Genomic DNA, 72,089 nt, shown 5'->3' with positions numbered 1-72,089 from the left:
AAGATGACCTTTGGAGGGATTAAGCCATGGCCCCCTTACTCTCCCCCCCCCCCCGAAAGATGTGAAAGAAACTGTGCATAACAACCTCTATGACAGCTTCAGATATTGTGGCCAGTCCTATTAGAGCAGCAAGCAGGTCCCTGGAGTAGCCTAGTGGTCGATGCAGTGGACTGTAGAGAAGGGAACCCAGGCCCACATCTCACTCTAACAAAAGCCTACTGTACCTACATATAAGTGACACCTGCAGGCACAAGGACTATTGTAGTGGTATACAGTTGGGTACAGGTGGGTTTTGGAGGGTTCCCCACACAATATAAGGGGGTAAAGGTGAGATGTATACCTGGGAGCTTTTAAGTGAAGTCCAATGCAGTGCCCTCTAGGGCGCCCTACTGCTCTGCTGGGATGTCTGTGTGGCCAGTTGACTAACAGTGCTGCCCCCCCATACATCCTGCTCTTCAGCATGATGCCCATCAACCTCAAGGTCACCTCTGCACATAGGAGCCAACTTTTCAAAATTATTGGGGGTGCTAAGTCCAATGGAAATAACCCCTCCCTAGACACATCCAAGGAATTTTCTCAATATTGGGGGTGCTCAAGCACCCACAGCACCCACAGAGTGGGCTCCAATGCCCCTGCACTAGCCTTTCTCACTACTCAGACTGTTCTGGCAGCCACTGCACACCACACCACACCACACCACACTGACTACACTGCATTCCCTCAGACCCAGTAGCTAAGACAACTCACAATGATACAATTCTATGAGGTTGCCCTCTTTTCCTCTGTCTTCAGTGTCACTGCACTCCTGTGGCCCTGTGGCCCAAGAAAGGGAGACAGTCCACCTACCACAACAAGCATGCCAAGTATGCACTCCTACAGGGCCTGCTTGCACTCCTCCGTGCTTCATGATGTCCCAATTTTGAGCTAGAAGATCATAGGTACAAGTCACCAGTTCCTGCCAGCATCATGAAGGGACCTGTTTCCCATCACCACCATCACCCCCAGCTGCTGTTTCTGCAAATGGTTTTGAATCTACAAAAAGGGATGGCGCAGGCAATGTGATGTCCTTTACTGTTCAGCAATGGCCACAGATCCATAGTCTGTGGGTCCGGGTTCTCCATCCTCTCTGCCACACCATCCTGGATATCCTCTTCTCCCTCCCCCTCCTTATCGTGGGATCTATGTTCTGGCCTCCAGCTGTTGAAAAGAGCAGAAAACACCCTGCACCCTGCAGCTCCAAGTATACGATGGACAGAGTGTGGAGGACAAGGGACTGGATGCCTGTAGAGCAAGGTATGTTAGATAACACTTACCGCTTGCCACTGCCTGGCGAGAGGTGTCTAGGTCACCAATACCCCACATTGCTTTTTCATCATGTATTTGGAGGGCCTGCTGTTCTGTAGCATTCAGTGCTTCATTGCAAGGTTGGGAGCTGCCACCAGCCTTTGTCTTGGCATTTTCTGCGGAGTTCCCTCCACTTACTCTTCAGGTGCTCTGCATTCCTGTTATTATGAAAAACTGCATTAATTTCCTCCTTGAAAAGTCATTCTTCACTGTTTGGGTTTTGGTGACTGATTACAGAATAAGAAAGGGTTTTGACAACAGCTGTTTGCTGATGCAGGTAGCGGGGTGGCACTGCTTCATAATAGCATACACCCCAGTCTGGCAGCACCATGAACTGGAGGGTTTGGGGAATATGCATCAGTGTACCTCATCTAAGTAGATTGGCTGAATGTGGCTGTGGCTAAAAATTTGAGGGTTACCGATTTGAAATAATGTAAATTGGGGAAAAGGAAACAGTGGAATATTTTGGTTATTGTTCTGGATGTTATTTGATGTTATTATCATGGTTTAATTTCCAAATAACTGCTCCCCATGTAACATGTAAGCCACATTGAACCTACCAACGGGTGGAAAAATGTGGGGTACAAATGCAATATATAAAATAAATATATAAAATATCTGGTGACAGATCCCAACCCATGCTTTCTGTTTTGTTTATGTGCTGACCTGTTGTCCTGCCACACCAGATTCTTTCAGTGTTTTTTAGGACTTCATGGACCAGCATCTCATAAGTACATAAGTATTGCCATACTGGGAAAGACCAAAGGTCCATCAAGCCCAGCATCCTGTTTCCAACAGTGGCCAATCCAGGTCACAAATACCCGGCAAGATCCCCAAAATGTACAAAACATTTTATACTGCTTATCCCAGAAATAGTGGATTTTCCCCAAGTCCATTTAATAACGGTCTATGGACTTTTCCTTTAGGAAGCTGTCCAAACCTTTTTTAAACTCCGCTAAGCTAACTGCCTTTACCACATTCTCTGGCAACGAATTCCAGAGTTTAATTACACATTGAGTGAAGAAAACTTTTCTCCGATTCATTTTAAATTTACTACATTGTAGCTTCATCGCATGCCCCCTAGTCCTAGTATTTTTGGAAAGCGTGAACAGACGTTTCACATCTACCCGTTCAACTCCACTCATTATTTTATAGACCTCTATCATATCTCCCCTCAGCCACCTTTTCTCCAAGCTGAAGAGTCCTAGCCGCTTTAGCCTTTCCTCATAGGGAAGTCGTCCCATCCCCTTTATCATTTTCGTCGCCCTTCTCTGCACCTTTTCTAATTCCACTAAATCTTCTTTGAGATGCGGCGACCAGAATTGAACACAATATTCGAGGTGCGGTCGCACCATGGAGCGATACAAAGGCATTATAACATCCTCATTTTTGTTTTCCATTCCTTTCCTAATAATACCTAACATTCTATTTGCTTTCTTATCCGCAGCAGCACACTGAGCAGAAGGTTTCAACGTATCATCAACGACGACACCTAGATCTCTTTCTTGGTCCGTGACTCCTAACGTGGTTAGGCCTCTTCAGTTTGGAAAAGAGACAGCTGAGGGGGGGGGGGGGGGGATACGATTAAGGTCTACAAAATCCTGAGTGGTGTAGAACGGGTAAAAGTGAATCGATTTTTTACTCTTTCAAAAAGTACAAAGACCAGGGGACTCAATGAAGTTACATGGAAATATTTTTAAAACAAATAACAGGAAATATTTTTTCGCTCAACGAATAGTTAAGTTCTGGAATCCTTTGTCAGAGGATGTGGTAACAGTGGTTAGCGTATCTAGGTTTAAAAAATGTTTGGAGAAGTTCTTGGAAGAAAAGTCCATAGTCTTTTATTGAGATGGACATGAGGGTGCCACTGCTTGCCCTGGGATTTGCAGCATGGAATGTTGCTACTAATAGCTGTTCTTATGTTCTGGCCTCCATCTTCCACATGCATGTGTGAGATGACACATGGCTGTGCTGGTCATTGCCCGGAGGGCTGTTTATGTGCCATGCATATATCTACATTTACTACTGCAACTGGAGCCTATACGGTTAGTGCTGTACGTGTAGTGCTGCATGTTTAGTGCCTCTCTATATATAGAACTATACGGTTAGTGCCGCTGGCAGAACCCTGTTAGACATTAATACATGCAGATCCTAATGTCCTATTTCTCTACATTTGTGTACCCAACTTATAGAATAGTGTCAGTTACGTGCATAACGTAATAAGCTATTGAGCTGCTAATTAGCAATAGCAAACAATTATTGGATATAATTGGCAGTAATTAGCAGTTATGCACATAACTGCCCCTAGTCAATATTCTACAAATTGTTCATGCAAATTCCATAGTGCACAATTGCAAGGGGGTGTGGACCTGGGAGGAGCATGGGCGAGTTAGGGGTGTGTCTGGCAGTTGCACCTGCAAGTTATAGAATACCTGCATTTATGCGCCTAAATGCCTACAGTTAAGTGGAGCATTTATACCAACCATTTGGCTAGCTTAAATGCCTGTACCTAAAGTTAGGCACATAAATGTGGACTTACGCTAGTACTCTATAACGGCAATTGCAAGCGCAATTTCTGTTGTAGAACCCATGCTCAGCACACAGCATCCTGGCACCCAACTTGAGGTGATCATCTGAGAATTACCCCCTAAATGGGCAGCTTCCATTGCTAGGGGACCTCATGGATGCTAATTACTATACATACTGGGGCAGGGCATGCACGTGTTTGCTCATGTGGCGTCAGTTTCTGCATCATTGGCACGCTTTCAGAGCATTCTGAATTTCTCTGTTTATCATGGTTGCATTTTGTGAGATCTACATTTATTTCCTATTTGTTTTTAATGCTTTTAAGGTGCCTTGGTGGGGAGGGTGGAGGTATGTTGATTTTACTATATGGTTACATGTACAGCCCTGGTATTCTTAGATATGACACAGGTTTGGCTTGCTTTCCCTAAAACATCTATATTCCCACAACCACAACTTATCTAAACTGGTGCTGCACGTGTGTTTTATTGCGATCCACCTTGGTTAAGGCAGAAGATAAATAAATAAAACTATAAATTATATAAACCATAAACTATATCTTGCTTTTGATGCAGTCCTACTGCACTTGGCAAATTTTCATGCACTTGATGGTGTTTTGGTGTAATTGATAGTGAACTGATGCATTTGGTGCTTTTGATAGTGATAGGAAAGAAGACAGAGAGAAAAAGAGAAAGAGAGAAAGAGATAAAGAGAGAGAACTGATTTAAGTAAAATGGAGAAAGTGAGACGGAGTAGATAGCAAGCCTAAGAAAGACGGAAATTAAAATGAAAAGAATCAGAAGAAAATGAATTGGAAGAGAAAGGAAAGAGGAATAATGAGGCAGAGAAACATGGAAGGAAGGATAATGAAATACAGAAATATCTAACTCAAAAAGTCACTGATAATGTAAATAAAGTCCAAAGCAAGGTGACAGACCTGCAGCTGCAAGGGAGCAATAATTAAACGTAGATAGATAACATTAATAAAATTAAACTAACAACTGAGAAAAGGTGAATGGGAGCAAACCTAGGGCCCTATTTACTAAGACATGCTAGTGTTTCTAGCGTGTATTCATTTTTAGTGCGCTCTAATGCTAGAGACAACCATATATTCCTATGGGTGTCTCTAGTGTTAACGTGGGCTAATTTTTAGCGTGTGCTAAAAACATTAGCACGCCTACAGTGCAGTTTAGTAAACAGGGCCCATAGTCTACAGCTCTCTGCTGGACTAGCTTAACTGATGGGGTTGAGCACTAAAGGAAAGGGGATGAGGCTTGATATACTGCCTGTCTGTGGTTACAATAAAAGCAGTTTACATATAGGTACCTGGGGCAATGGAGGGTTATGTGACTTGCCTAGAGTCACAAAGAACTGCAGTGGGAATTGAACCCAGTTCCCCAGGATCAAAGTCCCCTGTACTACCCACTAGGCTAGTCCTCCACTCGGCTATGATCATAGCTTGGTCAAATTACCTAAAAATAATGTGCAAATATAAAATATGTATTTAACCTCACTTCAGGTAAGAATAGCAATGTTTCCCAACCAGTTTTCTGTTGGCACACTGGAAAGCCTTCAGACCTGATCAGTTGTGTCATGGAAAAAAGTTACTCCTGTCTGATGCTGAGGTCCAGACCAGCATATGGGATCTACTCTCAGTACTTCACTGCAATAAGAGACATGCATGAATTCTGTAGTGAACACGTGTAGTCACTTACACTTCTCTCCTTCGCAGATGAAGCATGAGCTCTGGAGTGTGCGAATAAGGCGGTCCAAAAATAGAGGCAAAATCCAACAAAACAAAGATCACAAAGTTGGATACAAACACAAAAAGCAGCAATATGGCGATAGTCACTTTAATAGAAATAAAACCAGTCACTGCATGTTATTACCACCTGATGCATCATACGTCTACATCAGGGGCAGGAATTTGCATTTATAAAACTATTAGAAGCATAAATATTTTAACAATACAGAACTTACATAAATAAACCTCACAATACTGCACATTTTATACCCAGTGACTATTTTTATTTCTGATAAAGTGACTATCACCATACTTCTGCTTTTTGTGTGGGAATTAACTGGTAGCATGAAGGGTGCAGATAGCCAGATCCTGCTTTGGACAACGCACAGCATTTCTTCTTCTTCCCCCTCCTGAGCCTCATTCTTTGTGTCCTTCCAGCCCAGGGTTAGGGGAAACCTTTTTTTGCACCAGGCCATAGTAGTGGCACTTGCATGCACAAAGGGCTAATGGGGATGGAGGGAGCTTCAGAAATTCAAACTAAAGGGTTTCTCTTCAGAGCAAAAGTCAGGAATTCAAAGTTCAACTTAGACCAATACATTATAAAACATACTGAACAGAAATGTTCACATTTCTTCAGACAATTTACTACCAATACTGAACAGAAATGAAGCAGCAGAGGGATTTATTTTTTGCTTAACCAGTATTGCTGGCCACATAGCTTTACAGTGCTACTTAAAAAAAAAAAAAATCAAAACAAAATAAAAGTCTCCCTGCAGTTTCGTTTTTGCTCAGTGCTGGTAGTAAGTAAGCCATTGCAAATTAAGGGCCCTGTTTACAAAGCAATACTAAGTGCACGCTAGCATTTTTAGTGCATGCTAAACATAGGAATATATGGGTGTCTCTAGCGTTTAGTGTGCACTAATTTTAGGCGTATGCTTAAAACACTAGCACGTCTTAGAAAACAGGGCCCTAAGACGTTTGAAGCAAGGTCAACTTGACTTTAGTGTAATGTATGATTCAAGATGAATTACAGTAAATTAACATTGACCTTGGTTCAAACATCTTAATTTGCAATAGTTTACTATCTTACGTGGTGGTGGCAATAATAAATAATACTTTTTTTCCATTGATCTGGCTTAGAAAAGATTTATGTATATAGATATAGATAGATCATGAATTATTTGGTGTTTACATATATAGAAATCCTTCTGTCCCTGTAGTTGTCAATTACTGTCCTTTTCAAATTACAAAGACGACAAAGCTCAGGTATTAGCACCTGCAGAAGTGGTAGTATAAAAAGTATTTCTACCCCCTCTTACTGAACTCTCATATCCTCTGGATATGATAAGATAACATAACAAATTTAACATTTTAAAGCGTATTTGTCTGAGGACTTATGCTATCAAGCTTCAGAAGTAAAATTATGAAGATTTCAGATTTCTTATAGTGCCCAACCTAATTATTTTAGGATACTTTAAAGACCTGTTTTGCACATGGGCTTAACATGGTAAATGTAATGGCTAGGTTGGGATGTTCACATTTCCCTGGTAGTTTACAAAAGGCTCTGCGGACTGCATGGCCTTTTTTTTTTTTTAAACATACAATAGGACCCCTGGCAGATACACATGTTATTTGCTGGCACATACAGCAGGAGCAATATTTTACCAAAAATATACACAGAAAAAAAAGAGCATCATCACTCGATAGTGCTGGTAATTATAACTGTAGTAGCCTGATTTCAAAAACTATAAGTGATGTCAATTAACCAGTGAAACCACTGAAGATTTCTCTCTCTCTCTCTTTTGTTTTGTAACTTTTAGGGTAAAAACCAAAAACAGAGATTAAGGATTTAGCTTCTTAATCTCGTATTTAAAGCCCTGGTTGAAATGAGCATGTTAAAGAAATCTTATTCATGCCCTGGAACTGATGCAAAATCTGACAGTAAAATGGGAAATACATGTATACATTTTTGGCTTGTTCAAATCATGCTCGAAACACACCTCCTTGAAATCTCTGCTTCCTGACCATAAACATGTGAAAGTAGCGGATATCTGAAATCTTATGTAGCTAATCTACATGTTTAAATGCTGCTGTCTACACACAAAGATGCTTCTAAAATGACCTCTGTAGTGTCACATTATCTGCTTCTTCGAGGCTCTAGGCTGGCTGGGACAATGGCAGTGAGAGTCTCTGCTAGCTGGAACATGGCATTTTTGGAAATGCATTTATGCCACTGGCTTGAAAAAGTTGAGAAACATAGAAGTACAGGAGAGATACCAGAGAAAACTAATTAAAATAGAGATTATACATTTATTTGGATAAGGAAATTTAAAGGTGTAAGCTCTTGAGGTAATATTGCTTAAAGAAATGTATCTAGATACTAAAAGCCAGCATCTTTCATCAGCAGTTAGAAAATAAACCACACAGAAAATTAGAGCTTGCATAATTTAACATATATTAAATCACATTAATGTAAGTTAGTATGCATTAACACGCTAATACACTGTTTAAAAGGAGTTCCTAAAATTCAAAGGAACTTTATTTCCATGACAGTTTGTACAAGTGTTGCCAAAGTAACACATTGAGTAACATAATCCTCCCTTCTATTGCAGAAATAAAGTTAGCGAGAGACCGAGATGGGGGAAGGGGATAGCAGGTGCTTTTAAGTGCTCAAAAAGGCGGTTAGTCTAGAAGCGCTACCGAGCACCCTTAACCACTGATGGTTGTAGTACTGTGAAAAAAAAACAGTTCATTTCTCACAAATGAAACCTCAGGGTTTCCTGTCACTTCCATCTGCCATTTCTGCAACAGCATGAAAAAAGAAGTAAGCCACAGGAAGCAGAGAAAAAGGGGTGGGGGAGCACTTGTGAATTATGGGGGAGTTAAATTACTGCATGTTAGGTAGAAATAGGGGTGTCAGATTTGGGATGCGGGATTAGGAAGGGTTCGATGGTGATATGTAAATATATATTGCACATGTAAATTGCTTTGGGTGTAGGGACTTGGACAATAAATCCAAATCAATAAATATATATATATTTAAAACCCCCTCGTCTTTCTTAAGGCTTTGTTTACTAGTCAATGAAAACAATGTTAGTTTTCAGTCATTAATGCATGTTATTTGCTGATTCCACCTTGCATTATTGTCTTACTTTTTCTAGGATTTACTAAATAGAGTGTGGTTTGTGGTATCTTGCAATGCACAACATTTTTCTGCAACACACACTATGATAAAATATCACACTTTGTGAGAAAATATCTTCTTTTTTTTTTTGAGCCGGCTCAGAGCTGCTTCATCAAATGTATAAAAAGCTGACTGGCCTTTCATACCGTTGTCAGTACTGTGAGGAGCTAGGCACGTACTGCATGTCTGCATCTTGGTACAGAATTAGTTGATTTCCAAATGCTTTGTGTTGACTATTCTTGTTTCCACTTGTGTTTTCATCAGTTGTCTCTTGTTTAATTTTGTGCCAAGTGTGAAAGTGTTTGTTTGTTTTGCCTGTGTTCTGCTTGTCTTTTGTGTCTTGCTGTATGAAACAGTGGAGTGCTTGAAACTAGGAGGTGTGAGAATGGTGAGAGGCTTGGGAGTGAGTGGGCCTGATAGGTGAGTGAATGGGGTGAGTGAAGATAGGAAAGATAGATATAAGAAAGGAGGGTCTGAAGCAGAGAAGGGAGGAAGTGGGCTGGACCAGTACTAGGGACAAAAGTAGCAAGGAATGCAAGGTGGGGAGGAGGAAAAGAAAGAAAAAGAATGTTAGCAGCAATGGGGAGGTGGGAGGAAGTACACAAGGCTGTTAGGGTGGAGAAAGGCAGGAGAAGGCCAGACAGAAAAGACAGTGGGGAAAGGGCCAGTGAGACAGGAGGGTCAGGAGGAGGAAGAAGGCAGAAAAGTATAAAGCAGGGAGGAGCAACAGACAGGGAGGCACTATCACATGACTTAGGAGGAAGTGGTACCACAGGCACAGAAGCTCTCTTGGGAGGGGACAGTGTCCCCAAATGGGTTAAATCTTTACTTAATACAACAGTAATGAAGCTTAGCCCTAAGCTAGGGTATGCAGAGTATCATCTCAGTCTTTTAATATTAATATCAATGCTTGCCATAATACTTGCATTGTGCCAAAGAGAACTTCCTTCTGGAATAAATAAGATATAATATGTATTGGCAACTTATCAAAATGCACTAGAAAATATTAGATGCTGTGAGTATCTAGCAAACAGTAGTATACTGTAGATTATAGATTATAAATCCACTGGTGTCAGGAAGATAACCACTGTACCTGAATATAACTCAAACTACTCCTGAAAAGATGAGATAAATCCAAAATCCTTTCCCTTCCCCTCTTTGGCTATCAGGCAGCAAAGACATCCGAGTCTACCAGGATCTAGCATTTAGTAGCAAAAATCATCAACAGCCAAGGCAGAGATAGGAGTAGCAGTAAATAAAATACACAGTGGTGCAGAAATATGAGCGTTTGCTTCAAGGAGAAGGTGAATAAGATTTGATGGGCACCAGAAGAGGAGAATCATGCCAGATAATTTACCACTCTGAGAATAACTGGGCTGGTATGCTTGGTTCTAACCAAATTAACAAGTTACTTTTCAGTTTTGTTCCCTCATATATGCAAGTTGTATTTCTGGATGTGCAGGTGCCAAACTGCTCATTCTGTCAGGATTTTGTCTGTGTCTATGCATTTGCATCATCCTGTTCCTCACATCTGGAGAGAGCTGACTGATACCCACTTGTTGTAGATAATGATACTCCTGTCAGAGCTGCAACAAGGCTCGCTTTCACCTTCCATGACACATAAGCTATAATTTTACCTCATAACACAGCCATGGCTGCCTCCCAACATGTAGTGGGCCTTACATCTCGAGTATCAATCTCTTTCAAATAGTCTATCCAAGCTTTCTGCAAGTATGTGCAAAATGTTTTGTCTCCATAGAAGTTTAGGTTCATCTTCCACAAGAGATCTTTTTGCATTTCTCCCAACCTGAACTCCAATTGCACTAAGGAATGGTCAGACACTATGGGGTCCTCAATGTTGGCTTCTACCAGCATTAAGAAGGACCTAAAAATCAGCCAGTAATCTATTCTTGTGTGGATGAGAGTAGAAAATAAATCCTGGGATGGGATCCAAGATGGCGTTTTGAACGGACACTCTAGAAGAAGTTCTGTTCCTCACCTGGTTTGTTTGCCCTGTTTGGCATTCCCCATCTTATTCTGATGGGGAAAAGTTCAGCAGCAGCCTCCAGTACTGGCCTCGACCCCGCTGTTAAGGCAGTCTACTCTTGAGGATTTTTGAGCCTCAACTGGTTTGGGGGTGATGATCTCCTCAACTCTGCCATGAGAGATCTCTTCAGGCAGCAGTACAGACGGGGTTTCCTTGAGCCATGCACCTGCATCAGCTCCACCACAACCCAGAAGTTCAATCAGTGCATGTCGGGTTGATGAAAACTCCGGGGCAATTGTGGAATTCAGGCTTCCCGTGGAGGACCCTCCAGCAATGAAAAATCCCCTTGAATGTCATCTTTCCCCCTGTTCCAGTCCGTGGCCTCATGACCGTGGAATCTTTCTTTCTGACGGTGGCTTCCAGGTTGAGACTTCCAGACCATCCAGGCAGCCAGATGATGTCAGACGCCCCCACTATATATCTTTGTCTCCTGCTGGCAAGGAATTGCTTCGGCAACAGGTTTATCCTGCGTTGTGTCTCCCTACTTTTCCTGCCTGTTTAGATTTTGCCCTGACCTGACCTCTGCCTGGACCTGAATATGCCTTGGATTGCCGCTTGGCCTGACCCCAGTCTGGCCCTGAATACACCTTGGACTGCCGCTTGATGTGACCTCTGCCTGGATCTGACTACACCTTGGATTGCTGCCTGACCTGACCCCAGCCTGGACCTGAATACACTTTGGATTGCCGCCTGAATTGACATCTGCCTGAACCTGACTATGTCTTGGTGTAACCTCAGGCGATGGTGGTCCTTGCCCCTCCTCTGGCTCTAATCCTTGCCATTCTCTTGGCGTCTACACCCCTTCACTGAGAATCTGCGGCATCTACGCCCCTTCACTGAGAACCTGCAAGTCCTACCAGCCATTCGTACCAGGGAGCTCAACCCCCGGGGAATGGTGGTTGGCACGGTGAAGACACCAGGGTTCATCGGCCATTCCTCTCTTACAGCGAGGACACTAGAGCTCAGCCCACTTTGGACTGGAGCGTGACAGCATGGTTCAGTTCTATGGTGTTCTCATTTCAGGATATAGTTGCTCTCTGCTCACTCTCCCATAGCTAGCCACAAACACTTAGCCCTACCCAGATCCCACCACCCAGTACATGCTGTTTCTGTTTGCTTTGCTTAGATGTTATATTCTGCTGTTCTAAGACTCCTGTTGCTTTCTGCTCACTATAGCCCTACCCAGATACTGACTTCAGGAGGTGATGTCTGATACTACATAGCATGCATCAAAGTGTGCATAAGGAGCAGTTTGTGCTCCTTTGTGCACTCCTTTGTGTGCATTTGAGTGTGCACCTTTTATTTCAGTTGATATTGTTGCTGTTCTCCCTGTTCAGTTGTATTTTTTCCCTTTTATTCTTGATATGGTCTTCTGACCAAGTGCCACCCTACCCTATCCCTGTATTCTGGGTAATCAGGGGGTCTACAACTGGCTATACTTGACTTCCTCAGGTAAACATTCCAATTAATGTCCCTTTGCACCCAGTTCCCACTAGCAATTTTAACCAGTCTTAAGCATGACTCATGATAGGTCTTCATGTTCTACATGGCAAACCCAATTTGATTAATGACCTTATCTTTGCACATAAGTTAAACATTTTGGGATAATTCTGTATAGATTGCCTAAGCCTAAGATTAAGTGCCAGGATGATGCACACTAAGGGGTTAATTCTATAAATTGCGCCTACAAAACTCTGCGCAGAACAAAACCTCATTTAAGCGCTATTGTATAAGCTGCGTCTAAAGTTAGGCTATTATATAAGCTGCTGCTCCAATTCTGTGAAGGAACCACTTCTGAAGTCATCTTGGATGATCAGTTGTGCTATTTATTTATTTATTGCATTTGTATCCCACATTCCCCCACCTATTTGCAGGCTCAATGTGGCTTACATAGATTTGTTAACATTGTCATTTCAGGATATCAGATACAGTTAGTAATGTGTAGTAATCAAGGAAGAGAAGAAAGAAGAAGGAAGAGAGTGATTAGGGTAGTTATAGAAGGTGGGCGTTTATAATTGAGTGGGTTGGTGAGGTGACTTAGTGAGGTTATAGGTTCTCATTGTAGGCCTTGTAGAAGAAGAATGTTTTCAGAGATTTTCGAAAGATAGTTGTTTCGTTGATTGCTTTCAAGTCTGTAGGTAATGCATTCCATAACTGCGTACTCATGTAAGAGAAGGTAGTGGCATGCATCAGCTTGTATTTAAGTCCTTTGCAGCTGGGGTAATGCAGGTTGAGAAATTTTCGGGCTGATCTTGTGGCATTTCTGGGAGGTAGGTCCACGAGGTTTAGCAAGTAGATTGGGGCATCTGCATGAATGATTTTGTGTACAATCGTGCAGATCTTGAACGCAATGCGTTCCTTAAGTGGGAGCCAGTGAAGTTTCTCTCTTAGGAGTTTTGCACTTTCATATTTAGTTTTTCCAAATATGAGTCTGGCGGCCGTATTCTGGGCCGTTTGGAGTTTTTTTATTGTTCTTTGCACCCGGCGTACAGTGCATTGCAGTAGTCCAGATGACTTATTACCATTGACTGTACCAGGGTATGGAAGATGGGAAAAAAGGTTTTACTCTTTTAAGTTTCCACATGGTGTAGAACATCTTTTTCATCGTGTTTTTCACGTGGGTATCAAGAGTGAGGTTTCGATCAATGGTGACTCCAAGAATTTTCAAGTTTTGTGAGACAGGAAGGGAACAGTATGGTGTGACTATGGTGGTGAAGTTTTTTGTGTTATGTTGTGAGGTGAGTACAAGACATTTTTTTTCTGCGTTAAGTTTTAGTTGGAATGCATCTGCCCAAGTGTGCATTATTTGGAGGCTTTGGTTGATCTCGTTGGTGATTTCATTTAGATCATGTTTGAATGGGATGTAAATTGTGATGTTATCTGCATAAATGTAGGGGTTGAGGTTTTGATCGGCTAGTAGTTTGGCTAGAGGTATCATCATTAGGTTGAATAATGTTGGTGAGAGAGGGGATCCCTGGGGGACTCCACATTCAGGTATCCATGGGGGTGATCTATCCGCGTTCGTTGTTACTTGGTATGATCTTGTGGTCAGGAATCCTTTGAGCCATTTGAGAACTGTGCCTCCTACTCCGAAGTATTCTAGTATATGTATTAGTATATCATGGTTAACCATGTCAAAGGCACTGGACATGTCGAATTGCAGGAGGAGGATGTTGTTACCAGTCGTAATTGCCTGTTTGAATGAGTTAATTGCGGACACTAGTACAGTTTCGGTGCTGTGATTCGTCCGAAATCCTGATTGGGACTCGTGTAGAATTGAGTGTTTATTTAGGTATTCAGTGAGTTGTTTTGTCACTATGCCTTCCATGAGTTTGGTCATGAGTGGAATAGATGCCACTGGTCGATAGCTGGTTAGGTCCATTGTGCTTTTTTTAGCATCTTTCAGTAACGGAGTGAGTAGGATGTTCCCTTTATCCGTGGGAAAGAGTCCATTTTGAAGCCTGTAATTTATGTGGTCCGTGAGGTCTGTTTTGAATAGTTTGGGTGCGGATCTTATTAGACTGTTAGGGCAGATGTCTAATTTGCATTGCGATTTGGCGTATTTTCCGAGCCAATATGAGATTTCTTTTGATGAGAGCGTGTCAAAGTTGGTCCATGATCGATCTGCTGGGCATTCTCCGGGTTTTGGGTCTAGACATTCAAGGATATTTGTGTAATCCGTTGTGTTAGTGGGTATCATGAGTTGGAGCTTTATGATTTTTTCATTGAAGTAGCTTGCAAGGTTGGTTTCTGATGAGGTATCTGAGTTTTGGGCGGTGACCTTGGTAGTATTTAGAAGATTGTTTACGAGTGAGAAGAGTCTGTGTGTATCCTTGTAGTTTGGTCCTATTTTTGTTTTGTAATAGGTCCTTTTAGTTTGTCTGATAGTGTATTTGTATTTTCTTTGTAGTTGTTTCCAGTCTTTGTGTGTGTTTTCATCTTTTTTCTTGCTCCATGCTCTTTCTAATCTTCTGACTTGTGTTTTTAGTTCTTTCAATTCTTCGTTAAACCATGGTATCGAGTTTTTTTCTATGCGAGGTTCTGGTTTGCAGAGGTGCTATATTGTCTAGTGTTATTCTGCATCTGTTATCCCAATCTTGGAGAAATTGGGGTGAGTCTGTGGGTATTGTCCATTCGTCAGTGTAGAATTGTTGCTAGAATGTTAATGGGTCTATTTTGCCTCTCGTAGTGTATGGTTGTTGTTTTTGTTGTGTCTTTTTTGTTCTCCAGTGGAGGGAAAGGTTTGCACTGTAGTGGTCGGACCATGGCCTGGCTGTCCATTTTGTGTCTGTTAGTGTGATATTTGGTTCTGGTGAGAATTTGTGGGTGATGATGTCTAGTGTATGTCCTTTGTTATGGGTAGGTTGTGTGTGTTTGGCCAGTGGAGTTCCCATAGTTGCAGGAAGTCTTTGCATTCGCGTACATTGTTTGAGTTATTATCTTCAAGGTGAAGATTGATGTCTCCTGCTATGAGAAGGTTCTGGGTGGTAACACAGGTGTTTGATATAAAGTCCTGAAAGTACGTTTGTGAGTCTTGCCAATTGCCCGGGGGTCTGTAGAATAAGATTAGGTTTAGGTGATCACGTAGGTTGGAGTGGTTGATTCTGACTGAGGCTATTTCAAGTTGGGGAAGAATAGATTCTGCTGTTGTTGTGACTGTGAATTGAGATTTATAGATTATTGCTATTCCTCCTCCTCTTTTTCCTTCTCTTGTCCAGTGGGTAATTTTGTATCCTGGAGGGCAGAGCTCTAGTATTATTGGATCTTTGGGGTCATGGATCCAAGTTTCGCTGATAAGTAGGAAGTTGAGATGGTCAGTTGTGATCCAGTCGGTTAGTATCGTGGTTTTATTGACTGCCGATCTGGCATTGATGTATCCTATTTGTATTTGTTGGTGGTGGTATTCAGTGGTGGTGTTAATTTTTATCAGCTGTCTGTCTTCTCGATGTGTAAGTTTGTTATGTCCTTTCGTTCCTTTCTGTTGATGGTGAACGTAGCTAGTAGTTTTTTCATGCCGTTGATTGATTTTTTGGCTAAGCCTTTTTTTGTCCCTGGCTAGTTGTTTTATATTAATACCCCTGATGCAGCCTTAATTGGCGAAACGTGGCCACGTTGGGTCTGTAAGAATAAAGGAACTGTTTGGACTTTCAGTGTCTGCTTTCTGTTTTTCACTTAAGTGATAGGACTGACCATTATTTTCATACCTTTTCAAAAGTATTGTTCATTTACTTCTTCTACTCCTGCGGCTATTAAAAGGGAATTTACTCAGTTTGCAAGCACTCATTTCAGAAATATTCGAAAAGGGACTTAATTGTTCCATTGATCATTTTGCTTAGAGAATGACATGGGGATGGGGACCCGCAGTAACTGCTGGGATGGGGACGGTGACAGAGCTTGTGGGGACGGGGCGGGGACAGTTCCCATGGGGATGGGGTGGGAAGGGGACAGATCCCATGGGGATGGGGCAGGGATAGGGACAGAGCCCACAAGGACAAAATTTGTCCCTGTGTCATTTTCTACTTTGAAGCCTGTTAAGGAACTGGACTGTTATTTATATTTGAGTGATGTATTCAGCAATATTTTGATTTTTTGGAAAAACAAGCAAACATGCTGGCCACAACTAGCAAAATTTGAATGGGGGTTCCTGTACATCCTGCTACCAGCACATCTTCTAAGAAGACATCTTCTATTGCAGAAAGGACTGTGGAAGACAGGAGAGCTAGACTGAATCCTGAGATTGTTGATGACTTCTTATTCATCCATAGATTAAAAAATCATAACAGTGCTTTATAGGGCATATTTCTTCTTTCTAGGGCATACAGAATGGGTTGTAATTTGTACCCCTAGACATTTTAACAGGGTGGATTAGGATTCCTTGGGGTAGTAGAAATCAGCTATTGTTGGGGCTGGAAGGGTAGAGGGTGGTGGTGAGGAGGGTTGTTATAGCTGCTCGCTGTTATTGTTCTCTATTTGTGATTTATACACAATAGTTGCACAGCATATTGTTCCTTTTTATACTTTAATAAAAAGATTTAAATATAAAATTATAATTGTTCGAGGCTTCTGCAGATGAGGACAGAGCCCATGGAGATGGGGCAGGGATGGGAACAGAACCGGCGGGGACAGGGCGGGGATGGAGACAGGGCCTGCGGGGATGGGGTGGGGATGGAGACAGAACCCACGGGGATGGGGTAGGGACAGGGCCAAACTTTGTCCCCATGTCATTCTCTAATTTTGCTGTATGATCATTAAATAATCAGATGCAGCTTTGGAACAACTTTCTTCTTCTTTTGTTGTTAGAGATCTTCCCATCACAATAACAGGGAACCATAATATATTGCTAAACTTCATCTGTTGAAAGTGCAGCTTTGTCACATGAATGTAGATGGAAAAAACATCATACTAAGGACCTTTTACGTGCTTATAAGTTTCTGGCATAAGCAGGAGGTTAATATTTATTTATTTTTATTGCATTTGTATCCCACATTTTCCCACATATTTGCAGGCTCAATGTGGCTTACATAGTTTTAATAGCATTGTCATTTCAGGATATCAGATACAGTTAATATTGTGTAAAGATTAAGTAGGGAAGAGAGAGGAAAGAAGGGAATGATTAGGGTAGTTATAGAAGGTGGACTTTCATAACTGAGTAGGTTGGTGGGGTGGTTTAGTGATGTTATCGATTATTGGTTCTTATTGTAGGTTTTGTTGAAGAAGTATGTCTTCAGAGCTTTGCGAAAGGTGGTTATTTCGTTGATGTTTTCAGGTCTGTAGGTAATGCATTCCATAGCTGTGTGCTCCTGTAAGAGAAGGTAGTGGCATGCACCAGCTTGTATTTTAGTCCTTTACAGCTGGGGGGGGGGGGGGGGGGGGGGGAAATTTGCGGGATGATCTTGTGGCGTTTCTGGGAGGTAGGTCCACGAGGTTTAGCATGTATATTGGAGCGTCTGCGTGAATGATTTTGTGTACAATCGTGCAGATCTTGAATGCAATTCGTTCCTTGAGTGGGAGCCAGTGGAGTTTCTCTCTTAAGGGTTTTGCAGTTTCATATTTGGTTTTTCCAAATATGAGTCTGGCGGCAGTGTTCTGGGCAGTTTGGAGTTTTTTGATAGTCTGTTCTTTACAGCTAGCTTACAGTGCGTTGCATTAGTCCAGATGACTTATTACCATTGACTGTACCAGGGTACGGAAGGTGTGTCTTGGGAAGAACGGTTTTACTCTTTTGAGTTTCCACATGGAGTAAAACATCTTTTTCGTCATGTTTTTCACTTGGGTATCAAGAGTGAGGTTTCGATCAATGGTGACTCCAAGAATTTTCAAGTTTTGTGAGACAGGAAGAGAACAGTATGGTGTGATTATGGTGGAGAAATTTTTTGTGTTATGTGGTGAGGTGAGTACAAGACATTGTGTTTTTTCTGTGTTAAGCTTCAGTTGGAATGCATCTGTCCAAGTGTGCATTGTTTGGAGGCTTTGGTTGATCTCGTTGGTGATTTCATTTAGATCATGGCTAAAAAGTGTTATTTTTCCTCATTGATAGACATAACCCCTAATGTTTCCAAATTTTTCTTTCTTTTTTTTTTTTTTTTACTATTGTTAAAGATCTTACTGGTAAACTTTTCTAAATTAGATTTGAGTGCCTCTAATTTAACTGCTGAAGACTTAGCAACTCAATTTTTTAAAAAAGATTCAGTTTCTTCATTAATTGGTCTCATCTCACCCTTTAGGAATGCAATGCTGTCTCCCCCCTCCCCCATACACCATAAGCTCTTCCCAAACTTTGATGTACCTGGATTAGAGTAAGACTACTAGATTTCTATATGATTTCTCTCCAGTAACAGCTCCACTGGCTTCTGGTTAAATCAAGAATTCAGTACAAAATTTTGCTTCTTACTTTTAAAGCCCTTCGTACAGGTCTCCCAGATTATCTGGCTACATTAACCATTCCCTACTCCCTGCCACGATTATTAATATCTTTAAATGACTTTAGACTTGTTAACCTTCCTTTTTCACTCAGGTCAGAATCCTCCTTTCTTATTTTAAGACTGGCCTGAAAACCTACCTTTTTACATTGGCTTGCAATGGTTGATTGTTTTCCATATGTACATAAGTACATACAGTGGGGGAAATAAGTATTTGATCCCTTGCTGATTTTGTAAGTTTGCCCACTGACAAGACATGAGCAGCCCATAATTGAAGGGTAGGTTATTGGTAACAGTGAGAGATAGCACATCACAAATTAAATCCGGAAAATCACATTGTGGAAAGTATATGAATTTATTTGCATTCTGCAGAGGGAAATAAGTATTTAATCCCTCTGGCAAACAAGACCTAATACTTGGTGGCAAAACCCTTGTTGGCAAGCACAGCGGTCAGACGTCTTCTGTAGTTGATGATGAGGTTTGCACACATGTCAGGAGGAATTTTGGTCCACTCCTCTTTGCAGATCATCTCTAAATCATTAAGAGTTCTGGGCTGTCGCTTGGCAACTCGCAGCTTCAGCTCCCTCCATAAGTTTTCAATGGGATTAAGGTCTGGTGACTGGCTAGGCCACTCCATGACCCTAATGTGCTTCTTCCTGAGCCACTCCTTTGTTGCCTTGGCTGTATGTTTTGGGTCATTGTCGTGCTGGAAGACCCAGCCACGACCCATTTTTAAGGCCCTGGCGGAGGGAAGGAGGTTGTCACTCAGAATTGTACGGTACATGGCCCCATCCATTCTCCCATTGATGCGGTGAAGTAGTCCTGTGCCCTTAGCAGAGAAACACCCCCAAAACATAACATTTCCACCTCCATGCTTGACAGTGGGGACGGTGTTCTTTGGGTCATAGGCAGCATTTCTCTTCCTCCAAACACGGCGAGTTGAGTTCATGCCAAAGAGCTCAATTTTTGTCTCATCTGACCACAGCACCTTCTCCCAATCACTCTCGGCATCATCCAGGTGTTCACTGGCAAACTTCAGACGGGCCGTCACATGTGCCTTTCGGAGCAGGGGGACCTTGCGGGCACTGCAAGATTGCAATCCGTTATGTCGTAATGTGTTACCAATGGTTTTCGTGGTGACAGTGGTCCCAGCTGCCTTGAGATCATTGACAAGTTCCCCCCTTGTAGTTGTAGGCTGATTTCTAACCTTCCTCATGATCAAGGATACCCCACGAGGTGAGATTTTGCATGGAGCCCCAGATCTTTGTCGATTGACAGTCATTTTGTACTTCTTCCATTTTCTTACTATGGCACCAACAGTTGTCTCCTTCTCGCCCAGCGTCTTACTGATGGTTTTGTAGCCCATTCCAGCCTTGTGCAGGTGTATGATCTTGTCCCTGACATCCTTAGACAGCTCCTTGCTCTTGGCCATTTTGTAGAGGTTAGAGTCTGACTGATTCACTGAGTCTGTGGACAGGTGTCTTTCATACAGGTGACCATTGCCGACAGCTGTCTGTCATGCAGGTAACGAGTTGATTTGGAGCATCTACCTGGTCTGTAGGGGCCAGATCTCTTACTGGTTGGTGGGGGATCAAATACTTATTTCCCTCTGCAGAATGCAAATAAATTCATATACTTTCCACAATGTGATTTTCCGGATTTAATTTGTGATGTGCTATCTCTCACTGTTACCAATAACCTACCCTTCAATTATGGGCTGCTCATGTCTTTGTCAGTGGGCAAACTTACAAAATCAGCAAGGGATCAAATACTTATTTCCCCCACTGTAAGTATTGCCATACTGGAAAAGACCAAAAGTCCATCGAGCACAGCATCCTGTTTCCAACAGTGGCCAATCCAGGTCACAAATACCAGGCAAGATCCCAAAAATGTACAAAACATTTTATACTGCTTATCCCAGAAATAGTGGATTTTCCCCAAGTCCATTTAATAATGGTCTATGGACTTTTCCTTTAGGAAGCCGTCCAAACCTTTTTAAAACTCCGCTAAGCTAACCACCTTTACCACATTCTCTGGCAACGAATTCCAGACTTTAATTACATGTTGAGTGAAGAAAACTTTTCTCCAATTCATTTTAAATTTACTACATTGTAGCTTCATCGCATGCCCCCTAGTCCTAGTATTTTTGGAAAGCGTGAACAGACGCTTCACATCTACCCGTTCAACTCCACTCATTATTTTATAGACCTCTATCATATCTCCCCTCAGCCGCCTTTTCTCCAAGCTGAAGAGCCAAAGCCGCTTTAGCCTTTCCTCATAGGGAAGTCGTTCCATCCCCTTTATCATTTTTGTCGCCCTTCTCTGCACCTTTTCTAATGCCACTATATCTTTTTTGAGATGCGGCGACCAGAATTGAACACAATATTCGAGGTGCGGTCACACCATGGAGTGATACAAAGGCATTATAACATCCTCAGTTTTGTTTTCTATTCCTTTCCTAATAATACCTAACATTCTATTTGCTTTCTTATCCGCAGCAGCACACTGAGCAGAAGGTTTCAACGTATCATCAACGATGACACCTAGATCTCTTTCTTGGTCCGTGACTCATAACGTGGAACCTTGCATGACGTAGCTATAATTTGGGTTCCTCTTTCCCACATGCATCACTTTGCACTTGCTCACATTAAACGTCATCTGCCATTTAGACGCCCAGTCTCCCAGTCTCATAAGGCCCTCTTGTAATTTTTCACAATCCTCCCGCGATTTAACGACTTTGAATAACTTTGTGTCATCAGCAAATTTAATTACCTCACTAGTTACTCCCATCTCTAGGTCATTTATAAATATGTTAAAAAGCAGCGGTCCCAGCACAGAGCCCTGGGGAACCCCACTAACTACTCTTCTCCATTGAGAATACTGACCATTTAACCCTACTCTCTGTTTTCTATCTTTTAACCAGTTTTTAATCCCATGACTCTCCAATTTCCTCTGGAGTCTTTCATGAGGTACTTTGTCAAACGCCTTCTGAAAATCCAGATACACAATATCAACCGGCTCCCCTTTATCCACATGTTTGGTCATCCCTTCAAAGAAATGTAGTAGATTGGTGAGGCAAGATTTCCCTTCAGTAAATCCATGTTGACTTTGTCTCATTAATCCATGCTTTTGAATATGCTCTGTAATTTTGTTCTTAATAATAGTCTCTACCATTTTGCCCAGCACCGATGTCAGACTCACCGGTCTATATTTCCCGGGTCTCCTCTGGAACCTTTTTTAAAAATCGGCGTTACATTGGCCACCCTCCAATATTCCGGTACCATGCTCGATTTTAAGGATAAATTACATATTTCTAACAATAGCTCCGCAAGCTCATTTTTCAGTTCTATCAGTACTCTGGGATGAATACCATCCGGTCCAGGAGATTTGCTACTCTTCAGTTTGTAGAACTGCCCCATTACATCCTCCAGGTTTACAGAGAATTCATTAAGTTTCTCCGACTCGTCAACTTCAAATACCATTTCCAGCACCGGTATCCCACCTAAATCTTCCTCAGTGAAGACTGAAGCAAAGAATTCATTTAATCTCTCCGCTACGGCTTTGTCTTCCCTGATCACCCCTTTTACTCCTCGGTCATCTAGCGGTCTACCCGATTCTTTTGCCAGCTTCCTGCTTTTAATATACCTGAATAAATTACATATTTCTAACAATAGCTCCGCAAGCTCATTTTTCAGTTCTATCAGTACTCTGGGATGAATACCATCCGGTCCAGGAGATTTGCTACTCTTCAGTTTGTAGAACTGCCCCATTACATCCTCCAGGTTTACAGAGAATTCATTAAGTTTCTCCGACTCGTCAACTTCAAATACCATTTCCAGCACCGGTATCCCACCTAAATCTTCCTCAGTGAAGACTGAAGCAAAGAATTCATTTAATCTCTCCGCTACGGCTTTGTCTTCCCTGATCACCCCTTTTACTCCTCGGTCATCTAGCGGTCTACCCGATTCTTTTGCCAGCTTCCTGCTTTTAATATACCTGAAAAAATTTTTACTATGTGTTTTTGCCTCCAACGCAATCTTTTTTTCGAAGTCCCTCTTAGCTTTCCTTATCAGCGCTTTGCATTTGACTTGACATTCCTTATGCTGTTTCTTATTATTTTCAGTCGGTTCCTTCTTCCATTTTCTGAAGGATTTTCTTTTAGCTCTAATAGCTTCCTTCACCTCACTATTTAACCACGCCGGCTGTCGTTTGGTCTTCCATCCTCCTTTTTTAATACGCAGAATATATTTGGGCTGGGCTTCCAGGATGGTGTTTTTGAACAGCATCCACGCCTGATGTAAATTTTTGACCCTCGCAGTCGCTCCTCTAAGTTTTCTTTTCACCGTTCTTCTCATTTTATCATAGTCTCCTTTTTTAAAGTTAAACACTAACGTATTTGATTTCCTATGTATACTTATTTCAAAGCTAATATCAAATCCGATCATATTATGATCACTGTTATCAAGCGGCCCCAGCACCATTACCTCCCGCACCAGATCATGCACTCCACTAAGGACTAGGTCTAGAATTTTTCCTTCTCTCGTCAGTTCCTGTACTAGCTGCTCCATAAAGCTTTCCTTGATTTCATCAAGGAATTTTACCTCCCTAGGGTGTCCCGGTGTTACATTTACCCAGTCAATATCAGGGTAAATGAAATCACCCGTTATTATTGTGTTGCCCAGTTTGTTTGCGTCCCTAATCTCCTTTAACATTTCTGCATCCATCTGTTCATCCTGGCCAGGTGGACGGTAGTACACTCCTATCATTATCCTTTTCCCTTTTACACATGGAATTTCAATCCACAGTGATTCCAAGAAGTGTCTTGTTTCCTGCAGAATTTTCAATCTATTTGATTCAAGGCTCTTGTTAATATACAATGCTACCCCTCCACCAATTCGATCCACCCTATCACTATGATATAATTTGTACCCCGGTATGACAGTGTCCCACTGGTTATCCTCCTTCCACCAGGTCTCAGAGATGCCTATTATATCTAATTTTTAATTTAGTGCAATATATTCTAACTCTCCCATCTTATTTCTTAGGCTCCTGGCATCTGCATATAGACATTTCAAACTGTGTTTGTTGCTCTTATTTACATCATGCTTAGTACTTGACAGTACTAATTTGCAATCTTTTGTCTGATTTTTGTTTTTATTTAGGGACACCTGATCTACTACTGTCTCTTTTGCAACTTCACTATCAGGATACCCTATCTTCCCTATTTTGGTGATATCTTTGAAAGATACCTTATCCCGAACCATGTGCTTTTGAGCGACTGTCGGCCTTCCCCCCATTTCTAGTTTAAAAGCTGCTCTATTTCCTTTTTAAATGCCGATGCCAGCAGCCTGGTCCCACCCTGGTTAAGGTGGAGCCCATCCTTTCGGATTATGCTCCCCCTTCCCCAGAATGTTGCCCGGTTCCTAACAAATCTAAAACCCTCCTCCCTGCACCATCGTCTCATCCATGCATTGAGACTCTGGAGCTCTGCCTGTCTCTTGGGCCCTGCGCGTGGAACAGGTAGCATTTCAGAAAATGCTACCCTAGAGGATCTGGATTTGAGCTTTCTGCCTAAGAGCCTAAATTTGGCTTCCAGAACCTCTCTCCCACATTTTCCTATGTCATTGTTACCCACATGTACTAAGACAGTCGGCTCCTCCCCAGCACTATCTAAAATCCTATCTAGGTGACGCGTGAGGTCCGCCACCTTCGCACCAGGCAGGCAAGTCACCAGGCAATCCTCACGTCCACTAGCCACCCAGCTATCTATATGCCTAATGATCGAATCACCAACTACAACAGCAGCTGTGCTAACCTTTCCCTCCCGGGCAGCACTTGGAGACATATCCTCGGTGCGAGAGGATAGTACATCCCCTGGTGGGCAGGTCCTGGCTACAGGAGTAATTCCTACTTCACCAGGGTGATGCTTTCCTTCTAGGAGACCTCCCTCCTCCAAAGTAGCACAAGGGCTACCAGACTGGAGGTGGGACTTCTCTACAACATCCCTGTAGGTCTCCTCTATGTACCTCTCTGTCTCCCTCAGCTCCACCAAGTCTGCTACTCTAGCCTCAAGAGAACGGACACGTTCCCTGAGAGCTAGGAGCTCTTTGCATCGGGCACACACATATGACATCTCACCAACTGGGAGATAATCATACATGTGTCACTCAATGCAAAAGACTGGATAGCACCCCTCTCGCTGCTGGACTGCTGACTCCATCTTAGTGCTTTTGAGTTTTTCAATAATTTAAAACTTGCTACAGTATTAAGGATATTAGCCTAATATAAAAGTGTCTTTTAGTTTATATAGAGGGGCATAATCGAACGTTTATCTTTAGTTTCGCAAATACGGTTTGTGCCAGGCAAATGCATTGGATGTGGGCGTTTTTGAGATGTGGGCGTTTGTTTGAGCTGGGCGCTTTCGTTTTTCAGCGATAATTGAAACCGAAGCGTCCCAGCTCAAAAACGACCAAATCCAAGGCTTTGGGTTGTGGGAGGGGCCAGGATTCATAGTGCACTGGTCCCCCTCAAATGCCAGGACACCAACCGGGCACCCTAGGGGGCATTTAAAAAAAATAGGAAAAAACATTAAATTACCTCCCAGGTGCATAGCTCCTTTACCTTGGGTGCTGAGACCCCTAAATCCCCCCCAAAACCCACTCCCCACAACTCTACACCATTACCATAGCACTTAATGGTGAAGGGGGGCATCTACATGTGGGTACAGTGGGTTTTGGGGGGGGGATTAGAGGGCTCCCATTTACCACCACAAGTGGTACAGGTAGGGGGGGGGGGATGGGCCTCGATCCGCCTGCCTGAAGTGCACTGCATTACCCACTAAAAGTGCTCCAGGGACAGGACTTGTTGCTGCTGTATAACCTTGGCACAGCAGTTCACACCGTAAGACTGATCTAGCTGAAAACGTCCTTTATTTCAATAACCACGTTTACTCACAGTTAACTGCAGATCAGAGGTTGTGCCCCACTGGCAACGAGTCTCCCTGGTACTAAAATTAGCAGTAGCTCAGAGCTGGCAGAATGGTGTACAATGCCCTCTTTCAGCAACATTCAAGGTAAGAACTAAGTTCTGTAAAGTGGCTAACACACGAAAGGGATCTAAAACGGACTTACAAAAATGGCCACTACCTTGTGGACCACCGGAAACAAAACAGGGCACACTCTGACCCAGTAAGCAGAGGGAAAAGCACCATGGGAGAAGAGCCTACCAACTACCAACATCGTGAGACTGTAACACAAGCTAGTGAAATCACGGAGCCCAATACCCTACACCCACCACAATGCAATGCTGATGTGACTCTGCAGTGCACCCGAGAGCCACATCTGACCCAGGGAAAGGCTGTGAGAGGATCGAACACATTCTGCTGTCATGGAGGTGGGTACGGAATTTGAGGGTGGCATAGAGGCTGGGATATAAGGTTTTTGCAAGTGGGGTTTTTTGGTGGTGGTGGGGGGGGGGGGGGTTAGTGACCACTGGGGGAGTCAGGGGAGGTGATTCCCGATTCCGTCCGGTGGACATCTGGTCATTTAGAGCACTTTTTTGGGATCTGTTCGTGAGAAAAAAGGGTCCAAAAAAGTGTCCTAAATTCTCGCTAACAACGCCTTTCTTTTTTCCATTATCAGCCGAGCTCGCCCATCTCTGCTCGGCCGATAACCACGCCCCAGTCCCGCCTTCACCACGCCTCCGACACGCCCCCGTCAACTTTATTCATTCCTGCGACGGACTGCAGTTGAAGATGATCAAAATCGGCTTTCGAATATACCGATTTGGCTGCCCACGGGAAATGGACGCCCATCTCCCGAACATGGGCGTTTTTCTCCTTTTGAAAATAAGCAGGATAGTACATTGTATGATTTAGTTAGTGTTTCCTTCTTAGATAGTAATGAAATGTATTTAAAACTCTGTAAAACTCCCTTTCTTATGATTTGCAATGTGCTGATTGGCTTAATTTTAGCTTTAATAAAGGCATTTGTTGCTAGTAGGCTCCTTTCCCCCTTCTTCCTTTAGTATGCTTGTGCCTGGTTTGAATGTTTACTATCCTGTTTTACTATGGAGCTCTTTTTCATACTTTTATTAGCTTTTTTTTTTTTAATTGTATTTCGCTTTGATTTGCATTTGCAATAAGGGCAGTTTTATTAAATATGGATAAACATAAACATACATTAGAAGTACTATAAAACCATGTAAAAAGACCACTCAGAGCCTATAGCAAATCTGCCATAGCTATAACAGCACTTACAAGACTCAAACAACACCATCCTTACATATGAAAAGCAACAATAAAGATATTAGATTGGACCCTAAAATACCAATACTTTGCCTACTGGGAAAACAGAACATGTGCGACTGCCACAGATCTCTACATGTAAATTACACATTAACAGAATACCATACCTCAGTTACACATTTAACATAGACAGACCCTTATCAAATACAGAACAAAGGAAAAAAATTAGAACTAGAAATATGAATACAAAAATTGATCTGCGAGCCCGAAGAAATCAAACTTGGCATTTACTACATGAAGAAATAAAAACAAATACGCTTCTTCTTGTACTTAACAAAATACAAAGACATAAGTGATACACATTTTTCAGCGCTAACATTTTCTACCTTTGTTTTTTAGAGCCTGCTTCTCTAACCATTAGGCTACTCCTACACTCCAAGCTGATGGACCAGGGGAAGGGGAGGGGCCTGGAAGCTACTAGGACTAGGAGGAGAGAGAAAGGGGATATGTGGAAGTGTGGAGGGAGGGTGGAAAGAGGGGGGGGGTAGGAATATGCTGGACTAGGAGGGGGAAACAGAGAGGGCAGTTGTTGGACTGGGGGGAGAGAGAGGGAGATGCTGGGCTATAAAGGAGGAGTTGGAGAAGTGGAGGGGGACAGGAAGCTCCTGGGATAGGAGGGGGACAGGAGGGAGTAGAGAGGAGAAGAGAAAGAGAGCAGATGGTGGATCATAGGGGTGGAGAGGAAGGGTGAAGAATGGATGCTGGACTAGGAGGGAAAGAGAGAGGGGAAAATGCTGAACTGCTGGTGGAGGGGAAGAGAGGGGATAGGAATATGTTTGACTAGAAGGGAAAATGAGAGCCAGGAAAGCCCAGTTCAAATACCACCGAAGCTCCTTGTGATCTTGGGCAAGTCACTGAGAGGTCCGTTTACAAAGCCATGATAAAAGGTGGCCTGCGGTAGTGTGGGCGCGTCTTTTGGGTGCGCACTAGGCCACATTTTACTATGGCTGGGAAAAAGGCCATTTTTTAATGGGCTGGGAAATGGGCGTGCACAAAAATTAAAACTAGCGCACACCTATTTACAGCCTGAGCCCTTACTGCCAGCCATTGACTTAGTGGTAAGGGTTCACGCACTACCCGTACGGTAACCATGCAGCATGTGCCAACATGGCCGTGCTACTGATTACTGCCAGGAACACCCCCTGCGGTAGAAAATAGAAAAATATTTTCTATTGTGGGATTCGGCGCACGCCTATCTTGGAATTACTGCCGAGCACACATGCTATCCCAGCGGTAGTGCCGATTTGGCATGTGCTACCTGCACGTTAGCCTGCCCATGGCTTTGTAAAAGGGCGCTTTAACCCTCTATTGCTGCAGGTATAAACTCATTCTGTGAGCCCTCTAGGGCCAGAAAAATATCTACTGTACCTGAGTGTATGTACACTGCTTTGAAAGCTTTGAAAAATAAAGAAAATAAATCTCCCCTTCTCTTTTCTTCCCCTAATGTTGGCACTGACACAACCAATGGAAAAAATCCATCTCAGTTCTTTTTAGCACATGTGTGCAGTATAAGTCTGTCATATCTACACTCATCAGTAATAGGAAATTGCATCAGGAGAGGTCGGGCGATACATCAGACCTGTAGTTCACAGCCACAGGTTCAAAAGCCTTGCACTCTTTTCTTCTACTCAGTGATGATTTCAGCATGGCTGCCGCTTGCTGTGCCACTGGAGCTGGACACCGCTGGCTTGCAGTGCCAACTAAGCCACCCTACTGTGGCTGTTGCCCCATGCGGGTGTATAGTTTGTGCACTGGGTCGCACCGGCCCTGTAAATAAATAATAAGAGTAGGGAATGAGAAGTGAGATGGATACTTACTTTAGATTTGGCACTGAATCTGCAGCTCTGTCTTGTTCTCTAGAACATGACTGTCTCAGGGAAGGATTTCATTTCAGGTTGCTTAACTTGTGTGACAAGAACTTGCATAAATTACACCAGTTTTAAAAGGGAATGTATCCATATACTTTCCCTTTTTTAAATTACTTCATGGGAAGTACTTACACATATTAAGATCAACATGTGCAACTGTATAATCTTTATAACTTCTAGAATTGTCTTATAATGTCTTTTGCTTTAACACTATCATGTATTTCACCACCATGTAACAAATAACCCTCTGTAAAACCAAATGTATATTCTCTTCTATTTCCAGTACCCATGTTGAATTGTAAGCCACAACTGAGCCTGCAAAGAGGTGGGATAATGTGGGATACAAATGCAATAAATAAAATAAATAAAATATTACACATTCTCTGAGACATGCACAAAATTGCTGTTTATTTTTATGCACTTATACATCTTTTTTAATAAACTATGCACATAAGAGCAACCCGTGACCAACCCCCTTCTCTGACCATTTTGGACAAATTTCTGTATGTACATGATGTAGGTGTATAAGTTTAAGTGCCTGTGCCAAAGACACTGGTGCAAAAAGCAATTTGTAGGCATAAAATACTATTTTACACATAGAAATATCATATAAAATTACCACCTTAGCTAGTTAGACAGTAACACCAGCAGAATAGAGAGGCTTATTCTTTTCTTTGCATAGAATGGGCCAACCATTAACATGATCCATGTTTTGAAAGAAGACCTGTGAGCAACAAAGAAAAGAAAGTGACTTCTGGGTAGAAAGGGAAGCTTATCTGAGAAAATAGATATTTATCTAGTGACTTATCTGAGAAATTATGACATCTGGGATGAAAGACATAAAACTAAGGGGAACAAATGAAACCTGGTTGGGGTAACTCTGTTTCCAAATTAGAGTTGCCAACATGCTCCTGATTTTCATTAAAGATTGATCCAGTCCTGATTTTACACCAGTGCCTGCTCGGTCTTCTTATTGCCTTCCCTAAGTAAAGTGTCTAGAAAGCTTAAGGGTCTTCTCTCGTTGACAATTTTCAAACTGTGTTACAGGAATTAGTCTCACTGTTATTAGATTATCGCAGTTCCCTATATTTAGATATTCCTAACTATATGCTTCATGCTCTGCCAGTAGAACAGAATGCTGCCACTCATTTATCCCCGGATTCTATATAATGCGTCTAGAGATCCATGCTGATTCTATAACAATGCGCATAACTTAACAAGCTTAATAAGCTGAGCGCTGATAACAGCACTTAACAAGGAATAATGAGCACTAATAGGCAGTGATTAGAATTTAGGTGCAGAAGTCACTAAGCGTATTCTGTAACAATGCGTGCTGAACTTCTAATGCACGCAGGCAAAAAGGGGGGTGGTTATAGGCGGGGAAATGGGCGTTTTGTGGGCATTATAAAATTTATGCACTAGTTATAGAATATGGCCCAGTGCGCCTAAATGTACGCACTGGGGTTTACGCCACATTTTTGTTGGTGTAAATGGATGTGCGTAGATTTAGGCGCTGAAATATCAACTAAGTGTATTCTATAATCAGCACCTAAATCTAGCAACGATTATAGAATATGCTTAGTTGGCACTGATTTCGGGGTTGATTTTTTTTAGGTGCCATATATAGAATCTCCCCCTTAATGGCTGATTTATCTTGAAGTGATCATCTTATCCCAGTGCTTAAAGAATTACATTGGCAGCTGGAGCAATGGTATGTTGAATTTAAAGTCTTGATACACAAAGCTTTGAACAATCAGGCTCTGCTTGTTATTGCTACCTCACTAAGGGGTCATTTTACTGGGCTGTGGTATAAATTGGCCTTAGTACACTCTTATGCAGACTTTTCCTGCATGCTAAGGCCATTTTTATTTTTATTATTTTTTTATTTTTTGTTACATTTGTACCCCGCGCTTTCCCACTCATGGCAGGCTCAATGCGGCTTACATGGCATTAAAATGGTCGATGTTCCATTTTTTGCATTAATGGCCACGTGCTGTCACAATTAGCATTCACCCATTAAAAAAAATTACAGCATTAGCACTTGCAGACACCTATTTTGTAGGCAGTTAAGAGCTCATGTGGTAATCCTGTGCTAATCACTTAGTGTGCGGTAATGTAGCTGTGTCAAATGCCCACTCTCTGCCCCAGACATGCCCCCTCGGTGCAAAAATAAAACATATTTTTTAGCACATGTTGATTTGGCATTTACCACAGAATGCCTGAAACCATCCCACAATATGCCATTTTAAGCTGTGGTAAGCACATGATAACACTTACTATCATTAGTAAAAGGACCCCTAAGAAGTTATCATCCAGGATGCTGTCTTTGCTCGGCTGATAAATTGCTGATTGATATACCATCGTTTTGCAACATTTGATTGGATGTATATTGCTCTTCAATTTTGTATATCAAAGGCGCAAATCTGTGGAATGCATTACTTTTTGAAATACAGAATATTAGATCTATGAAGCAATTTAGAAAACAGCTTAAGGCTTATTTGTTTTTTGAAAGCCTTTTCAATTTAATTGTTTTTATAGTATTTTCTTATTATTGTTTTTAGCAGAGTTGTTCTTGTTATGCGTTGATGAGTATTTTATGTATGTTCCTTTTTCTGCCTAGAATTGTGAGAGCAAATTTTTTTAAATAAATAAATTACAAGTTCAGGCATGCAATAGGGTAATTCCAAGACTAGATCAACCTATCCTGAAATCTGGAACTATCTGACAAACTTACTTCCCCTGCTTAACATGGGCTGGGGTACAAAATTACCTCAACAGGAAGGCGAGGTCACTTTTTGAATTTTTATATGAAAGTTCCATCTGAAGTAGGATAGCACACTAAACATTAAAGTGAAAATGGATTGTATGTGATGAGAGTTGGAGAGCGATGTTTTGTTTTCCATTAAAATGCATTGTAAGATTTAGCATTTTTAAACCTCCATACTCTTAATTCTTTGTCAATGCACAAGGCAGTTTGCATCTCTAGCTAACCATAACTGCTCATTCCCTTGTTTCTTCCTGTTTTGTTTTAAAAATCAGCTAGTGGAAGGGGAGGCATGAAAGATCTTAGAGATCATTACTTGAGAAACAAGTAAAAAAATCAACAAACCCCACAAATACAATTCCCTTTTTTTTCCTAATAGTTATTCTGAGAGACAGCTATCATGGTAAGTGTTAAGTTACATAAATTAAAGTGGCTTTCAAAGCATAATACAGAGTCTAAAGTTCAAAACAGTACCTTTCATTACTACAGAAAGAAAATGGCTACTTGTAAGGAAACTGAAACCTTACTTACTGTACCCAGGGATGACAACTAACTTGTATTCAGCTGACTTGGCTAGTTTTTTTATCTGGCAAGACCAGCTGCCAGTACCAAATCCAGCAATGTGAAAACTGGGTCCTTCTTGCTGACTACTGGTTGTGGTAAAAAAAAAAAAAAAAAAGTAGCATGGTCTGGAGTTTAGAAGAAGCTAGAGCTGAAATGCTTTCTGCTCTTCTGTCCCTGCGCACGCTGGTTGTTGCAGTGGGGACCAACCCAGTGTCATTAGGCCAGTGCTTCCTAAGTTTTTATCCAATATGACCCCATTTAAATACTTGAAAATTCATGTGATCCCTGATAAAGCTGAAAAAGTTAGCAGACTTCCTTTTTCTTCCCCTTTCTTATCCACTTCCTCCTGCCCTCTCTTATCCAAACCACAAAGACAGCAGCAGCAGTAGTCATGGCAGCAGTAGCAGAGGTCTACACAGGATCCTGTGTGTCAGTGTGTGTTAACAGACCCCAGTAGTTTTCATGGGTTTGCAGTCTAACTGGAGCCCTCACAGAAGGAGGGGTCAGGGCTTGTTGTGTACCTTCAGTAACTCAGGCCCTGTGCTCACCGCCACTGCTGGGCAGGGGTCAAAGTGGAGGTCCAGAGGGAGAGGAACCAGCCCTGTTTCTGAGACCCCATTCACTAAAGACAAGACTCCATTTAAGGTCCCATCCTCAAGTTTGGAAATTACTGCATTAGGTGAACTAGAGTGTTTGTTTAGAGTGTTTAGAGTGGCGTAACTGTGGAAGCAGGACAAGGGGCATATCTATTGACCAATGCTGAATCTCAGGCAGCAGAAAACATCTATTCTGTTTACTTCCCAGCCTTTCCCCAGGTGCTGGAGACCTGTCCCTCACCCCTCCCTGTGTTTGGTGGCTCAGCTTAAGGTGGAGGCACCCTGCTGTGTTTGGGTGGTACCCACAGTGGGATTAAATACCTCGGTCATCCCGATGCAGTCATTATTCCTCTGAGACTTCAACTATGCAGGAGCAGAGCCACATGCAGAGCAGAGCTGAGTATAGTACTGGATGGCTTTACCTAGGGTTACCATACGTCCTGATTTCCTGGACATGTCCTCCTTTTCAGAGGACTGTTGTGGGTCCAGACGTTTTTTTTGCAGCCAGCCCATTTTTCTGGATTTCTGGGCTGGCAGGTTGGTGGGCGGGCGGACGGGCTTGCTTTCTCCTCCTCCCCAGCCTACCTTAGCACACCTTGGTAGTCTAGTGGCCTCTTTGGGGCAGGAAAGAACTCCACTCTTTCCTGCCTGCTGATGTTGACCTCCCTGCTACCGCCACTTCTTGAAAATGGCTGCTGAGACTTCAAACGGAGGCCTTGTGAGGACACAGCCATTTTCAAGAAGCAGTGGCAGCAGGGAGGTCAGCAGGGATGGGCAGGAAAGAGTTGGCTCTCTCCTGTCCCGAAGAGGCCACTAGACCACCAGGGCTGCAAGAGAGACCTAAGAGGGGAAGGAGAGAAGGGGGAAAGCTACTCATGGATGGGAGGGAGAGAAGAGGGCAGCTGCTTGTGGATAGGAGAAAAGGGAGAGGAAAGGGGGACATGATCACATTTAACACATTCCATAGAAGTTGCACACCCAGCATGGTATGCCTGCTGAGGAGAAAAATATGATCTAGTAATGATCCTAAATTGATATTCCCTATAGACTGTACTATACAAGTAACTAGGGATCAGATGTAGCAATTGGCGAATCTCTTCCTCCCGGATGCTCACCCTCAGGTCCACATTCCATCTCTGCACCAACTGAGTAGCAAATTGCCAGGACCGGATGCAGTGGCATAGCCAGGGGCGGACCTGGATGGGCCCAGGCCCAGCCAGTTTCTCTCCAGGCCCGCCCAGCCAACGTCCGCCCCGGGTGTCAGCAGGGGGGGGGGGGGGGGGTGCTCTGCTGGCGCTGCAGTCCCCACCTTACTACCAGCTCCATGATCGATGAGCAGACGACCCTCATCTTCCATCCGGCACTGAGCCTTTAAAAAAAAAAACAGAGAAACGCCTCGCGTCTGCTGTGCGCTGCTGTAAAGCAAGCAGCAAATCGCTTCGTCGCATCAGCCCTTCCTTCACTGTGTCCCGTCCTCTGATGTAACTTCCTATTTCCGGGACACAGTGAAGGAAGGGCCGACGCGACTAAGCGATTTGCTGCTTGCTTTACAGCAGCGCACAGCAGACCCGAAGCGTTTTTCCGGTTTTTTTTTTAAGGCTCGGTGCCGGGTGGAAGACGAGGGTTGTCTGCTCGCCGATCATGGAGCTGGTAGGCAGGTTGGGACTGGGTTGTGCAGGGGGGCTCAGATGGGATTTCAGGGGGGGGGGTGGAGAAGGGAAGAGGAAATGCATGCCCACCCAACCTACCCACTGACCCACCCAAAAAATTACATTCTGGCTACGCCACTGTGGGGTAGTGAATTCATGCACACACACACACAGTTCCCAGTCTGACCCCAATACTTTCTCCCTACTCTGTTCCCATCAGTCTCTTCAGGGCCAGTCTTAGCAATTGTGGGGCCCTGTGCAGACCAGTTCAGTGGGCTGCCCAGCCCACCCTGCCTGCCCACCCGCCTGCCACCATAAGCCATAATTTATCAGAGTTTAAAAGGAGGTTTAGAGCTCTCGGAACCCCACCTCACCCCATACTTTGATATGCATTCACCATGTTTCGTAGAGAGTAGCAGACAGCAGCAGCGATTTTCATATTCCGTCAGCTGCCAAGCCCAGAGCCTTCTTGCTGCTGCATCCTGCCCTTGCAGAAGCAGGAAGTGACATCAAAAGGGGCGGGACGCAGCAGCGAGGAGGCTCTGGGCTTGGCAGCTGACGGGATATGAAAATTGCTGCCTCTGCCTGATGCTCTCTATTGAAATGTGGATGCACATTAAGGTACAGAGCAAGGAGGTGTTCTGAGACAGGACAGACATGCCAGAGATGAGGGGCCCCCAGGAGCACGGGGTCCTGTGCGACCGCCTCTGTTGCCCCTGCCTAAATCCGGCCCTGAGTCTCTGAGCCTCCTTGTATTGAAATTGTTAGGGAAGAGGGTATTAGAGAATGAGAGGGGGACAACTGCATAGCTGCTGTCCGTCTTTCTCCCCCCAATCTCTAAGCCCTCACCCTATCCTAAGCAGTCTGTTACATAGCAACAGCAAGAAAGAACTTTCCGACCTGTAGACTATTCATTTAATGGATGGAGGTATTACTCCCCCTCCCCTGAGTGCCCCCATGAACTGAATTGCTTCAAACAATACAATAACCTCAGCAACAGCAGGTAGAGTCTGCATGCCAGGTTTGGTGGCCATAGCTCTTCAGGGGCTGTAGAAGTTCGAACACAGACAAACAAACACACACGACTGCTTTACATATATAGACTGATATGAGCATGAGGAAGGATATCCAATGTATATAAGTTGGCATTTGGCATGACCTTTTTGTGTTCATTGTTTCCTGTGTTTCTTCAATTGAGAGTGCAGTAAAGTTCCAGTTTTAATTTACTTCATGGTGTGATCTGGATTGTGTAGATGGAAAGTCTAATGCCTCACTTGCCCAGCCCTCCAGCCTTAAAGTTGGCCCCGGCCCTGGTCCCACCAAATAGTTCTTTGTGTGCCCTTCTTCCCAACATCCTGGGCAGTGACTAGGCAGCTGCCTAGCTCACATCTACAGCCAGGGGGCTTACAGTGATAACTGTGTTGATGTGAGTACTGTGCTTCACTGGACCAAAAAATATAAAGATTGTGGACTGAGAAGAGATGATATATGTGATCAAAACAAAGTGGATGATCTGGGACAGCAGCAGATGAGTCTCACAAGAAAAAAGTTGATGAACTCATAAAGGACAATTGGAGGATCACTCAAAGCGTTAAATTAAAGCCCTAAAAACTTTGAAAGAACAACTGAGAAGAGTTCAAAAGCACAAGAAGGAAATGTTGTTGCAACAGGGCATCACTAGGCCTCACACAGCAAGAAACACCACAGAGGCAATTGCGAAGATGGGCCACACAGTCTTACCCCATCTGCTATACAGCCCAGACTTAGCACCATGCAATTTTCATCTTTTTCCAGAATTGAAGGAATACCTTCAGGGTCATCTGTTTGACTAGAATGAAGAAGTAGAATGGACTGTGAGCAACTGGTTGAAGAGGCAAGATGTGCGATGCTTTCATGACAGCTTTCAAAAACTTGTCCATTGTTGGCAGAAATGTGTGGTGAATGATGGCAACTATGTAGAAAAGTAAATGCATGTAATAAAAAGAGGAAGTTCAAGCATTCATTACAATATCTTAATTTAACAAATGTTATGGAGGTGGAGGCATTATTTTTCATTTAACTCTTGTATATTAGGTGTCCACCACTTGAAAGCAATGTTGAGCCCCTATTGCATTTCCTGGCTCTGGCCTTGCCTAAGTGATTTCAGGGCTCTGTTCTTTCCTGGTTTTCTTCTTATCTCTCCCATTCTAGTGGATCCTCCTCTACTTCTATCCCACTGTCAGTTGGTGTACCTCAGGGATCTGTCCTGGGACCTCTTCTTTTCTCCATCTATACTTCTTCCCTTGGTACTCTGATCTCATCCCATGGTGTTCAGTATCATCTTTACGCTGATGACTCCCAGATCTACCTCTCCATACCAGAAATCTCAGCTGAAATCCAGGCCAAAGTATCAGCCTGCCTGTCTAACATTGCTGCCTGGATGTCTCAGCTCCATCTGAAACTAAACATGACCAAGACTGAGCTTCTTATCTTTCCCCCTAAACCAACCTCTCCTCCTCCCCCATTCTCTATTTCTGTGGATAACACTCTCATCCTTCCTGTCTCATCAGCTCGTAACCTTGGGGTCATCTTCGACTCCTCCCTCTCCTTCTCTGCACATATTCAGCAGACTGCTAAAACCTGTCGTTTCTTTCTCCCTTTCCTTTCTGAGCACACTACCAGAACCCTCATCCACACTCTTATCACCTCCCGCTTAGACTATTGCAACTTGCTTCTCACAGGTCTCCCACTTAGCCATCTCTCTCCTCTTCAATCTGTTCAAAATTCTGCTGCACGACTAATATTCCGCCAGTGTCATTATGCTCATATTAGCCCTCTCCTCAAGTCACTTCACTGGCTTCCTATCCATTTCCGCATACAGTTCAAACTCCTCTTATTGACTTATAAGTGCATTCACTCTGTAGCTCCTCAGTACCTCTCCACTCTCATCTCTCCCTACATTTCTCCCCGGGAACTCCATTCACTGGGTAAATCTCTCTTATCTGCACCCTTCTCCTCCACTGCTAACTCCAGACTCCGTTCCTTTTATCCATGTGCCTGGAATAGACTTCCTGAGCCGGTATGTCAAGCTCCATCTCTGGCCGTCTTCAAATCTAAGCTAAAAGCCCACCTTTTTGATGCTGCTTTTAACTCCTAACCCTTATTCACTTGTTCAGAACCCTTATGTTATCATCCTCACTTTAATATTCCCTTATCTCTTGTTTGTCCTATTTGTCTGTCCTAATTAGATTGTAAGCTCTGTCGAGCAGGGACTGTCTCTTCATGTTCAGGTGTACAGCGCTGCTTACGTCTAGTAGCACTATAGAAATGATGAGGAGTAGTAGAATAGTAGATTTCGGCTCTCCAAGATGGGAAATTTTTAAAGCCAAAGTCTAAGTTCCTAGAGCTTTTAAAAATTATTCTGATAATTTCCATTGAAGAACCAGATGAGACCATCTCTACTACTACTACTATTTAGCATTTCTGTAGCGCTACAAGGCGTACGCAGCGCTGCACAAACATAGAAGAAAGACAGTCCCTGCTCAAAGAGCTTACAATCTAATAGACAAAAAAATAAATAAAGTAAGCAAATCAAATCAATTAATGTGAACGGGAAGGAAGAAAGGAGGGTAGGTGGAGGCGAGTGGTTACAAGTGGTTACGAGTCAAAAAGCAATGTTAAAGAGGTGGGCTTTCAGGTCTAGATTTAAAGGTGGCCAAGGATGGGCAAGACGTAGGGGCTCAGGAAGTTTATTCCAGGCGTATGGTGCAGCGAGACAGAAGGTGCGAAGTCTGGAGTTGGCAGTAGTGGAGAAGGGAACAGATAAGAAGGATTTATCCATGAAGCGGAGTGCACGGGAAGGGGTGTAGGGAAGGACGAGTGTGGGAGAGATACTGGGGAGCAGCAGAGTGAGTACATTTATAGGTTAGTAGAAGAAGTTTGAACAGGATGCGAAAATGGATAGGGAGCCAGTGAAGGGTCTTGAGGAGAGGGGTAGTATGAGTAAAGCGACCCTGGCGGAAGACGAGACGGGTAGCAGAGTTTTGAACCGACTGGAGAGGGGAGAGGTGACTAAGTGGGAGGCCAGCAAGAAGCAGATTGCAGTAGTCTAAACAAGAGGTGACAAGGGTGTGATGAGGGTTTTGGTAGAGTGCTTGAAAGAAAGGGGCGGATTTTACGGATGTTGTAAAGAAAGAATGACATGTATCAAAGGTAGTTAAAATTCTGTAAGAAAACAGTTTATAGCTTGTGAAAGACCTGTCAGAGGCAAAAGAGTAACATAACGAAATGAAGGAAAAAAAAACCATATTGTTTATATGATTTCTTTTGTACTTTGTAAAAACTTTAGTTATTATTTTTTTTTATAGTTGTTTATAATTGCATATAGTGCATATATTATTGCTTATTAATCAGTTAATATTACAAATTAATATTTGTAGATCAAAACTGAGGTGCCTTAATAGATGAGTGTATATGGAGTTTAGTACTAGAACAGCAAAACTACACCAATCAAAGATAGGGGGTGCTTTGGCAGATTTATGTATACCTGTGTGATTTAGGCAAGGCCTTGTCTGGGTTTTTTATTTCACCCAGAACTGACCCATTGTCTACAACCTTCTTTGCTGTGCATACTTCAAAAACATTTTTTGATTGTAACGGCAATGCCGGCAGTGAGGTACAAATAGAAATAGTGAAATGTAGCTAGTGCCTTCCCCTTCATTTCCTGTGGTGGTTAGTGTCATGTGACCTGCGCTGAGAGTAAGAGGAGGTGGTAAGACAAGCAGGGAGGGGTTGGATGTTGGGGTGGTTGCAGAAGGGCAGTGGGAGGAGAATTTGTTTTCTTGCACTTTAAGTAAGAGTGCATTTCCTCATCTCAGCCTTTTGCGCTGCTCTTCTCTGGACTTCAGGTCTCAACCCTCCAGCTACCAGTCCTCAAAATTGGCTACCAAGTAACATATGGTAAGGCTTTACTCTTTTTCAATGAAAGTCCCATACATGGACTACTTAATATATGGAGTTTTGTGACTAGCAGGTGTTTCTATTCACTTGTCTAACAATTGACATTTTTTGTTTTCTACATTATATAACTTTCCAGAATGGTGTTTAAGATGTAAGGATATGGGACAGAAAGAGTTAGCCTTGATTCTTTCCTTATCTTTGTAATAAAATTCCCACTAGAATAAAACAGTTTACCATCCTTACAATCTAGAAGTAACACAGATAGTATTAATACAAGACTGACATTTACTTGGTTTCTTTTTATATATTTATAGCACAAGTAATATGAGATACACGTGATATAGAGGTGCAATAGGTGATCAGCGCAGTATGTGTTGGTTTATAGGAAAAGTAGTTTTCAGCTAGGTGTTATGGATACTAGTGAGATGCTATCTGAAGAAGGGCCTTCAGATGGATCACAGACTACTACACACAGAGACATTCCACATTCTCTGGCTTAGGAGTGAGGTTCATTCCTGTCATGGTATGTGAAAAACTAACCCACTTGCAGAATTGTTCCCTGAAATACAGAAGTTGGCAGACACATAGGTTGATATATGGACATGTTCACAAACATACTCATATAACACAGAATACATAACACAGAAACACATATACTCATGGCGACATTTACAGGCTCAGTCTCAAAGAGACACACATACAACCTCAGTTTGTCTCGCAATTAGAGGATGACAGAAATGTGCATGTCCTCATTCTCTCTCACACATAAACATATGGCCTGGGTTACTAAAAAATTACCCCAAGACACAGAAGAGTAAAAAAGCCTTAATGAAAACAGGTATATAAACTCACAGCTTCACTCATAGACCAGAATACACACAACAAAGTAACATTCACAAAATTGAAACACCCACAGAATATACACATAGAAAAACACTTATGTACAGACTGACACGTAACTCAGAATAAGATGTCTTATAGCAGCCGCATGTCCCAGTTCCTGCTGGAGTCTGTGAGATTAAAACTTTGGAAAACCCCTCTTACCTTATCTGCAGACTCAGGGGCTGTCATCAACTTGCTGTACACCGCCTTGAGTGAATTCCTTCAAAAAGGCGGTAAATAAATCCTAATAAATAAAAATAATAAATGTGGCAAATGTTACTCTTGTAGAATAGCATTTTATTCTATAAGTGAAAACTGGGTACCCTTTAGTCAGCCACGAACTGGGAAAACTAGTCTAGAAATGTATTACTTTAGTCTAATATAAAGCTTTCACATTTTATTTTATTGTTTTTATTTATTGACCATTATATCTAGACACAAAAAGTCAGAGAATGATATATTTTTAAAATCATTCTTGAGCTTTAAAATATTATAAATTATTTCACTGTTGTGAATTTGTGATTGAAAAGTCAGCTGATTCGGAAAGGGATGATTAGTCAGTCATCTGTAAATAATTCCAGGGCATATATGTATGTGCGAGTTGACTTTATTTTCAAAAGTAACTAGTGAAAACAATGTAATAGACCAAAGCCAATAATATTAACATCTGATTTAAAATCTATATTAAAAATAAAAATAAATGCTCCAAAGAGATGGCAGTGTTTTTGTTTTTGACTTTGCTATCTCAAGGATAAATAAAATTCCTCCTTAACATGGACACTGCTATCTTTCGTTCCGTCTCCTTTTTCTTTTAACTGTATGAGAAAGGTTTTTTTTTTTAAAAGTACTTAAATGATGAATTTGCAAATATCATGCCTTTTTGTAACATTGAAACATTAAACACAACTCATATGAAATAGCCAGCAAACCATAAATGAAGAAAAAAAACGGACTTTTATATATGATGAAACCTGTCTTGTGACTCTCTGCTGATTGTCTATTTTTTCTTCACTTGCTGGCTATTTCTTAAGCGTTATGTTTAATATTTTAACGGCTTTGCACTTATAGGTGGACTAGTATATTTCTCATTTTGAGGTATTTTTTAACATTGACATTTTTTCTGTATTTTCTCCTCTCATTTTTCTATTTTCTGTGCCTGTTCTTTTTCGCTCTTGTGGAAATAGGACAATGCTGCCACCTGCCAACAATAAGCGTAACTACATGAAAGAGCCTCATTTTTGACGTGTGTGTGTGGTGTGTGTGTGTGTGTGTGTGTGTGTGGTGTGTGTATATATATATATATATATAGGACACATGGCAGAGTTATACGTTAGTGAGCAATAGTTTCTATCAAGGCTTGAATGTTAACTGCTTAATCATTCATGCATCTTGCATAAACTGCCATAATTTAATCACCTTCTTGAATCACACCTCCTGTATTCATTTAAAATGAGGACTTGGGATAGTAAAAGTGGTCAGAAAATGCTATCTCTAGACATACAAGGTGACTTTCATTTACAAAGTAAATATGAATAGCAAATGGAAGTTTGTAGGAGAGACAATGGTCCAAGGGGCACAGGAAATAGAGGTGAAAAGGGAGAAAAATAGAAGACTGGAAATGTGAGGGAAAATACATGTTTATCAGCAGCAGTAAGGTACCCGGCATAGGCACAAGGCCTAAAACATAGTACAAAAAAGAGGCAAGGGCTGTTCAAGCTTGGGATAGGCTAGAGTCCTTTATTGGTAGAACTGACACGGGCCATGTTTTGGTGTAACTCCTGCATCAGGGGACTACCAATAAAGGGATTAGACCCCGGACACAGGTGTTACGCGGAAACACAGCCCTTGTCTGAATAAAGAACTCTAGACCACCCCATGCTTGAATGGCCCTTGCTGCTTTTTTGTTCTCTATTGTTGTGTGTACTTTTACCCTTTCTTCTGTACAAATATGCAGGAAGAGTCATTAAGGGTTTTTTTTTTAAACAAGATGACTGATTTATGAATTTTTGTGAATGATATACAAATGGTCAGTAGCTAGGACTGAAGCCTTGATAACTGCTGTTACTCCTCACAGATTTCAAACTTCTGTTAGCGCAGTCCTTTTTTATAAATATTTGACTTAGAAACTTGGGCTGGTCTATTTTGAAAGCAGCTATATGTAATTATTTTTTTGTAGTTACTGTCAGTTTAAATTTCTATGTATCTCATTTCTTTTTTTCTCTTTCATTATTTGATTAACCGAATAGCCATATATTCATTTTTACCCAGGCTCTTCTCTCTCATCTTAATCAACATTTTGAAGCAAATAAAAGCTTTAACTGAGCATTTTTCCCCCCTTTTTTTCAAACAATTGTGAAACATTTATAGATATTATCATAAACATGTAGGTATAGATAGATATTTATTGGTATACATTTGTAAGCTTTGCTTTATACTTATGCAGGAAAACATTGGTGTTGATCTTCAAGAGGTTTTAGCTACCTAAGGGGTCGTTTTACTAAGGTGCACTAGTGTTTTTCTAGCATATGCTAAAAATTAGCATGTGCTAAATGCTAGAGACACCCATATGGGTCTCTAGCATTTAGCATGCGCTAAAAACACTAGTGTGCCTTTGTAAAAGACCCCCTAACTTTGGGAGATAGCTAGACCTGAGATTTGGAAAACATTCCCTGCAGAGCAGTTTAATATAGCTGCTTTTTAAAACAGGTATTCCCAGAAATGTGTCTGAAGCACAGGACAAGCGTACCTGGCTCTAATAATTCAACTTCAGTGGTGGTACTTGTTTAGGCAGCGCTGCTGAATATACAAGTGTAAGTGAAATGTCCAAAGCAGATGTTCCACTTAAACCTACTTTTTGTGTGTCCCAGCTAGATATTTAAATTATACATTTTGCAGATGAATATTGCCACTTGCACATATAAATTCTGCTTGTAACCTTAGAATACCCCAAACCCAGCACTTTTTAACCGCACATTTGAGAATGTATGGAGAGGTGATTTTTATAACAGGTTGGGAAGGCAAGTAGGTGCCTGTTTTGGGCCTACTGTATTTTATATAGACATATTAAAACACAGGCTACCAATGCATACCCCGATGCATAGAAGGGTTGGAGAGTTGGGACAGAAGTGATAATTATGAATGTCTTATAAAGCACACACATAAAGGTCTTAAATGTGGGTGGAAAGGTTATTCCTGCCTTGGAGCAGATGTAAGTATGTGCAGGAGATTTCAGGGAGGCATCTTGCAGTTAACAAATAGGTGGTAACATATGCACCTATGTGCTGTCCTTACCTAGGTGCCCTAACAAATTTCCCCCCTGTTTACTATTCCACGCGGCAATGCTGACACAGCCCATCCACAGTGAATGGGTTGTGTCGGCATTAGCGCATGGCAGCCGCTAGCATGGCTTAGTAAACAGGGGGGGTTACCCTCTTAGTGGTCAGTACTGAAAAGATTTCTCTGTATTATTTTCAGAGTATAAATTAAATCCTCACCTCTCTTCCATGCCATTCCTCTACCTACTGAGCAGGTAAAAATATTCTGTTTTACAGAATCAGAAACATTTCCTCCCGATATTTAACCACAGCAGGTGGCATTTGATTTAAATGCTAGCCACCATAATTGTTTATACTCAGATTTTCAAATGTTGGTACAAAATATCTGAGTATAACCTGACTTCCAGCAGTTAACCATGTACCGACAGTATTCAAACTGATACCCAAATAACTAACTGGATGAAGTTAGGTTGGCCTGTTTGTAACTGCTTAAACCAAATGCTGTGTGAGCCATGTGGGAATGCTCATTTGCTCAATAGAGTTTTTGATCTGCAGAGAGGAATTGATTAGATTTCATTGCTGGATGTTTGAAATCTTGACAAATTTGAGACTCCCTATTAAGACAGCATCATATGCCCCTGAAGCAGGTGCAAGCTGAAATGTGACTGCGTCGGGCAGATGACTTTTGTACCAGCAAATGAACTAAACATTGTTAAAGACTTTTTACCATACAGCTTTGTTTTCTTGATTTTTAAAACTCTTGTCTTCTGACTGTGAACTGTCTGGGGTTTTTTTTTTTAATCTCTTTTTGACGGATCTGTCCTAACTTTATCCAGGTAGTTTACCTGGTTGGTGGACTGAATATCGCTGCTAACCAGATAAACTGAAACTATGTCCCTGGAACACCATGACATTACCCAGATAACACTAGGGTGGTCTGTCCAGATTTTCAATGGTATTATCTGGATAATGCTGCTGAAAATCCAGGAATGGTCCTGGTGATCAAAACTTATCTGGGTAGGAGCCTCTCTTACCTGGTTAAGTCTCACTGAATATTGACCCATTTGATATTTTTTTTATTCCGTTGCTACTCAGCAGTAACTGTGGATTGCTACCCATGAACTGAGTAGATCTGAGTTGGAACAAAAGAGCTACATACACAGGGAACACTTGAGGTAAGATGGCAAAGATTTAAAAGAGAAACCTATAGCTTGCAGAATGAACAAAGAACATACAATTGTATAGTTGGCTGGAGGCTGTCTAACTTGTGTGGCAGTTATGTACGTAAGTTACACTAGTCTTCAAAGGGAAAGTATTCATATACTTTTCCTTTGAAAATTATCCCCTGGAAAGTACCTGCACACATTTGACACACACAGATTTGCCAGTTTGGGTGCATACATGCATATTTTATAAGATAACCTTCTACCACTGGCAATGTTTTTGCAACCAGCTTAGTTAATACTCACATATTCATACAGCTGGAGCACAAAAATGGATATTTGTTGACAATAAATATAGACCTCAGCGGTGAAACTCAAACTTATACCATTGAGCTTTATCCACCAACCTCTTCATCAGTCTTTTAAGTATCAAATTGTACACTTTTTATGCTTTTTCACACTAATCCCCCTGTTTACTAAGCCATGCTAGCAGCTGATGTGCACCAATGCCAACACTGCCCATTCACTTTGAATGGGCTGTGTCGGCATTGCCGCACAGCTTAGTAAACAAGGGGGTAAGAATGAATTTACTAATTCTTTGCACTTATCTGAGCTACTGTCGGTTGGGGGTATAATTGTCTGACATGAATCATGTTTCACTGTACGCTTTATCAAGGAAAACCCCTGCAAAATAAACATTAATATTAAAATGTGTGATTAAAAACCCCTTCTAATGTAAAGTATTTATAAATTCATTCTTAGTGTGAAAAGGCATAAAAAGTGTATAATTTGATACTTCAAATGACCAATGAAGAGGTTGGTGGATAAAGATCAATGGCACTGAGTTCCACCACTGAGGTCTATATTTATTGCCAATAAATATCCATGTTTGTAATCCAGCTGTAAGAATATGTGTGATATGTTATAAGATATGCACGTAAGTCCAATTCCACCCCAACTTCGCCTCCAGGAGTGTCTCTGCCCAAGTCAGATAAACGTATGCATATACAAGGAATATGTGCATAAGTTTTATGCACATATAATCCAGACAGTTTTAGAAAAGACCATTTCTGCATATAAAAAAGTGGTTTACCAGCCAGTAGAGAGCTCCACAGGGATGCCCTGGCAAAACCAGAGATTTATTTTTAACATGCTGGGCTATCTACACATAATGCAAATTGTGTTCACAATTAATTTTTTGTGGTAAAGTTTAAGTGAAATCATACCTCCCCTTCCCCTCCGATATTCAGCCCACAGCAGTCAGGTTTTTTATTTTTAAAATGCTGTCTTTTATTCTTGGATATTCTGAGCCTGTATCTGGATATTGGCTGTAACTGAATATCCAGGTATAGGTTGGCTGGCACTATTTATCTGAGTACTGGCGATATTTAGACTGGTGCCCAAATAGGTAACTGGATAAAGTTTGACAGCATTTTTTTTGTTCTAAATTTATCCGGGCAATTACCCAGTTAGCAGACTATTACTACTAACCAGGTAACTCCTTGCTCTACTTTTGCTCTGCCCCCTCTCCTCCCCTCCTGCAGTACCTGGACAGTGCAGCAAATGAGAGGAATCCCATTCAATTCCTATGGGCTTCCTCTCATTTGCTGCGCAGGAATTACTATTTTGGCTTTGTAAAAGAAGTCCCTAATTGCTGTCAGTTGGGCATGAACATTTACACCAGCCTTTGGCAGGCTTAAATGCTTGCGCCCAAAATTAGACAAAAGAACTAGATTCTATATGATACTGAAAAAATTGGCGTGGAAAAAACAACACTTAGTGCTATTCTATAATGTTAGGTGTGGTTTATAGAATACGCATAGCGCCCGGACCCGTGACTACATTTAGCTACAACCATTTATGCCAACTAAAACCTGGTATATATAGCCACACCTAACTTAGGCGTGAATCGGGGGTATTTCATAACAGTGTGCATAGTTTCTAGGAATGCCCTTGATTCACCCATGCCCCTCCAATGGCCATGGCCCCCCTTTTGAGATCAGCGCATTTGAATTTACGTGCACCACTTTACAAAATACATTTATGGCCCTGTTTACTGTGGTGCTAGCATTTTTAGTGCATGCTAAAACTTAGCACGTGCTAATGTTAGAGATACCCATAGGAATATATGTGTCTCTAATGTTAGCGTGCACTAATTTGTAGCACACACTAAAAACGCTAGCGCGCCTATAGCACAGCTTAGTAAATAGGGCCCTAAGATAGGTGCACATATAAATTCTAATTAGTGCCAATTAGTTCTGATAATTGCTCATTATTGATAAATTATTGGCACTGATTGGCTTGATAAACAATTAAGTTGCACGTGCAATTTGGCCATACTGCCAAATTTGTCCATGCAACTTTAGTCACCATATAGTCTGGGAGAAAATGCACACTAAGCTAGTATTCTGTAAAGGACACACCATGCAGAGCATCATTTATAGAATATTAGTATGGATTATCCTGGGTGCAAAACAAAAAAACAAAAAGGCACACAACTGCTTACAAAATAGTAGATAAAAACAACAAAGCAGTGGAATCAAATGCATTATTGGAACAATACCCTTAAATCTATCAGCCATTACATGCATCTGTTCTGAAAATCATTAGTATCTGAACTAATGATTTTCAGAAACAGATGCATGTAATGGCTGATAGATTTAAGGGTATTGTTCCAATAAATGCATTTGATTCCACTGCTTTGTTGTTTTTTATCTATGGATTATCCTGGGGCCTAACTGTGGGGGCCATTTATTGAATTTCCTCTATTGTGTACATATATGTGAAATACCGTTTAATATTTAAAAGTATGATGCCCAATTGTGTGTTTTTATGGGATTGCTCTGGGAGATGTGGTGCTGGGGTGATCTTGATTGAGTTTAATTATCAAAATATTAGGGGTTGGTGGGGATTTAGGTCCTGAAAACTAGTTGAGAGAGCTTAAGGCTGAAAGTTTGACTAGGATGACCTAATATCCTTGCACTGGCCTGATCATTTCAATCCAGGCTCCTCCCCTTTTCTTTTTCTCATTTTTTGGAAGCTCATACTTCACATCCTCGAAACAAAGAGTCAAATTTTAAAAACTATCTTGCAAGGAGACAGCACCCTCCTTGTAAATTGACTGAGTAGGTTCTCTTTTCTATGTGTAATATACCCACTGCAGCTAATGGTAGATTCATGCAGTTGGGAGATTAGAAAAGGGACTAACTAGGGATGTAGACTGTTCATTATTAGGCTAACCAGTGATGCCCATTATGCTGCTGTGATGCAACAACTTCCTTGAAAACTTAGGGCATGACATACTGAGAATTTTCTGCAAAGGAACAGAATGGGCAGCAGCAGTGGTAACTCAGGCTCTTAATGTGATAATTTGATACTGTCTATGCCTTGAACACTATCTCTAAGACAGATTTCCTTTCAAAAGTTCCAGTATGCAAAAAATAATTCATTGCATGCTGAATTGAAATGTATGATTGTGTTTTTGAAAGTTAACCTAATAAGACCCTTGAATGTTTAAAGAATAGCTTCTGTCTAATAAATTCCACTATCTTATTTTCAGATGGTTTTACCTTGTTTTTTCAATGGAACACTTTCAAATGAGGTAACTAAAAACATTATGGAGCCCTTTTACTAAGCCGCGTAAGCACCTATGCATGCCCAATGTGCGCCAATTCTGAGTTACAGCCTCGCTACTGCATGGCCCTTGTGGTAATTTCATTTTTGGAATGCATCTACTACGCGCGTCCGAAAAATATTTTTTATTTTCTGGCGCGCATCAGCTACGCGTACCAAGTGGCTTTTGGTGCACATAGGTCATTACTGCCCAGTTACCGTGTAAGACTTTACTGCTAGGTCAGTGGCTGGTGGTAAGGTCTCAGACCCAAAATGGATGTGTGGCAATTTCATTTTCGGCAAAAAATTTTAAAAGTCCTTTTTTACAGGTGCGCTGAAAAATGATTCTGCGCGTGCCCAAAACCCATGCCTACACTACCGCAGGCCATTTTTCAGTGCACCTTAATAAAAGGACCCCTATGTCTTTCTTCTTTACATATGGGCTTAGCTCTCATCTAAAAGGCCCTGCAAGCTAATATATAAATAACATACTCTACATAATTCTTTGGCTGAAAAACAAACAACAAAAAATAATAGTTAGAAGATTGTAATATCTATCTAGATAGATAGATAGATAGATAGATAGATCGATCTTCTAACTGGCATAGCTTTTCATTGTTTTCACTAAGAAAAGTTTCTTAATTATGAGAGATATAAAATAATTATGTTCTAAATTGTCTTTGTGTTTGCAACATGAAAATACGTTAAACAACATGCCAATAATATGCTAGTGTGATTACTTATGCTAATGTTAATTAAGTGCTTGTTAACGCCAATAACTAATTGTTTTTATGTGTGGATCTGTGATCTGTGCCCAGAATTGCATGCCCAATTTTGGGCTTACAGTTATAAAAGACTTTTCACATGAAAAAGCTTTTTTACCCAAGTAAAAGTCATTTATAAAACTACCCCTGGAGTTACACATAAAGGTAACATCAAGGTGCATGCTTTTACGTGACCCGTGGCTAGGTGTGTTAAGGAGCAGATTTTGACTGGAGTTGTGATGTAAGCCCTTTGTTTATAAAATATATGTGTGTGCAGATGTAAATGTCCATGACCTTAATCTAGTAGTGATTTCTGAAACTTTGCCCCTAGTATTTTAAATAGACCCATAGGCATCTATGGGTCTTTATAAAATAGGCTGGAAACAGGCACCCACTCAGTCTTCATATACTGGCATACTGCTTTGAAATTATTCTCATAGAGGATAATCTCCAAAAAAATCATTTATCTGGATAGATAGGCTATTTGAAAACTGCCCACCCTCCTGCTAGTAAAAGTTCTTTACTAATGTTTAAGTCTGTGCTGTCTATTGTTTTGTTTTGATTGCAGCTGCTCTTTGCCACTCCTGTTGCATGATGTGACTGCCTCATTTAACCTAATGGTTTTACAAACGCTGAGTGATGATGGAGCAAAATATTAATCAAATAGACCTAGGATTCCAGTATACTTAAATTGCTTTTTATCTTGCTGGAGAATTGTTATCTAAGAAGGTATCTTCAGGACATTTTGCTCTATACATTGCCTTGTGGATGTTAGGTCTCTTTTTAATGTATCCCAATTTGTTTTGGACTTCTGCCCACTCACAATATAAACTGGTATTGGGAGAGAAAAATATGACAGTGTAATTTATACAGAAGTCACAAACTGGTCATTGCTCCCTCATCCCCGTGGCAATCAGTTTTGAAGGCAGGAAATGATGGACTATTTTAAATAGAGTTAATTCAAGTTGTTAATTTGATTAGTGATAAGAACCACATAGTCTGAATAAACTGGATGTTTTGTTTTGCAGATTTAATAGCTCCTCAACACCCTCTTCATTCTTCATAAATTATCTGGAAAATTATGATAACATCAGTGAAATGCACAGTATGGGATTTCTCATTATACCTGATCAGAAAAAGATGCTTTGCTTGGAATGTTTGCTTTTAAAACATTAGAAGGTGAAAATCAAAGATGTAGAAACAGGTATGGAGCTAGGGTTGCCAGCATAACCCTGCAATTTTAATCAGCATCCTCTCCCTCCCCTAGGCCTGCTACCATCACTACCCTACCTCCCCCCAAGCGAAATTAGTGTGGCCTGGGACCTTCCTTCACAGGCCTGCATTCCAGCAGTGCTGTGTCCTGCCTTCTCCAACAACTCCAACAAATGCAAAACTGTGTTGTGCCATCTGAATAGCTTTATTTGCATAGGACCAGAGTATATGATCTATGCATTACGTATTTGTGCTCTGTTGTGCAAATGCAGAATACAGCTCCTCGTTGGCTGGATTTACTAAGTGTGCTATAGTACTAACGTATGCTAACACCATTAATGTACATTCTTAGTAAATAAGTCCCATTCCATAAAATGGGACTTACAGTAAACAATGCACATCAAAATGTGCTAGTATACGGTAACATGATAGAGCTTTTTGATAAATCTGTGCAGGTGTGTAGTTGTGTTGAGCAGCCATTTATTGTAGCAGAAGAATACTTTTGTAAAAGTATATCACTGTGTTATACCATTCCAGCTTCTGCCCTCATTTTGTGTACATCCATGGATCCACATCATTTCCTGGTGGCAGTACCTGTCTTTTTTTTAACCAACCAGGTCTCAGTCACTCAGGGAAGATGGTGGGTCTGAGGCATGTGGGACAAGATGTGATGAGCAAAAACACTCTGCTCTTGTTTCTTGGAAAACTGCAAGGCAAACAAGGATCAAAGATGGCTGATGAGACATACAGTGGAGTCATCCATAAAGTAGAAAGCACTACTAAACCATTCCATTCAGTGTAGTGTTTCCTACTTTATGGATGAGTGTACTGTGGGCATCTGAGAGGATTGTGCAGCATGGCAACAGTGGCAGGAAGAGAATGGATAACTCCAAGGAAAATAACCGCAAAAAGCAAAATAAGTCAAAGGTGATGGGATTACCCTAGAAATGAAAGGTTTTATGGTTTGGAAGGAGGCATTTTCTGGTGTAAAAGCAGCAGCTTTAGTAATAAATGAAGAGGAGCACTGACCAATTGTATTGATTATGGCCATTATTTTAGAAATATAACCACATGTAAATATGTAAATAGTGTTTTTTATGGGTGTGTATTACATATACATGTAACTAGCAATTTCAGAAAGCCACTATTTGCACATAGAAGTCTGCACCATGCCAAGATTGGGTGGGGCTAAAATCTGCTCATGTATTCCCTGCTTTACAAAGAGAATACACATATTTGGGGAAAAACTTTCATGTTGGGTTTTACGAGTAGGCACACATAGGTTTTTAAAAACTGCTCATTTCGACCAGAGCTTTACACAATCCCCTACAGTTTGTTTCCACCTCCAAAATGAAACTAAGCTACAATTGTACTTAATTGGCAGCATTTACACAAGTAGGTTTATAAAATGGGACACCTGTATGTGGAAGTGGCACCACTTAACTGTGGAAGTTGCAAACTTGCCATTTCCATCTATAAGTGCCAACAACTCTGCATGAACGTTGTTGGGTTTGTGCCATTCAATTTTATAATGCAGAATGGCTGCTCCTGCTGCACATGTAGGCAAATACATGTCGTCCTGCAGATATTTTAGAAAATATTCTGCATTGGTAGAACTTTTTTTAAAAATACCATTGGAAATGAGCACATCCTTACCTAGACGTCACAATTCTGATCTCTATGCTTTATATAAAATATTACTCCAAAGGCACCTAGCCATGTTATTAACAATGGCTGTTTGCTTATTAGTTGTTAACCATCTGGACCTATTGTAGATTTGGTGGTGTATAAAGGATTAAATAAACAATAACAATAAACAATAATTGGATAAAAGTTTTACTCTCACCATGCATAAGGAAACGTGTTTCTGTAACTCATTAATCAGATCTAGAAAATGAATCCTATATAGATGAGATAACCATTCTATTTTCTCTTTCTATGTTTAAGAAAATGTTAAATTAACTCTGGTTGTGACTGAACTGTTGCACTTTGATTGGAAGTAACAGATCACCTTTGTGAGGCTTTTTTTTGTTTTTTTTACATATTAAGACTGTACAGATGTAACAGTCTACGAAGTTATGCCCTCATTGTTGATCACACTTGTGAAAATATTTTTAACATATGAATAAAACTTACTCTTCCTCTACATAGACTTGTTTATTTTTGAAATTCCCTTTATCACCTTCCACTTCTCTCTACTGGTGAGATCCTTTCCCCTGTACGCTATGGAGAGAGGCTGTGAATGCTTCTGAGAGAGAAGATGTAGGGGTCCTTTTTAAGCCGCATAAGCATCTATGCACGCCCAACGTGCGCCAAAATGGAGTTACCACCTGACTACTGTGTGGCTCTTGCGGTAATTTCATTTTTGGTGCGCGTCCAATATGCGCACCTGAAAAATATTTTTTATTTTTGAATGCGCATAACAGATGCACGCCAAGTGGCATTTGGCACACATAGGTCAATACTGCCCGGTTACCACGTCAGACCCAAAATGGACGCGCGGCAATTTTCATTTTGCCACATGTCCATTTTCAGCAAACATTTAAGGCCTTTTTTACAGGTGCATTAAAAAATGGATCTGCACGCGACCAAAACCTGCATCTACCCTACCGCAAGCCATTTTTCAGCGCGCCTTTGTAAAAGGACCCCGCAGTTTGGTGACAGGCTAAGTTGAGAGCTGAGAGAAGTTTAGTTGATGGGGACATTTTAACACTAACCACCTAATATTCAAAGGGGTCCTTTTACTAAGCTGCGGGAAAAAGGGTCCTGCGCTAGCGGTGGGGGCCATTTTCCCCATGAGCCAGTGCCCTTTTTACTGCAGTGAGTAAAAAAGCCTCCAGACACACATGGGCATGCGGTAAGAGAACTCTTACCATGTGGCCACGTGGCGGGGTGGCGATAAGGGCTCCCACGCTAACCTGGCAGTAATTGGAAAGTGCTCGGCAATGCTTGGCTACCGCCGGGTTAACACTGCATAAGCCATTTCCGGGAGTTTTCTTTTTCCCTTGGAAATGGCACGCGCTCAGGGTGGTACTACCATTGAAAGCCGCATTGGATTGGTGGTAGTCCTAGAAGAGCCCGCGTTGGGCTTACCGCCACTCTGTAAAAGGGTCCATAAGTGATTTAAGTAGGCAGGAGAGGCTACTGCTTGTTTAAATTTTTTTTTTTGTTACATTTGTACCCCGCGCTTTCCCACTCATGGCAGGCTCAATGCGGCGGGCAATGGAGGGTTAAGTGACTTGCCCAGAGTCACAAGGAGTTGCCTGTGCCAGGAATTGAACTCAGTTCCCCAGGACCAAAGTCCACCACTCTAACCACTAGGCCACTCCTCCACTCAGGGCTGTCCAACTCAGGGCACTTAACTGAGGGCACTTAACTGGACAGTGCTGCTGAGTATCGGCCAGTAAAAAAGTAGGCAGGCTAAAGGTGGTACAGGGGCCAGCGTTAGGGAGGAGTTGGCAGTTTTATGGGTGCCAGTAGTATTCGGTGCTGGCACTCGCATAGCTAAGTGGGCAAATTTAGGATAGCTGAAGAACTGTCCTAAATTCAGGCGCTTAGTTATGTGGGTGCTGGGTAAATATTTACTAGAACCAGTGCTTTTTTTGTGCCGGTATGCGCTGGTACAGCGTACCGGCACATTTTTTCCCAGGGCCGGCTCACCTGCCTGCCCTCAGCTTCCCAATAGCCCTCCTTTCCTTCCTACCACCCTGCGTTTAAATCTTTTACCTTCTTCCTCTGATGTAATTTCCTGTTTCTGCGAGGGTGGGATACTGAGAGGGAAGGGAAGGCTGGAGGTGAGCCTGCTGCTTTCACTGCCGCTGCCATCGCTGCGACGAGGTAAAATAAAATATATAAATGTGGGGTGGCAGGAACAGAAAGGAGGTCTGTCGGGGAGCTGAGGGTGGGCAGGTGGGGCTGGGGTTGGAACTGGACAAGGATGGGAGGGGAGGAAAGGGGGCAAAGGAGAATCGCTGGACATGAATGGGAGGAGAGCGCAGGGGAGAGAGAAGAAATTACAGGACATGGATGGTTAGGGAAGGGCAGAGGAAAATCACTGGACATGGATGAGAGGGGAGGATAGGGGCAAAGGAGAATCACTGGACATGGATGGAAGGGGAGGGCAGAGGAGAATCGCTACATATGGATGGGAGGGGAGAGCAGGGGAGAGAGGAGAGTCGCTGGACATGGATGGAGGGGAAGGAGGACAAAGGAAGGAGATGCATATGAATGGAGTGGAGGGGGAGAGGAGAAATGCTGGACATGAATGGAGGGGAGGGAAGACAGGAGGAAATGCACATGGATTTAGCGGCGTGAGGAGAAATTCTGAACATGGATGGAGGGAAGAGAAAACAGAGGAATGAGATGCACATGGATGGAGGGGAGGGGAGAGAGTTGAAATGCTGGACATGGATGAAGGGGAGGGAACAGGGAAACAGTGGCGTAGCTAGGGTAGTTGACTCCCGAGGCTGGTCATTTTTTAACACCCTCCTCCAAAATCCAGCACTAGGCATGCTAAGAATACAAAACACTCAGGACCTATAGAGCAATTCTAGCATGCCATAAGCAGTCATTTCTACGAGTCACACAAGGAAAAGGAAAGCATCTTAAACACTACAGAGAGCACTAGAACATCAATTCACCTATTGTAAAACGAAACCAGACAGAATAGTACAGATCGTTGATCCTGCACAGTCAATGCCAACTGAAAGCCATGTCTTTTTCACAAACACAGATAAACCCTAATCCAGTATAGAATAAGTAATCATAAACTTTCTATGTAGACAAAAATTAAACTGAACCCCCAAGATGCCAGACTCTGCATACAATGCAACACCACAGAAACAGAAAATGTCCCCTAGTACTGTACAAAATATAAAGACAGCAGATGTAAATTTGAAAAAACTAACAAATACTAATCACCACTTTATAAATTAACAAATAGAAATAAAACAAATATAGAAAATAAAATACCATTTTATTGAACTAATATATTTAGCTGTCAGAGGCCAAAACCTTCTTCCTCAGGTCAATACTACTACTACTACTACTATTTAGCATTTCTATAGCGCTACAAGGCGTACGCAGCGCTGCACAAACATAGAAGAGCTTACAATCTAATAGACAAAAAATAGATAAAGTAAGCAAATCAAATCAATTAATGTGAATGGGAAGGAAGAGAGGAGGGTAGGTGGAGGCGAGTGGTTACAAGTGGTTACGAGTCAAAAGCAATGTTAAAGAGGTGGGCTTTCAGTCTAGATTTAAAGGTGGCCAAGGATGGGGCAAGACGTAGGGGTTCAGGAAGTTTATTCCAGGCGTAGGGTGCAGCGAGACAGAAGGCGCGAAGTCTGGAGTTGGCAGTAGTGGAGAAGGGAACAGATAAGAAGGATTTATCCATGGAGCGGAGTGCACGGGAAGGGGTGTAGGGAAGGACGAGTGTGGAGACATACTGGGGAGCAGCAGAGTGAGAACATTTATAGGTTAGTAGAAGACGTTTGAACAGGATGCGAAAACGGATAGGGAGCCAGTGAAGGGTCTTAAGGAGGGGGGTAGTATGAGTAAAGCGACCCTGGCGGAAGATGAGATGGGCAGCAGAGTTTTGAACCGACTGGAGGGGGGAGAGGTGACTAAGAGGGAGGCCAGCAAGAAGCAGATTGCAGTAGTCTAAACGAGAGGTGACAAGGGTGTGGATGAGGGTTTTGGTAGAGTGCTCGGAAAGAAAGGGGCGGATTTTACGGATGTTGTAAAGAAAGAAACGACAGGTCTTGGCAATCTGCTGGATATGAGCAGAGAAGGAGAGAGAAGAGTCAAAGATGACCCCAAGGTTTCGAGCTGAGGAGACAGGGAGAATGAGAGAGCCATCAACAGAAATAGAAAACGGGGGGGGGGGGGGGGGGGGGGGGGGGGGGGTGGGTTTGGGGGGGAAAATGAGAAGCTCGGTTTTGGTCATATTTAATTTCAGGTGGCATTGAGACATCCAGACAGCAATGTCAGACAAGCATGCTGAAACTTTGGTTTGGATGCAAGGTGAGATATCAGGAGTAGAAAGGTAGATTTGGGAGTCATCAGCATAGAGATGGTAGGAAAAGCCATGGGATGAGATTAATGAACCAAGGGAAGAAGTGTAGATAGAAACGAGGAGGGGACCAAAAACAGAACCCTGAGGTACGCCGACAGGCAGAGGGATAGAAGTAGAAGAGGATCCACCAGAGTGAACACTAAAGGTGCGGAGGGAGAGGTAGGAAGAGAACCAGGAAAGGACAGAGCCCTGGAATCCAAGTGAGGACAGGGTATCGAGAAGTATGCTGTGATCGACAGTGTCAAAAGCAGCAGAAAGATCAAGAAGAATGAGGATGGAATATTGACCTCTGGATTTAGCCAGTAATAGGTCATTGGAGACTTTAGTAAGCGCAGTTTCGGTTGAGTGGAGAGGGCGAAAACAGATTGTAGTGGGTCAAGAATAGCATTTGAGGAGAGAAAATCAAGGCAGCGGCGGTGAACAGCACGCTCAAGTAATTTGGAGAGAAAAGGAAGGAGGGAGATGGGTCGGTAATTAGAGGGACAAGTAGGGTCGAGTGAAGGCTTCTTAAGGAGAGGTGTGACCACAGCATGTTTAAAGGCAGCAGGGACAGTCGCAGTGGAAAGTGAGAGGTTGAGAATGTGACAGATAAAAGGAATAAGAGCAGGAGAGATGGCATTAAGAAGGTGGGTGGGAATGGGATCAGAGGAACAGGTGGTACATTTTGAGGAAGAAAGGAGAAGTGTAGTTTCCTCAATAGTAACTTCAGGAAAGGAGGAAAGGGAATGAGGGGAAAGAGAGAGAGGGGAACGGACTAGTGGAGGGAGAGGTGGTGAGGTAGAGAAAGCAAGGTTTATCTTTTGAACCTTGTTGTGAAAGACTTCAGCAAGGGTCTGAGGAGATAATGAAGGGGGAGTTGGGGGAGGGGGCACCTTGAGGAGAGAGTTCAATGTGGTGAAGAGAAGTCGAGGATTAGAGCCAAGAGAGTTGGTCAGTTGGATATAATAATCCTGTTTGGCACGTAAAAGAGCAGATTGGAAGGAGGTCAGCATGAACTTAAAGTGTAAGAAATCAGCAAGGGCCCGAGATTTCCGCCAGAGGCGTTCGGCGGAGCGGGTACAGGAACGTAGGTAGCGGATATTAGAAGTCAGCCAAGGTTGGGGTTTGTACGCCTTACAGGGCGGGTCATCAAAGGTGCAAGAGTGTCTAAGGCAGAGGATAGAGTATTGTTGTAGGAAGAAACAGCCTCGTTGACAGACGTGGATGGTGCCACAGTAGAGAGGAGGTTTGAAACATGGGAGGATAGAGATGAAGGGTCAATATCGTGAAGATTCCTAGATAAATTAGATAAGATAGGACGGGACTGGGAGGGAGGAGATTTAAGTGTGAAAGTTATAAGATGGTGATCAGAGGAGGGAAGATCAGAGGCAAGGAAACTAGAGGGTGAACAGTTGGAGGAGAAGATGAGATCAAGACAGTGACCATTTTGATGAGTGGGGGAGGTGGAGCATAGTTGGAGATTAAAGGAGGACATTAAAGCGAGTAACTTGGAAATATAAGAGTTGGAAGGATCATTAGCAGGAATATTAAAGTCACCAAGGATGAGAGAGGGGGAGGAAGGATCATGGAAGAAGGCAAGCCAGGCGTCAAAGTCACAGTATAGTGCTGTTACAGTATCCTATCCTGACCTGAGGAAGGGGGTTTTGTTCTCCGAAAGTTAGTTAAAATTTATTAAAATTAGTCCAATAAAAAGATTATCTTATTTACATGTTCTATTATAAATATTTATTAACACAGCTATAATACTACTTTATTCTAAAGCAAAAATAAATAAATATTTTATTTACAGTTTGTCTCTGGTTTCTGCTTTCCTCATTTTCTTTTCACTGTCTTCCTTCCATCCAGCATCTGTCTTTGTTCTTTCTCTGCCATCCAGTGTCTGCCCTCTCTGCTGTCCCCGCCATCCAATGTCTGCCCTCTCTCCCTGCCCCTTCCATGCACATCTGCCCTCTATCTCTGCCACTGTCTGCCCTCTCTCCCCCCCTTCCATTCACTGCCCTTTTTATCCCTTCCATCCACTGTCTGCCCTTTCTCTCTGCCCCTTCAATCCACCTTTACCCTCCCTCTCCCATCCATCCAGGGTCTGCCCTCCCTCTCGCTCCCCCTTCCATCCAGGATCTGTCCCCTCTCTCTCTCTCTGCCCCTTTTTTCAGCCCCCAGTTCCAGCCCCCTGATCCCACCTGCCCCTAGTTCTAGCCCCAGCCCACATCTCCCACCTGCCCCCCCCCCTTTTCAGCCTCCAGTTTCAGCTCCACTATCCCACCAGTCCGCAGTTTCAGCCCCAGCCCTTTTCTCTCATCAGCCCAGAGCTTCAGCCCCAGCTACTTCTCCCTGTGCCCCCATTTCAGCCCCCAGTCCCCCAGTTTCAGCCCTTGCCCCTTTCAGCCCCCAGTTCCAGTACTAGCCCCCTTATCACACCTACCCTTCTTTTCAGCTCCCAGTTGCAGCCCCCTTCATCCACATGCCTTGCATTAGGGACCCCCTTTTCAGCCCCAGTCCCATTTTCCCACCAGCCTCAGGCATGGCCCCCATTTTCTTGCATGGCCTCAGACCCCAGTTCCAGCCCCCTTCTCCCCTCTGAACACCCCACCCCAGTCCCCTTCTCCCCTCTGAACACCCCCCTCCCCTTCTCCTCTCTGAGACCCCTCCCCACCTCAGTCCCCTTCTCCCATCTGAGACCCCCACCTTCTCCCATCTGACACCCCCTCGACCAGACCATCAGCTCCATTGAGAGATGACAGCCCTCTGCCATTAAAGAAAAATCGGTGAAGCAGCGTCGCAGGCAGCGCCTCGCATCCGCCCTGCTTGTAAAAGAAGCAAATCTCCTTCTCCTCGTCTTCTTTGGGCCTTCCCTCACTGTGTCCCGCCCTCCTCTGAGGTAATACCCTATTTCCACGAGGGCGGGACATAGTGAGGGAAGGCCCGACGATAAGACGAGGAGAAGGAGATTTGCTTCTTTTACAAGCAGCAGGGCAGACGCAAGGCGCTGCCTGCGATGCTGCTTCACCGATTTTTCTTTAAAGGCAGGGTGGTGGCAGGAGAAGAGCAGTGGGAGCAGAGCACACCCCCACCCACTGACACCCGGGGTGGACCGCCCCCACCGCCCCGCCCTTGGTACGCCACTGCAGGGAAGAGAGAGGAGGTGAGATGAACATGGATGGAAGGGAGAGAGGAGAAATTCTGGACACGGATGGAGGGGAGGGAAGACAGAAGAAAGAGATGCACATGGATTTAGGGGAGAGAGGAGAAATTCTGGACACGGATGGAGGGGAGGGGAGAGAGTTAAAATGCTGGGCATGGATGGAGGGAAGAGAGAGGAAGTGAGATGAACATGGATGGAGGGGGAGAGGAGAAATGCTGGACATGGATGGATGAGAGGGAAGAGAGAGGAAGGAGATGCATATGGATGGAGAGCAGGGAAGAAAGAGGAAGGAGATGCATACTGATGGAGATGAAGGAAAGGGAAAAGAGGAGAAAAACTGCACATGGATGGAGAAAATAGGCAAAAGCTGGATTCACTCTAAACCTCCCCCAGTCAAGTCCACAGAGGATCCAGCTTTTACCTATGGATGTAGAGCAGTGATGGCGAACCTTTCAGAGACCGAGTGCCCAAACAGCAACCCAAAATCTAATTATTTATCTCAAAGTGCCGGTACTCATTTTGGGCAGAGTCACCACATATAACTCCACCCCTATGATAGCCACACCCCTTACACCAGCCATGGCGCATATAAACAGACATCATTGAAAATATTATATTAGTATAGGAGAAAAAAATAACATGATTTTTTTTCATTATAAATCATTTCTGTAAGCTGTTACAGCTCCAGTATACCCAGTGCAAAATAAGACAGCAGATGTAAATTCTCAAATTGGACATATTCCAAACACTAAAATGAAAATAAAATGATTTTTTCTACCTTTGTTGTCTCTGATTCTGCTGCTCTCTTAACTCCGTTTCCAGGGCTTCCTTTCCATTTCTTTCTTTACTTTCCTCCTTTCTTCTTCATTTCTTGCCCTCCATCCATGTCCAGCCACCCTCCTCTCCCCTCCAGCCACCCATGTCCAGCCACCCTCCTCTCCCCCCTGCCTGCCCGCCCTCCCTCCCAACACCAGGCAGGCCTCCCTCCCAGCACCAGGCAGGCCTGCCTCCCAGCAACAGGCAGGCCTCCCTCTCTCCCAGCACCCAGTAGCTCCCAGCACCAGGTCTCCCTCCCACCCACTCACCTACCCACCCAGCACCAGGCCACCCACCCACCTAGCACCAGGCCACTCTCCCAGCATCGGGCCTCCCTTCCACCCACCCAGCACCAGGCCTGCCTCCCTCCCTCCCAGCACCAGGCCACCCTCCCAGCATCAGGCCTCCCTTCCACCCACCCAGCACCCAGCACCAGGCCTGCCTCCCTCCCTCCCAGCACCAGGCCTCCCTCCCATCCAGCACCCAGAAGCACCCAGCACCAGGCCTGCCTCCCTCCCAGCACCCAGTAGCACCCAGCACCAGGCCTGCCTGCCTCCCTCCCTCCCAGCACCAGGCCTGCTTCCCTCCCTCTTCCAAACCGACGAAGCACCAGGTCGCCTGCCTCCCTCCCAGCACCCAGTAGCACCCAGCACCAGGCCTGCCTGCCTCCCTCCCTCCCAGCACCAGGCCTGCTTCCCTCCCTCTTCCAAACCGACGAAGCACCAGGTCGCCTGCCCTCCCTCCCAGCACCTCCCAGCACCAGCGCTCGTTTAGCCAAACACAATCAACGTTTTAAAAAATGCTGACCACTGCAAGCTGAATATTGACTGCCATAAGCTGAATTTGGATTTAACCCTTGCCGTTTCATTGGTAGCTCAAGGTAAGTTATTGTTAGCTACATTGGGGTTGTCTCATGCTGAGCCCAGATATTCAAAGCTGGGCCATTTCCAGCGACCTGCATTGAATATCTGGTTTACTTTTGGCCAGTTTCAACTTAACCAGCCAAGTCAATATTGAGCATTGACCGGTTAAGTAGAATCCAGATAAAGATAGTCCTGCTGTTTTGGCTCCCTAATTTGGCCACCAAACTTAGCCTGAGATGCACTGAATATTAGCAGATAGCTGGTTATATCCATAGGCACCCCGTATAAGAGGCTTGGGGAGGCTAAGCCTCCCCAGCCCAACCGTGACCTTCCCCTGGCTGCTGCCACCACGAACACAGGCACAGTCCCTCCTTCCTTCCCACTCTCAGCTCCCTGACCGGCAGCCCTCCTCCTCTCCGTTCCTCCCTCTCCCATGCGTGCGTGTGTTTTAACCCTTTTACTTTCCATGTCAGCGACGTCAGTGACAAAGAAGGCACTGCGGGCTCGCCTCCGGCTCCAGCTTCTCGCTTCCCTCTTCACACAGTGTCCCGCCTTCTGTGATGATGCGTTTCCTGTTTCCGCGAGGGTGGGACACTGTGTGAAGAGGGAAGGGAGAAGCTGGAGGCGAGCCTGCAGTGCCTTCTTCATTGATGTCGCTGCCACGGAGAGTAAAAGGGTTAAATGTGGGGGGGGGGGGGGGGCAGAAAGGAACGGAGAGGAGGGCTGTTGGGGAGCTGAGGGAGGGCAGGGAGAATCACTGGACATGGATGGGAGGGGAGGACAGGGGAGAGAACAGATTGCTGGACATGGAGAGAAGGAGAGGGTACGGATGAGAAGAGGAGGGCAGGGGGAGAGAAGAGATTGCTGGAGAGGAGGGGAGAGAGGAGAATTGCTGGCCATGGATGGATGGAGGGGAGGGCAGGGGAGAGAGGAGACTTGCTGGACATGGATGGATGGAGGGCAGGGGGAGAGAAGGGGAGAGCAGGGGGAGAGGTCACTGGACAGGAAAGGAGGAGAGGGCAGGGCAGGGGAGAGAGGAGAATTGCTGGACATGGATGGATGAATGGAGGTAGGGGAGAGAGGAAATTTGCTGGATATGGGTGGATGGAGGAGAGGGCAGGGGAGAATGGAGAGTTGCTGGACATGGATGGATGGAGAGGAGGGCAGGGGAGAGAGGAGAATTGCTGGACATGGATGGAGGGAAGGGCAGGGGAGAAAGGAGAATTGCTGGGCATGGATGAATGGAGGGGCAGGGGAGGGGAGAGAGGAGAATTGCTGGATATGGATGGATGGAGGGCAGGGGGAGAGAAGGGGAGAGCAGGGGGAGAGAAGAGGTCACTAGACAGGAGAGGAGGGGATGGCAGGAGAGAGAGGAGAATTGCTGGACATGGATGGATTAATGGGGGCAGGGGAGACAGGAGATTTGTAGGTTATGAGTGGATGGAGGAGAGGGCAGGGGAGAATGGAGAGTTCCTGGACATGGATGGAGGGGAGGGGATGGCAGGGGAGAGAGGAGAATTGCTGGACATGGATGGATGGAGGGGGCAGGGGAGAGACATTTGCTGGATATGGATGGATGGAGGAGAGGGCAGGGGAGAGAGGAAATTTGCTGGATATGGCTGGATGGAGGAGAGGGCAGGGGAGCATGGAGAGTTGTTGGACATGGATGGATGGAGGGGAGGGAAGTCAGGAAGGAGATGCACATGGATGGATGGGAGGGAAGAAATGCTGGACATGGATGGAGTGGAGGGCAGGGAAGAGAGGAGAAATGTTAGACAAGGATGGAGGGAAGGAAAGACAAAAGAAGGAGATGCACACGGATGGAGTGAAAGGGAGAGAGGAGAAATGCTGGGCATGGATGGAGGGGAGGGAAGACAGAGGAAGTAGATGCACATGGATGGAGGGGAGGGGAGTGAGGAGAAATACTGCATATGGATGGAGGGAAAATTCATGAATTTAAGGGCTGGATTGGAACACTTTGAGGGCAGATGTTGAAACTGGAGAAAGGATAGGGACAGGACTACAGATGGTAGACAGGACGCATAAGGACACAGAAGGATGGTGGACATGGTGAGAGAAAAAATATCAAATGGAAAGAAGACACTGCATAAAACAGAAGACACTTGGAACAAAGCTAATAGAAAAACTAAATGCTCAGACAGCAAAGGTAGAAACATTTTTTTATTCAGAATTTATTAATTGGAATATGTCAGCTTTTGGAAATGTGCATCTGTGATATTTTGCATGCAAGTTTCAATTTTTCTACTATTGCTGCATGCTGAGTCTGACTTCTTGAGGTAACTTTCCAGTTCAGTATTTTGCCTTCATATCTGTTGTGTCATGTGTTTTTCATGTGTGATCAAGATGCAGTATTCTGCTAGCATGTAGTATTTGCAGCCCTTTTTGTTTTGTTTCACTAGGTTGTGTACTGGTGTTTTAGAGCCCGGTGTAATTATAGCATAATTTCCATGCATAAGGTTGTAGCTCATCCTGTCCTTGGAATTAGTGCTGTTATGGTTTGGTAAGGTTATGAGTGTGTTTTTGCACAAGTTTGTGTATAGTGTTTTGCAGTGGAGAGATTGTGTTGGCCTTACTGAGGTGACACCAAAACATCAGAAAGAGTGTAGAGCCTAAATCATGACACACTACCTCTTGAAGGATCTACATATGGTCGTTAATTCCATTGTGAACACTGTCCACTCTAAAAGGGTGTTTTGTGGCTCTACATGAGAATTGTGATATTATGATCCCTTGTTTCATATTGTTGACGGTGGTATATTGATGTATTAGGTTCTGCCCAGTGTAATATTTATGGTACACTAAGGCTCTGGGTGTGTTTTTGCACAAAGTTGTGCATAGTGTTTTGCAGTTGAGCGATTGTGGTTAGTATATGCTTTGAGCAACCACTTTATTCTTTGGCACATGATACATATCTAATATCTAAATTTAATAAAAGGTATTATTTGTGACTATTTTATTTTTACTTATTTTTTTTTCTGTGTGTTGTCAGACAATTATGGATGTAAGCAGTGGATACATAGGCTACAGACAGTAGAACCGGAAGGTTTAAATCGTAATATTGAATGGAATGCTTTTTTCTGACTAAAAGTTAAGCCACTCCCTGGATTGCACTTGCTCTCCCGTGATTGGGGGATATTAGTTTTAGGGGTATAGTTCTGCTGAATGGTAAGCCACTCCCTGGATGGTAAATGCTCCCCTAAGTTTGGGGGAAGCATTCTAAGGGGCGTGGCTCACATCTAATCTGCAGGTTGCAATGATGTTTACAAGATGCTTTGCAATTTTCTATCTAAACTTAAGCCACTCCCTAGATTGTACTTGCCCTCCGGGATTGGGGGATGCAAGTTTATGGGTGTGGGTTTGCTGAATGGTAAGCCATTCCCTGGATGTTAAATGCTCCCCATTGATTGGGGGATGCATTTTAAAGGGCATGGTTTACAATGAATCTGCAGGTTGTAGTAAGGTTTTAAAGATGTTTGCTGAATGGTATGCCACTCCCTGGAGGGTAAATGGTCCCCACAGATTGGGGGAAGCACTTTAAGGGGCGTGGTTCATATCGAATCTGCAGGTTGCAGTGATCTTTAAAAGACACTTTTCAGCTTTCTGGCTTTGCCACTTTTGAAGACACAACATATATGACAGCTACTTTATGGCCTTTAAGGTCCAACAGGGACCTATTTGTAGTGCCCTTCCTGAGGCAGCCACTGTGTGGGCGAAACGAGGCGCACTTGTTGAAGGGTGATGGTAAACAGGACAAGTAGCGTTGTTTAAAATCGGAGGAGCTCCTCCCTGACGACACCGGAAGAACCTTGAATTTTTATTTTCTCCAATTGACCAGCTGGAACGCTGTGCACAGCCAATGGAGGGATCGTTAGATGCCTGGAGTCCTCTCTAAGGATAAGTGAAAGAACTTTATATGTTAATGTTGGTAGCAAAGTGTTACTAAGTTAAATTACTCAGAGGGTTGATATGTGACAGTGGGTCTGTTTGGGTAGAAGTGTATCAAGGTCTGGTTGGGTTTAGTATGGGAGGAGGAGCTTCCCGTATGTTTGGGTGTAGTTTCTGTTATGTGTATTAGTCTCCCTGTGATGATTGGGTTTTGTTAGTAAAGAAAACAGTGAGTTTTTTTTAGATCAATTGGTTTTCCTCACATAAGTGTGAGTTTTTTTTACTTTGATCTGTTTTTCTCCTGTTTCCTCTGTACATTGGGACCTATGATATTACTTTACTCCTATTATATATAGGGTTATGATAAACATTGCTGATGTTCACCCTATGAGGAGCTTTGAGGTTCCCTTTTGATTAAGAAATTTGAATTCTTTGAATTCTCCAATCACTGTGAGAGACATACACATAGTGTACAATATATTTTCAAACTGTTGTCAGGAAAATATAATCTTAAAATATTATTTCTGTCCAGTTCAAGAGCAAAGGTAACAATTAACGTTGTCCTCTCTGTAATCAGTTCCAGGGAGTTCTCAAGAAATTCAGTCAAATTCAAGTTCGGAATAACCTGGGATTGCTCTTTAGAAGATCTCACTACTCCAGAGATATATTGGGCCGGTGTTATAGGGGGATACCCCTCTACTGGGATCCCCAATATATCGCCAAAATATTTTTTAAACATATCTATTGCTGTAATTAAAGGTGACTTGGGAAAATTCAATAGTCTCAGGTTATTCTTCCGCCCATTATTTTCCAGGTATTCTAATTTTTTTCCCTGAGTTTCTTTATCTTTAATCAAGGTCAGCGTAAAATTTTGCAATTTTTTAACCTCATTTTCCATAGTCAATATTTTTTCTTTTTGTTCCTGAGCATTTATAGACAGATTTTGACTAGTTTGTTTCAATTCCATAATTTCACCTTTAATGGAAACATTCATCTGAAGTAATGTGTTATTCACCTCTTGAATTGCGTCCCATAGCGTATTCATAGTTACCTGAGTTGGTCTTTTCAATCCACCACCACTCTCGGAGATAGGGCCACGGGTAGCAGGGACACCGACCAGCGTTTATTCCTGACTTGTTGTTTCCTTCCCTGGGGTCGACGTGCTCAAGGGTCCTCCATCCACAAACATTGAAGTTCTGGCTTCAAACTGCTGTGGTCCCACCGGCACTAATACACTTCCGGGTTGTGGAGGAGCGGAGAGAGAGGGGGGACTCAGCGTTGCTCCCTCCGCGCTGCGCTCTGCTCCAGAGAGGGGAGAGCCCGTCAAAGTAGATGCCTGCCCGCCAAGGATCCTGACTCCAAAGTTCTCGAGCGTCACTTGACGAGAGGTTGGCGTCGGTGCTGGAACCGCGGAGGTAGGAGCCAGCGTTTTCCCCTTTCTTTTCCCCATCTGAAAATCGGGGATAGAAATTCTCTCGCTCGTTCACTCTTAAACCTTAGGAGGTCCGGGATCACTCAACCGTTGCTGATGCCATCTTGATTCGAGTGAAGCAGAATTTAATTAGCGTGAACATCTCTAGTTTTATAGAAGTTTTGATAGCGATTTATGATAAAAATCTGTAAATGTCTTTAAATGTGTGTTTAAATGTATTAAAATGTATTAAATGTATTTTAAAAATGCACTGTATGTGTAGTCTGATGGCACTAATGATTATGAGATATTTTGATCAAATTGTACAGAAATTTTATGTTTTTTTTTCTAAAAATATAACTTTTCTATTATTTTATATGGAAAGTTATTTTCCAAAATGGAGATTGTGAAAAATGCTAATTAGGGTCCATGAAGCAAACACCCTTTGCTCTGAAACCTTATTGGCTGGCAGAGGTCAGCTGGTGACTCAGAGACGCAGTCTCCCTTGGCAACAGCTTGCCAGGAAGTGTTTGTGCTCTGAGTGCAGATGAAGAAAGCTGGAGGAGAAAGGTATTGGATTTGAGCAGAGAAAAAAAAACCTAAAACTGATTTCTGTTTGTTTGTATGCTGTTTAAAAATTTTGCAAGTTAAGACTGTGGTAGAGAGACCATGTGTATGATTGTGTAAAACAAATTTGTGCAAGTGGATTAATCCCAGTTACGCCACTAGGACAACTGGTCTCTAAAGTTTAAGGTTGGGCTTGCAGCATGTGTGTTCTGCATGGTCTGCTGACGTACTAGTGTGGAAGATTGTATGATTTTGGAGAGACCAAGTTGCTGTGAGCAGTGTGACTACAGAATCCAATGAAGAATGCCCTTCCTTAGTTAGGGAACTCAGTAAAAGAATAGAAAAACTATTTAAGGATACACAATTATTATTTATTTTGTTAGAGAGCCACAGTTGTTCCTGAATCCCAGCTAGGGCTGTTCCTGCTGTTAGCCAGGGAGGAAGTCTTTTTTTGTTGATTTTATTTAAAGTGTGAGGCAGTAGGTTCCTGAACTGAAGGAGAAGAACCTGAGCTCCAACGTACAAGCAAGGAGAAGAAAAAAGCTCCAAGAAAGACCAAAGATAAGTCTTCATTCCCATGCACATCTAAAGAAAGGACACTGAAAGTTCACTGAGTTTAACCTGACTTACCTGTTTTAGAGACTGGATTTGGGTGTTCACACCTGAAAGGCATAAATTAGTTAAAAAAGAATCAATTCTTGAGACATACACTATAAAGGAAAGTTATAACTATAGAGTAAGGGAGACCAAATAAGATACTTTGGTTAATATTTATCTGATGGTTTCACTGTTGTTCTTAAGCTATACTGCTCCCATTAGAGAAATTTCTGTTGTTAATGTTTAAATGTATGTTTATGCAACAAAAGAACCTAATGTGTTAACAATACCACATTTTCTATACCTCAAATTGGGTTTAAATAAACAATTTGTAACTTGTACTTACCATCTGTCTGGTTACTGGGTCTTAAAATCCTTTTGGTTTTCTTTCCTCTCGATAGTCTAGGACTTTGGAGACGAGGTTAGTTTAATTGTCTCTGAGCTCAGAGGGGAATTGCAAGCTTGAGGTATTCAGCCACTGTTAATAGTAGAGCTTGCAGGGCCTTCTGGGACAAGGAAGCTACATATCTACCTCTTCATTTAGTGCTATATATTCCAACTCTTCCATCTTATTTTTTAGGCTTCTAGCATTTGTATATAGACACTTCAAATTGTTTTTTTTTCTTAGCATCTACAAGCTGCTTTGAAGTTGACAGGGATAATTTGCATCCTGTAATCTCTTCTCCCATTAAACACTCCTGGCGTTCTTTCACCATTATTGAAATCTCTCTATTGAGATTCCCTAAATGTCCTGCTTCAATAGTATCCTTTAAGGATACTCCACACCAAACCATGCGCTCCTGGGCAACTTTCGGCTTTCCCCTCCATTTTAATTTTAAAACTTCTCTATCTCCTTTTTAAATGTTAGTGCAAAGTGCAAATATGGGGGGGGGGGGGGGGGCAGAAATAGTTCCATAAATAGGGGGGTAAGAAAGAAAAATTCACTATGGGGCTCATTTTCAAAAGAGAAAAACATCCAAAAAGTGGCATAAATCTGTATTTTGACATTTTACTCACAAAAAACGTCCAAATTGGTATTTTCAAAACCAATTTTTAGATGTTTTTCTATGAAGTCCATCAGAAGTGTGTTCAAATCACAAGGGGGCTTGTCAGGGCGGGATCTTGGTGTTCCTAACACTTGGATGTTTTTCTGCCATAATGGAACAAAACAAAAACATCCAGGGCTATAAATTGGATGTTTTGGTCTAGACCTGTTTTACTAATGAATAAGTCACAAAAAGTGCCCTAAATGACCAGATGACCACTGGAGGGAATCGGGGATGACCTGCCCTTATTCCCCCAGTGGTCACTAACCCCCTCATACCTTCCAAAAATGTGATTAAAAACTTTACTTACCAGCCTCTATGCCAGCCTCAGATATCATACCAGCCTCTATGCCAGCCTCAGATATCATACTCAGGTCCATTACAGCAGCATGCAGGCCCCTGGAATACTCTAGTGGTGGGTGCAGTGCACTGCAGATAGGTGGACCAAGGCCCTTACCTCCCCTTACCTGTTACACTTGTAGTGGAAACTTTGAGCCCTCCAAAACTCACCAGAAACCCACTGTACCTACATATAGGTGCCCCCTTCACCCATAAGGGCTATTGTAGTGGTGTACAGTTGGGAGTAGTGGGTTTTGGGGGGCTCAGCAGACAAGATAAGGAAGCAACAGTGAGATGTGTACTTGGGAGCATTTATTTGAAGTCCACTGCAATGCCCTTAGGGTGCCCCATTGCTCTCCTGGGATGTCTGTGTGGCCAGTCTACTAAGAATGCTGGATCCTCCTACATCCTAATGGCTTGATTTTGTGCATTTTTCACTTGGACTTTTTTTTTTTCGAAAATGGATCAAAAAGATAAATCAACAGAGCACAAAAACACCTAGTAAATAGCCATTTTCAAAAGAAAAAGACATTTTTCTGTTTTGAAAATGGCTATATTCCCCACTTGAATTTTGAATGTTTTTAGCAAAACGTCCAAAATTGGACTTAGATGTCATATCAAAAATGCTCCTTTACATCTGTTCAACTCCCATTATGGTTGTGAGGGACCTGAAAGCACCAAACAGTGATCAATCAAAGAACGTAAGGTGTTAGAGGGTGTATAAGGTATTATGAGGGGAGAAAAGATAGGCAGGGCTGCCATAATACTGCACCTTAAAGGCCAAGGTAAAAATGTTAAATTGGATCCTGCATTTTATCAGAAGCCAATGCAATTGTTGGAATAGAGGCATTACATGATCGCATCTTTTTGCTCCTGGCCAGTTAAATGGTACTTAACCGGCTATCCGGCAATATTCAGCAGGAGATAGTCAGTTATCTCTGTTCTGTCCTCTGACAGCCTCGCACCAGTTTATAATGTGATCCAAAAATGTGTTTAATGCTTTTACTGTTATTCTCATTTCTAAGGACTTTCATTGCTGCAGTTTCCACTGCAAAGATACGGGAGCAATGCATTGTGTGTAATGTAGTTCACAGGCGATGCAGCCACACTTGCTTATCTGTATAAGAACTGGTATCATTGGTTGTGCTACTACCTAGACCTCTTTTCTCTCTCAGCCAAGCTTGGCTCCTTTGTCTACCTGCTATCATTTCCTAGTCAGTCTTACTATCTCTGTCCTGAGAGGTCAGCCAGGTATGACCTTTCCCTCCAATCGAGAGCCATCCTCTAGGACCACCCCTTGCTACCCAATGGCAGATTCTGTCCCCATTGGTCTTTACCTGCTCCTCCCTGAGCCTGTGTGAGGCTTCTTGACCTCTTTGTCCCTTCAGCCATGAGGCATTCACCATCTTGCTACAGACATGAGGCATCCACCATCTTGCTTCAGACAGCACTGTCCTGCTGAAACTCCCTGCAATGAACTTGGTTTTTTTTACCTTGAAATTATCTCCTCCCTTAAGAGATATCACACATTTCAGTCACCCAGCTCTGAGATACTTCTATATGCTCAACAATTTCTCCCCTACAATAAAGCTACCTCTCTTCAGATCTCCACTTCCAACCACAGAAACAGCTCTCAGAATTATGGAGTCTATGTGCCCTGGGGCAGCACTTCTGAACATCTGGCTGTGATTTATTCAAAAAAGAGACTTCATAAAAATAATAGAGACTTCAGATGTGACTGGTGTGCCAAGGTTATACTCCAAGATATCATAGACTTTATGGTAACAAGTCTATGAGAGTCTTGACAGTAAAAAAACAAAAGTAAAAACTAAATAGCTATTGAGGAGTTGAAGAAGTTGCAGCAGGACAATCGTGCTTTAAGAACCATCTGAACTGCATTTAAAAAGAACAGCAGAAGAGTGAAGTGTGAAAAGACAAATGTGTGTGAGTTAACCAGACCAGAAAGGAAAAAGGGAATCGAGTAACTCTGCTTGTATTGCCTGGATGCTAACTGATTTGCATTCAAGAGAACCTGTAGCTAAAGAAAAGCAATGTGTGGAGCAGTGGCGTAGCCAGAAGTCAATTTTTGGGTGGGCCAACAGGTTGGATGGGTGGGCACTAGACAGTGGTGTGCTGGTAAATGTTTAACAACAGGCTCTCTCCCCGGTCCACCTCTGCGGCCCCCCCATCCACATGTGCACCTCCCCTCAAAATTGCAGAGCTGGCTATAGCCGGGGAGAGAGCCTGGGGGGTGGAGGAGGCAATGCATTACTCTCTCCAGGAAAAAAAACATTAATGATCCCAGGTTCCAATCTAATTCATGTTTAATGTGAGATAAAATGCCATAAATAAGTAAATAAATATAAATTTTTAATGTTGAGCACCAAATAAGTAAATAAATATAAACTTTTAATGTTGAGCACCTGATTCTCAAAGTGGACATGTTCCAATCATTATAATGAAAATAAAATGATTTTTTTTCTACCTTTGGTGACTTTGTTTTTCTGATCATACTGGCCCAGTATCTGATTCTGCTGCTATCTGTCCTCTTTACTCCATTTCCAGGGCTTCCTTTCCATTTATTTCTTTACTTTCCGCCTTTCTTCTTCATTTCTTGCTCTGGGTCCTCCACAGACTTGACTGTCCAGTGGATCCAGCTTCTGCCTATTTTCTTCATCCATGTGCAATTTTCTCCTCTCTTCCTTTTCCCTCATCTCATCTCCTTCCTCACTCTTCCCTCCCCTCCGTCCATGTCCAGCATTTCTTCTCTCTCCCTTCCCTCTCCTCCATCCATATCTAGCAGCCTCCTCTCTCCTGCCCTTCCCTCCATCCATCCATGTCCAGCAACCCTCCTCTGCCTCCTGCCCTCCCCTCCATCCACCCATGTCCAGCAACCTTCCTCTCTCCTCTTCCCTCCCCTCCATCCACCCATGTCCAGTAACTCTTCTCTCCCCTCCATCCATCCATACCCAG

General features: G+C 42.9%; 1 long non-coding RNA gene across 2 annotated transcripts; it reads left to right on the top strand.

Annotated features, from left to right (window-relative positions):
- The first annotated feature begins 39,364 nt into the window (after positions 1-39,364).
- LOC115474834 lies at positions 39,365-52,501 on the top strand. 2 transcript variants are annotated; one of them, XR_003942914.1, is made up of 4 exons: positions 39,365-39,445; positions 44,698-44,777; positions 48,325-48,366; positions 50,170-52,501. It is a non-coding gene; the product is annotated as an uncharacterized LOC115474834 (long non-coding RNA). The 2 variants fall into 2 exon arrangements; XR_003942915.1 differs by lacking the exon at positions 48,325-48,366.
- Positions 52,502-72,089: the final 19,588 nt, after the last annotated feature.

The sequence above is a fragment of the Microcaecilia unicolor genome, chromosome 7 (genome assembly GCF_901765095.1).
Source record: "Microcaecilia unicolor chromosome 7, aMicUni1.1, whole genome shotgun sequence".
Taxonomy (NCBI): Eukaryota; Metazoa; Chordata; class Amphibia; order Gymnophiona; family Siphonopidae; genus Microcaecilia; species Microcaecilia unicolor.
The sequence above is the reverse complement of the archived record's forward strand: the minus strand, read 5'-3'. Positions and strand labels throughout refer to the sequence as shown.